This window comes from Heterodontus francisci, chromosome 7, assembly GCF_036365525.1.
Source record: "Heterodontus francisci isolate sHetFra1 chromosome 7, sHetFra1.hap1, whole genome shotgun sequence".
Classification (NCBI taxonomy): Eukaryota; Metazoa; Chordata; class Chondrichthyes; order Heterodontiformes; family Heterodontidae; genus Heterodontus; species Heterodontus francisci.
In genome coordinates this window covers 103,711,755-103,783,843 of record NC_090377.1, presented here as the reverse complement: position 1 = coordinate 103,783,843, position 72,089 = coordinate 103,711,755, and the positions used below count along the sequence as shown (strand labels likewise).

The window sequence follows — 72,089 nt, the reverse complement described above, 5'->3', positions numbered from 1 at the left end:
CAACCTCTCTCAAAGGGGTTGAGCGCCGGCGGCCAAACACACTGGAGTCAAATGTGGAAGTCGGCAGGTTGGGGCCTACCCCTCAATGTGCAGTCAATTTTGCTGATTTTAGCCTCCCACCCGCACCAAAACCCATGTGCTCTTCCACATTAAAATTCAGCCCAGTAATTCAGCCTTTTCATCAGTCTTTCCAGCTGTAATTCATTGGGCTATGTTTACCCACTTTTAGAATTTGCAGTTTAAATACTTGCTTGTACTGTTCAACAGTCAAAACATAGTGTTGGTTCTGTTGACACTGAATGTTTTCAAGCTTGTTTCCAAGCTTTTGACAAATTTTATTTCTGATCATTTGAATTCTGATGAGGGGAAATAAGAGAGGAATTTTACCAGGACCTTGGAGGTGGGTTTGGAGGCATGGGCAGGTGGGGGAGGGGGGGAGGTGCGGGCAGTGGTGGTGAGAGAAATTAGAAAAATGGCGTTAGACAGGAATGCCAACATGTTCCCACCTCCTCTCGCTTTTCCTGGAGGTGGCTTCTGTGCGCTGACAACAACCCGCCTGACAATGGCGGGAAGCCAGTTGAGGTTGTTAATGAAGCAGGCATTTTCTGAAGGCAATGGAATTTTTCCAGTGGCACACGGGACTCTTGCAGTGTCTGCAGCTCATCAACTCACAGGAGGAGAGTACGCAACGGGAGGTCAGAGCGCCCTGAAAATTATATGCAGTTTGTATGTTCTAGGTGAAAATTGGCTAGCTCAAAGTCAGCAACAGGCAGAGCCTTGCAATTGCATGATTATTTCCTGGAGACTGATGTCACAGATAATGCTGGTGGCGAAGAAGTGGCTGTTGTTTCCTTCAGCCATTTCGCACCTCCATTTCACCCCACCCTCTTTCGTCCCATTCTTCTCAGCAGCACTCTCACTGCAGACACAGTGAAGGCTGTTGGCCGCTCTTGCAATCACACCCACTGAATTGTCCTCCTGCCTCTTTAACCTGCCTGTCATCCCTAATTGGACGGTGATCCTGGAAGTGCTTTCTTGATTGGATGCCTCCTGGAAGATTGTACTGGCTGCTGCGGCGATCAGATTAGCGACCAGAAAATGGTCTCGCTGTTCAGAAAAGATTTAAGATGAGAAAATTCAGCCCAAGGTTGCCACAGTTAAAGAGAATTTTTTAAAACTTCACATGGAAGGCTAAATATACTTAAGTATACTCTGTATTGCACTGTACGTGCACAAATCTATACACTGTTAAACTTTGGGTATCCTGGGATTAAACATCAGAACTGGAAATTGTTTGGTCATTTCTTTCTCAGTTTGGATACATAAAGCAGAAACTCGTCAGGCCATTTAATTCATCAAGCCCAATACAACTCAACCCATTAAAAGTTGCCTTATTGTGACTGTTTCACATATTAAATTTGCTGCACAAATAGTCCCTCATCTCTAAAAGCAAACAATCAAAACTCCAGAATATATATCTGTTCTCACATCTCCACTATTAAACTTTAGCCTGCTGACCTCCGTAAACAGCTCCCCCCTCCACCTGCACCTCAGCAGAACAGAAACCTTCATGGTCCACAGAATATCTGATCATCTTCATCTATACTTCGCATAACATCCTCAATCAGATATTATCCTGCACTTCTAAAGGAGTTAATTGATGAGCATTAACTGTTCTTTTCCCCTCTGTGTTTGCCCCACATTTCCAGGGGGAAAAATAGTCCTTGTCTCCCGTCACAAATGAGATTTTTTTATCATTTTAATCCCATATCCTTTATGTTTACTCAATCCAAGATGAATTGCATCCTTACATCCAACATAATCTATTCTTCTCAGTAGTAAAGATCTGGATATGTTCCCTTTCTACTGAGCGTGTCATTCTTGATAACAAATGAAGGGTTCTTTCTCACATCCTGGGCAGTAATCCATCAAACACTTTTGTTTTCATATTTGCTCTCCAACAAGAGAGAATCTAACCATCTCCCCTAGACATTTAATTGTATTATCATCGCTGAATCCCCCACCATCAACAACCTGGGGATTACCATTGACCCCAAGCTTAACTGGGCCAGCCATTTAAATACTGGGGCTACGAGAGCAGGTCAGAGGCTGGGAATTCTTCCATAAGAAGTGACTTCCCAAAGCCTCTCCACAAGTCAGGAGTGTGATGGAATACTCTCTACTTGTCTGGATGAATGCAGCTCCAACAACACTCAAGAAGCTCGACACATTTGGGACAAAGCAGCCCTCTTGATCGGCACCCCAATCAGCACCTTAAACATTCCCTCCCTCCACCACTGGTGCAAAGTAGCAGCAGTGTGTACCATCTACAAGATGCACTGCAACAACTCGCCAAAGCTTCTTTGACAGCACCTTCCAAACCTGTGACCTCTACCGCCTAGAAGAACAAGGGCAATAGACACATAGGAACATCACCACCTGCAAGTTCCCCTCCAAGTGACACATTATCCTGACTTGGAACTATATCGCTGCCCCTTCATTTTTGCTGGGTCAAAATCCTGGAACTCCCTTCCTAACAGCACTATTGGTGTATCTGCACCACATGGACTGCAGTGGTTCAAGAAAGTGGCTCACCATTACCTTCTCAAAGGCATTTTGGATTGGCAATAAACTCTGGCCTTGCCAGCGATGCTCACATACCATGAATGAATAAAAAGAAATTGCTGTAATGCTCTTGCTCACCATCCTTGGATGAACTGCAGCACACAGGTGTAGTGCAATTTAACCAAATGGAAATGGGTTATTTGATTGGATACATTCTCTGCTGATAGTAATTTATTGGCTTATAATGCAACTAGCTAATATTCATGCACATCTTAAGGTAGAGGTGTCAATCTAACTATGTTTGATAGGACTAAAGTTATTGCAATCAAGTTTATTCTTGTTAATATTGACTGCAAATGTTTGGTTTACAAAATTACCATATGATTTCATATAGATGCAGCACATTGTTTTAAATTACAATCAATTTCATTCCCAGGTTCAAGTACCAAGCTTCAAAGGTCTGGGTGAATAGCCATGGAGGAAGCAGAGTCAAAGATGGAGCTTTTCCCAATGAAATTTCAGAGTGAATATGTCTCTGCCATATCACTTTTTTTATAGTGTCCTGCAGGCCCCCACCTGCCAAGAATGAGGCATATTAATTTCACCACATGGACATTAAATTTCAAATTGTTGCTGGGAAGAAGAGAAGACCTATTACAAGGACTGCCAGACCTTGGCTGGAAAAAGCACATTTACATACTAACAGATATTGAAGGCAGGGAAGCGCATTCCATTCATTTCCCTGCTACGATGATACAATACACAGAGCCAAGATATGGTCAGGCTAATTCCAAAATTCAGTGAACCTGCTTGGCAACCTGGGGGTTTCTGAATTGTACAGTTTGAACTGAGAGTCTGCCAAAAGAAGAAGAAGACCTCCTGTTTGTCTGTCTGTCCGATCTCTTTCTCACGGAACTCCAAAACCCACTGAAGACACATGAACCCCAAGAGAGAAATGTTTCCTACAATGAACAAGGTTTAAGAAGAATACTGGGCCGCAACGAAAAGCAAGATCTACCAACAATCAAGGACTCTACAGCGAGCTCGAAGCACAGTAAAAAAAAACCCTCTTCAGAGATTGCCTCAAACTTTTCCACTTTATTTTTCTTCTGCTCTTTCTGTCCCTATCTGCATGTGTGTATTGTGTATGCATGCTAGCGTGGGTGCATCATGTATCCACAGGCATTAACTGAATTCGAGTTTAAGTTTCATAAAATTTCACTTTTCTTCTTTAAACCCGAGAAAACCTGTTGTACTGGTACCTTTGCCTTATAATTGGAAAGCAGTGAACAAGGATTCACCAAGGGGGAGCTAAAAACACAGTGTGTTTAAAATTAAACCCTGTTACAGCAAGACCAGGTGAAGGCTGAAAGGAACCTCTAGACCTCTTTCTTACCTGGTCATAACAGAAATTTGGGTGCTAGCATCTGGAATTGACCTACACACAAACAAGAGAAATTGGAAATGGGAAGCCAAATTGTTCCCATGCAAAAAAGAGCAAGTTTTCAATACAGGTTTTCTTGTGATTGTGTGTGCTTGAATACTAACATATCTGCAACTGAAGCTAGTAGCTCTCCAAGCCAGGACTTGGAATAAGTTAAAAGTACTGTCTGTGGAAGAGTTGAGGAAAATGGCTGAGCAGCGTGGGATCACTGTACGTGGCAAGGCTACGAAATCTGAACTCCTAAGGCTAGTGGTCAACCATTTTACCCTTGAATCTGAAGAAGCAGAAATAGGGTTAAAAGCAGACTCCGACAGGGCATTGTCAGCAAAGATACAATTGGAACAGAGGAAAGTTGAATTTGAGGAAAGAGAGAGGGAAAAGAAAGTCTTCCAGAAGGAATGTGAAGATAATGAAAGACAGGAGAAGGAACGAGAGAGAGAGGAGAGAGAGAAGAATATTCCAGAAAGAATGTGAAGAAAGAGAGCTGAAGTGGCTTGAATTAATTAGGGGGGGGCACAGGGTAACCCCAGTGAAAGCATGGCCAATATGGAGGAGTGTAATTCAGGGCTGGGTACAAAATTTTTAAAACTAGCTCCACTAATTCCAAAATTCAATGAGGAAGACGTAGAAGAATTTTCTGGGTCCTTTGAGAAACTGGCACGGCAGCTAAAATGGCCAGCTGAGACCTAGTCTCTTTTACTACAAAGCAAGCTAACAGGAAAAGCCCATGAGGTTTATTCCTTGTTGCCAGATGAGAGTTCATCAAATTATGAACTGACCAAAAATGCTATCCTCGGGGCATATGAATTAGGAGCCGAAGCTTATGGCCAAAGGTTTAGAACCATCAAGAAGCAAGCTAATCAAACTTATCTGGAGTTTGAAAGAAGTAAGCAACTGGCTTTTGCCCAGTGGCCGAGGGCTCTTAAAGTACAGCTCAGCTATGAGAATCTCAGAGAAGTAATTCTGTTAGAGGAATTTAAACACTTTCGCCCACTCTCCATGTAGAGGAGCAGCGGGTTCAGAGAGCCTGGCAAGCGGCCGTTCTGGCTGATGAGTTTGCTTTAATTTATAAGTCAGTTTCCCAAGGGAGACCCTTTCCTAATCACCCCACAAATCCGAAAAGGACAAAGGGTGGGAGGGTGATATTAGCCCAAGCAGTCCTGGGAGAGAAAGGCAAACAGGAAACACAAGGGGCCCTCCTCTAGCCAAAAAGGAAGCTGCTATGAGCAAGAGTGAGACCCGGAGACCCGTGTACTTCCATTGTAATAAAGCAGGGAATTTAAAAACTGACTGCTGGAAACTAAAGGGAAAACTGGCAGGGTTAAGCAGGGCACACCCGCTCAGTGAAGAGGTAAACCTGATGGAAAGCACAGCAGAGAAAGCTATGGCTTGTGTGAGACCCAGGAAGCTTAAGGCTGTAAGTGCAAGAAAATTTAATAGGATTCCTGAGGGTTATCAAGGTTTTGTGTCTGAAGAGAAAGTAACCCCATACCCCTCGAGTGGGGCAAGTCAGCCCATAGTGATTCTCAGGGACACAGGGGCCACCAGATCCTTTTTACTGGGAAAAGACCTAACCTTTCTCCCATAGAGTGCAGTGAACACCAAAATGGTGGTGAATGGTATTGGCGGGCAGTGTATGCCTGTACCTGTACACTGGGTGCACCTGGAGTGCGACCTAGTTTCGGGACCGGTGACTGTAGGCATTGTTCCTAGTTTGTCTGTGGACATGGTTGACCTGCTCCTAGGTAATGATCTGGCGGGGGCGAAGGTCATAGCCCCCCCAGTAGTGAAAGAGAGACTACAAGAGGTCCGAGAGACTGGGCAGTGGTGGGAGACGGACCCCTGCAGTTTCCCTGAATGTGTAGTGGATCAGGTCATGATCAAACTAGCTCCCCCAGAGGAGACTGCATTGGCACTGCACGCAGATGACCATGAGGTCTGCCAGTCCAAGACTTTCTTTGGAAAATTAGGAGACCCAGGGAATGAATTAAATGGATTTTCCCTAGCTGAAGCTCAGAGAGCTGACCCAGTATTGCGAGAGTTAGCACAGTCTGCCCAGTCTGAAGGTGAAGCAGAGGGAGTCACTGATTGCTACTATTTAAAGAATGGGGTACTGATGAGGGAGCTTTCCTCACAGACCTGAGAGCAAGGAGTGGACAGTAGTTCACCAGTTAGTGGTGCCGCAGAGGTGCTGGAGAGATATTAAAAGGGACCCACGTTACTACAGTGGCTGTACATGCCGGTATACAAAAGACCAAAGTCCGCATAAGACAGCAGTTTGACTAGCCAAAACTCCACAAAAATGTGGTGGAGTACTGCAGGAGTTGCCACATGTGCCAGGTTGATGGGAAACCCCAACTTACAGTGAAACCTGCACTCCTAAGTCCTGTATTGGTGTTAGGAGGTCTCTCCAGCAGAGGGCTGGTGAACTGTAAGGGACCCCTGCCGAGAACAAAAGGGGACAGGCAGGCCCAAGGCTGGCAAAAGGTTAGACAGAGAAGGGGAAAAAGTGACCAAGAGGGCAGGTTAAAGGAAGTCTGGGAGGAATCTGGATGAAAACCCCTACTGTCCGGTCAGCCAACCCCGAAAAATGTGAAAAGTTAGACCACACATCCTCCTATGTAAATGCAGACAGAGGAGCATCCCACCAATGTTGCTAACAGCATTTACAGGAACCTGCAGAGACAAAGAAAGACCTCTAGGGGCAGAGAAACTGTGACAGTGATGCCTCACCTCGTCAAAGTGCCACAGGGGAGTGCAATAGTGTCTGCACAAATACCTGCAGGCAGGAGTGCCCCAGAGAACAAAGGGGAGATTAGTAAAGAATCCTCCCCCCTAGTCAGTAAAAAAGTGAACCACCCATCCCTTGAAGTTAAAAGCCTTTGCATGACTCAGCAAAACACTGAAAGCGAGTTCAGGATAGACCCGCCCACTATCGTGTCTTTTAAAAAAAAATTATCTCGGCAGGAACAAAGACCCTAGGCAGCCATGGAAATGGGCAAACAGAAGAGAAACTTCCCCCCCCAAAAAAACACATGTTTATTGAGATGCCAAAAAGGGGGCAATTAAAGCAGCACTGGCACCGAGAAGACAGGCAATTTTAATAAGCTTTAGGATTTATGAATTAATGGAAATGAATGAGAGAAATGCATTTTTTTTCTGTATGTTATATATTTTCTCTCAACATTTCTTAAATCACATTTCATTCCCCCAGGTGTGAAGGTGTCATGCAGGCCCCCACCTGCCAAGAATGAGGCATATTAATTTCGCCACATAGACATTAAATTTCAAATTGTTGCTGGGAAGAAGAGAAGACCTGTTACAAGGACTGCCAGACCTTGCCTGGAAAAAACACATTTACATACTAACAGATATTGAAGGCAGGGAAGCGCATTCCATTCCATTCCCTGTTAAGATGATACAATACAAAGAGCCAAGACATGGTCAGACCAGTTAGTCACATGACTAGCCTGCTTGGCAACCTGGGGTTTCCTGAATTGTACAGTTTGAACTGAGAGTCTGGCGAAAGCAGAATGCTCCTGGACTGAAGAAGACCTCCTGTCTGTCTGCCTGCTCCCATCTTTCTCACGGAACTTCAAAACTCACTGAAGACACATGAACCCCAAGAGAGAAAAGTCTCCTACAGTGAACAAGGTTTAAGAAGAATACTGGGCCCCAACAAAAAGCAAGATCTACCTACAATCAAGGATGCTACAGCGTCTCGAAACATAGTAACAAAAAACCCTCTTCAGAGATTGCCTCAAACTTATCCACTTTATTTTTCTTCTGCTCTTTCTGTCCCTATCTGCATGTGTGTATTGTGTATGCATGCTAGCGTGGGTGCGTCATGTATCCATAGGCGTTAACTGAATTTGGGTTTAAGTTTAATAAAATTTCACTTTTCTTCTTTGAACCTGAGAAAACCTGTTGTGCTGGTTCCTTTGCCTTATAATTGGGAAGTGGTGAACAAGGCTCCCAAGGGGGAGCTGAAAACACAGTGTGTTTAAAACTAAACCCTATTACAGTAAGAGCAGCTGAAAGCTGAAAGCGAACCCTGGACCTCTTTCTCACCTGGTCATAACAATAGGCTATACTGAAGTAAAAGTCATGATAACATGTTAATTCCTCCTTGAGTCACTATCAATATTTTGATAGTAGAGCTTTTCCAGGACAGGAGAGGGAAACTAGTTATGTTTTCTCCAATGTAATTCCCATTGCTTACAATGGAAGGCCTACTGTTTACTCATTTTTAGATTTCCTCCAAATAGTTTACACACTTCAACATTTTGAAGGTTTCATGTTCCTGCTCAAAATAAATGTTTCATTTTATCCAAGCTATTGCCTCTTATCAAAAAAGACCTGATCCTGTAAGTGAAAATGGAATGATTGTCTTTTGATGGTTCAACAATCCAAAAATTAATATGCTTTTGTGGAGAATGCAGCATTTAGTTATGCATATGTCACCTCACGGTGCAAGTATATTGTATTTGTGGGTTCATTCTAGCCATTTTTCAAATGTATTAGGAAAATAATGCTGCAATGTGCAACATCATTGAATAACATGATTTGCCTGTTTCTCGTTTCCCATTGAAGTTCACGTTCAATAAAAGAATTTTCAAATATTCTGATAGAAACTACGAATAAAACTTAATGGGCTGAATTTTACTGGCCCCTCGATGCCGCGGGTCCTGGCGTGGGGGCCAGGAAAATGCTACGTGGAGAGGCCTGCCTCGACCCGCGACGTCGGGAAGGGCCCGCCGCATATTACCGGCAGCAGTGGGACCTTGGTGCGGCCCCCTCCCCGCCGCACGGCGGCGTCACCACAATTAGCAAATGTTAAACGGTACTTACCTTTGCTGATTATGCATCCCGCCGCCTCTCCACTGACACTACTGTATTTTCGATGAACGGGCCGCCGTCACGTGCCGTCCTGTTCACGATTGGAAAAGCCGGTGTGTCCACAGAGGCAGAAGATTTCGCGGCAAAGGTTAGTTTCTTTTCAGGGCTCTCGCTCTGCATACCTAAAGGGAGGAGGGAGGGGGGATACACAGGGGTATCACTCTGCATTCTTATAGGGAGGAGGAAGGGGGAATACACAGGGGTCTCACTCTGCATTCTTACAGGGAGGAGGGGGGATACACAGGGGTCTCAGTCTGCATTCCTAAAGGGAGGAGGGAGGGGGGGATACACAGGGGTCTCAGTCTGCATTCCTAAAGGGAGGGGGGAGGAGGGATACACAGGGGTCTCACTCTGCATTCCTAAAGGGAGGAGGGAGGGGGGGATACACAGGGGTCTCAGTCTGCATTCCTAAAGGGAGGGGGGAGGGGGCATACACAGGGGTCTCACTCTGCATTCTTATAGGGAGGAGGGGGCATACACAGGGGTCTCAGTCTGCATTCCTAAAGGGAGGAGGAAGGGGAGATACAAAGGGATCTCACTTTGCATTCTTAAAGGGAAGGAGTGTGAGATTACTGGTGGGAAAGCTCTGCTGGCATGAAGGGAGGTACTGTGTACCATCCCTCCGTTAACAGTGTACATTCTGTGTTTGTTCGTGTTTGTGAGGGAGCAATGACACACAAGACACCCTGTGTGTGGGGTGGGTGCAAGAAAAGGAAGGAGCATTAAGGTTGTATGGATGGTGGGGGCAATCGATTCAGCTGGTAGGATCTTGATGCAGTCATGCTGTGCCACTCTGAGTGTTGGCCAAGATGGGGAATGCCATGGCACGTCACATAGTTGATCCAGGAAAGCAGCTGATGTACTCGTCAACACCAATCCTTGCCCTGTTAGGAACCTTTGAATATATGAAGGGTTCAACTTTATTTATCACATGGAAATAGGTATGGCTCATCCTACATTGTGTGATCCTCTGCTCGTGAGGATCGATATGCACCAGAGGCATTATCAACAGGCAGGTGCGATCCACATAGAAGCCTCCAGTCATGAGCAGCAGCCCCCAAGGGGAGCTCACCATTATGTTTGCCATGCATTTACAGGCCCAACATGACATGCCACCGGATATCAGAGCACCAGCGTCAGAGGCGATTGCACATTTAGAGAGGGTCACGTCTCTGTGCCCTGCTCAAGGATGACCTGCAGCCCATGGGCTCCAATGGACATCCCATGCCTTTGTTCCTGATAGTGGCAACAGTTCTCAAGCCTGACACCTCTGCAGCCTTTTAGAGGCCCATCAGAGACCTTTGTGGGGTAACACAATCAGCAGTGCACCGCTGCATCAGGGAGGTCACCAATGCCCTGCACCGGAAGGCCAGCGAGTATGTCCACTTCAGGACGGATTCTCATAGCCAGGCCCAGAGGGCCGTTGGTTTTGGCGCCATTGCCGGAGAACCATAGGTTGTAATGTTCATAGCCATCAGGCCTACTGCCAGGCTACCACCTGCAGACGTCACCATTAAAGGAGCCCTCTCAATCTAGGTGAAGCTGGTACGTGATCACCGCAGATGCTTGCTGCGTATGTGTGACCGCTTCTCAGGCAGCTGCCATGACACCTGGGTCTTGCGCCAATCCCAGCTGCCATCGTTGTTCACTGAACTGGCTGAGATGGAGGGGTGGCTTCCTGGAGATAAGGGCTATCCTTTGCAGACATGGTTCCCGACACCAGTGAGAGACTCCACCACTGCTGCAGAGGAGAGATACAATGCCAGCCACTGAGCTACATGAGCCACCATTGAGCAGGAGATTGGCTTGCTGAAAGAGCACCTCCAATGTCTGTATAGATAGAGTGATCCCCCGTACTACGGTCTGAAAAGGCCAGCTCCTTTCTTTGCTGCTCTGCACAACTACGCACTCAATAGGCCTGGCATGATGAGGAGAGTTGTCAACAGGATTCCTCCTCAGACTATGAAGACGCTGAGGACCTACAACATGAAAGACACATGAGACAGCAGATGGCACCCAGGCTCTGCAAGCAGGGCTAGCAGTGAGGTAGGGATGTACGGAAATGGCTTATCAGACAAAGGCTGTCTGCACCATAGGAACCGACATGAGATCTGCAAGCCACACATCACCCTTACTCACCTGCTGTGCACCAGTCCACATCAGCAGCATTCCTGTGTAAACCATTAGAGGCAGCAGCTGACTGAGCCAATGTCCATGTCACTGGATCCATGGAGACACTCATGAGTAATGGTGGCATGGCAATGATGTTATTGCATAAGTTGGCTCTCCTGAAGGGCCAATGGTGCAAAGGTATGTGACACTGGCGCTACATGCTGGCACACATCATTCTCACAGAGAAAAGGACACACATGTTGGTGAGGAACATTTAGTGAAAGATGTATTTATATTGCTGTGACACCCGTGCATTCCCATTTGTGTCAGTGTGTTCTCTGTAAACCTCTGTAATACCTTTCATGGTCTATTTAAGTCTCACATCTTGGAATGTGCAAATGTACGATTATTCATCCAGGTGCAGCACGCCTACAAGAAGGAATGTTACATTTGAGTGGGAGAGGAGGATCACAACTGCACAGGACAGTGGGACACAGCAGGGTAAGTATGTGGCAGCAAAGCAGAAAGTGCTGGGGTCACTCTGCATGTCAGGCAGCATCTGTGGAGATGGAAGCAGAGTTAACTTTCAGGTCTGTGAACTTGGTCAAGTTAACTGCTTCTCTCTCCACAGTGGCTGCCTGACCTGCTGGATTTATGCAGCACTTTCTGCTTTGCTGCCAGATTGACAGCAGCCCCACTCTTCAGTAGTCAGGTAAGTACTTCTTTGACAGCTGTCAGGATGCAGGTGCTGTGGTGCTTAAAATAGGGCCCCAGCATCTGCTGCACAACTGTCAAAACTTTCGCTGCGCTGAATGTCCCGCCTCTCCCCATGTAATATGGGGGGCGGGGTGGGGGGATGGTGGGGTGGTTGGTGCACAACCTCTATGGAAATGAGCCCCAGCGATTAATATCGCGGGGGCTCAATGGCGGCCCGTGAATGTGGGTGCGCCGCCGAGTTCAAAGGGTGCCGCTGCGGAGAGCGGCACCCCAATAAAATTCCGATCAGTTTGCTGTTGATCTGAATCCTATACTGTTTTCACACTCACATTAGACCTACAATAAATGACATTCCAGTACAATATTGAGGTAGTGCTGTATTGTTGAAGGTCCCATCCTTTGGGTTACACATTAAACTGAGGTCTTGTCTACATGAAAAGACAGAGATTCCCCTGGTAGAGCAGGAAGCTTCCTGGTGTACTGACCAACACTCCTTCCTCAATCAGTGCCACAAAGTAAAACAGATTCACTGGTCATTCATCTCAGTGCTTTTTTGCCAATGTTGCCAAAATGGTTGGCTTGACATTTCCTGTATCTCAAGAATAATTACTTGTATAAAGCGTTTGCAATGTTGCAACACAAGCTCTTAGATGACTGCAAGTATTACTATTACAGATCTGAACTTTGAAATGAATTGTAAGACTCAATTTTCTGAATTAAAAGCACATAAAACCAAACAAATAGCCCATTCAACCAATTTATTTGCAAAAAGAGATGGCGAGTGATGGATGTTCGATACAAATACTGGAAATGCAAACAAGATCAATCAGTATCTGAAAGAATAAAGATAGTTTCTTTGTTCTGTCCAAATGCATGATCCCGACCTTCACAGATACAACCACATATGAAAAGTTGGGGATACATAGGAGGCAATTCTGGGATTTGGAGGGAGGGACATAACCAATGCCAAATAATGGATGGAGGGTATCAAGGTCCTTCATTTCTCCCTACTCCCCTACTAGATGCATCCATGCTGAGCTCCTTCTGCCACCCTGGGAAGGATTTTGGGTTTTGGGGGACCCCGACGTCAGGGTCAAATGGGGGTCACAACCTCACATTATTTTTCATGAATTGGCCAATTAGAGGTCAGAGGGTGTGCTCGGCGTGCTCTCAAAGCTGGGGGGCCAATAGGAGGGCATCCAACATGGAAGAAGCAGCAGCCTGCCTTTTCAGGGAAGAGAGAGAGAGAGGGCACCTCAAGATGGAGGCGTCTTCTCTCCAACGTCTTAAACTTTTAAATAAAAAATAAACTCAGCAGTGGATCACCATTATGGATCTCCCCTCTATATGGTGGCCTGTGGCCGCAGCCCCAGGCAGACAGGGAGAGTCTCAAAGCCTGCCTGGATCACTAGCCCCTGGTCTGCTGCCGGGTGGCAGTCTCCAGGCTGCTGGATTAGTCCCTGACATACCAGAGGGCCCAGAGACTGACTGAAAAATTCCAGTTGGCCTTTGACTATCCGTCACTTGCGGTGGGTAGCACTGCCGACCTCCCCCATCCCACCTCCAAAAAAAATGGCCTGGGGACTGGACTGGTGGTGCAAATTTTTGCAACTGCCTGCCTGCCTCCCTGCTCACCCTCACTGGGGGCTAAAAGTCCTGTTGTCTACTTCAACACCCAGCCATTTTCGCTGTAACCAATCCATTTTTGAGCATCTCCAGTGCTTCAACCAAGGTCAATGGCGATGTCAAGAGCGGTACTCCATTCTCATTAAAGGAACTCTTCAGGCATCTGATCTGAGCAGTACGTTCAATAGCTTCAGTCTTTGGCTGTCTCCAATATTTTTATGCTGGCTTCTTCTAGTAGGTGGGATTCATATTTTGTTTTCACTTCCATTTTGGAGACAGGTCTGACTTTTACCTTTCATGCTTTTGTATTTTTGTCTTTCAAATTGTTTCGTAGGTAGTGCCTGTTCAAGTTGACCCTCAAATGTTCAGAGCATTTCCTCTTTTCTGCAATTCGGTCGGTTGAGCTCGTCTTGTTTCAGATGTCGGTATGGAATCCACTCGCATAATTCTCCCTGTCTGTATCTGCCTCTGTTTCTCTCTTGATTTCTTTCACTCTCTCTCTCTCTCTCTCTTGCTATCATGCCTTCTGGAGCTGCTAGCAGTATTGAAGAAATATCAGGAGAGAGACACATTACAAGCAAGAGTGATACAGATTGCAAGTGATTTAATATTATTCATTTTTTGGAGTGACCTCCATCTAAATCATTTTATGCTTTTATTTTCTTTGAAATTCATGCTGCTGTTTGTTAATTCCCTTCGGTTCAAATCTTAAAGATTCAGGCAATCAGCTTTGTTATTTCCTTGAATTTTCACTCATCAATATAATTAGCACACCAAAAAAAATTAATTTTCCATGATATTCCTGCAAAGAGAAAAATCAATTGCTGTGTGTGTTTTGCACAGTGGAGTTTTCCACACATTCTCCACCTTTGTAATGTTAGCTGATTTGTAGGCCTACTATACTTGCCTTTATATAGGGATTACTAGTCTTTCACTCGCGCTTCTGTTTGTGAAGACTCCTATTCAGTAAAATAAAAGCTGGCAGCAATGAGAACAAAAACGGTCCTCTTGAGTCAGGTTCTTTTTTCTAAATAGAATATACCATAGAGCGGCATTCTGCTGACTTGAATAAAAGTTAATTTAAATGTCAATGCTCTTTGTAGACTGAACGGACCATGGAAAGTATAAAAACTGGCAAACTTCTGACTCTACAGTTCACTGAGGACTTCATCAGGGAATTCAACATGGGAAAGGTAAAATTATTCTTTAAACTTTTGATTTAAAAATATATATTTTTAGGATTCATATTCTCTCAACGTTTGGTTTACATTCAGCAAAATACAATCTTCTCTATAACTAGGAGAATGGAAAAGTCTATTTGAATAGCATAGTCCACCTCCATGATCAATGATCTCTTCTGGCTTCCACTCTATCACAGACCTTCCTGTTTGTTCTTTCCTCTCCTTTCCCCCACTTCCTGCCTCTGTACTTGCTTAAAAGCTGCCACATCCTTAACTTTTTCATTTAGATACCCCTACTCAACTACTGGATAGCCTTGTGATTCAAACATGGATCTTTGTTGGGAACAAAAAATTCTGTTGCTTAAACAACTGCACTGTTGGTAGCAAAACAAATCAAATCTTTTTTCATTCTTCTGTGACAATGCAGATCATCTTCTATGAGGACAGGAACTTCCAGGGTCGGCACCATGAGTGCAGTACAGACTGTGCTGACCTGTCCCCTTACTTCAACCGCTGTAACTCCATCCGTGTTGACAGTGACTGGTGGGTGTTGTATGAGAAACCCAATTACATGGGATACCAGTATGTTCTGACTAAGGGAGAATATCCTGACTACCAGCGCTGGATGGGATTCAATGACAATATCAGGTCATGTCGTACCTACCCATATGTAAGTTTCAACTTTTGTTGTGTCCTTTTCCCTACTTTCTGCAAACAATACTTCTTTTCATAATGATTGTCATGAATTATATCTGGGCATATACAGAGTTGGATATATACAGTAGTTAATTAATAAGAGTGAACTGGAAAGGTATCATACCGTGGAGTGAGATAAGCTAATAAGTTTTATTTATAATCAGTTACTTTTAGCTTCAAGAATCACTACCTTATTACATATTTGCACCAAATTATTTTGCTTGTAAAGGGAATTATATTTAATTATTTACAAAATTTGGAGTAGAAGCAAAAACATCTTATTAAAATTGCATCAAATAGGAACTTATTAATATGAAGTAGACTGCTTAGAATGCCACAATAATCAACACTTTTTAAAATGTCATAGTATATACTGTGTAAGGAACTGCTCCCATCATAGATTACAGTACAATAGTATGTGCAGAGAGGTAAAAGTAAAGCACCGACTAGTTGTGCTTTCTTACCTGTCTCTGTTAGAAACAGAAGACAAATCAGAAATAGCAGAGATTCCCAGAACATTCTTGGTCTGTAGTAAGGAATTTAGCACATTAATGCTAATCTTCAAGAGGAAGCTGTTTGCCATTTGTACTGTAATAGTGTGCAATTAATAGTCCATTGGTTTGAATGGCGTCTTTTGTGATTCTTATACTCAAGGACACCTGTTAAGATTTAGGGCGGCACAGTGGCGCAGTGGTTAGCACCGCAGCCTCACAGCTCCAGGGACCCGGGTTCGATTCCGGGTACTGCCTGTGTGGAGTTTGCAAGTTCTCCCTGTGTCTGCGTGGGTTTTCTCCGGGTGCTCCGGTTTCCTCCCACAAGCCAAAAGACTTGCAGGTTGATAGGTAAATTGGCCATTATAAATTGTCACTAATATAGGTAGGTGGTAGGGAAATATAGGGACAGGTGGGGATGTTTGGGAATATGGGATTAGTGTAGGATTAGTATAAAATGGGTGGTTGATGTTCGGCACAGACTCGGTGGGCCAAAGGGCCTGTTTCAGTGCTGTATCTCTAATCTAATCTAATCTAAGATTTGTTTCTGAATAGAATTATTCAGACGGCATACATTATTCACAACTAAAATAAATATGTAATCAAAACAGGTAGCAGTGAGAGATTAAGTTACAATTAATTTTAATCAGAAGTGGAACTGTATAGAATTATCTATAAATAGAACAACAGCATGTTAATAATTACAGGAAAATTCAATTTTCAGAGATTGTTTCTATGGATTTTACCTGTTTATATTTATAGCTTTCTCAAGAGTTATCAGTATATGTTGTCATTGTAGATTCTTATTGTAAAGTACTTTAAGACAGGAATTTTACATTCAGCAGATTTGCAAGTAAAAGCATATCATTCTGTTAGTATGATAAATGGCATTTTTACATTAATTTAATGATTTCGTTAATTTTATAGTCCAGCAGTGATTCCTACAGAATGAAGATTTACGAGAGACCTGACTTTGGAGGACAGATGATGGAATTCATGGATGACTGTCCATCTGTCTATGATCGTTTCCGTTACCGTGACATTCACTCCTGCCATGTGATGGACGGTTACTGGATCTTCTATGAACATGCCAACTACAGAGGCCGACAGTACTTCATGAGACCCGGTGAATACAGGAGATTCAGTGATTGGGGTGCAACCTGTCCAACTATTGGATCTTTCCGCCGTGTCATGGATTTCTAATTCATTAATTCAAAATTTCTATTACTGGAAATGACTCAGTAATTAAGTAATAAAGATAATAATATTCTACAAGGTTTATGCATTCTTGTTTTGTGAAGTACTGAAAACGGAGTTGTGTTTGAAGAACTCTGAGATTGGTGCACCAATTGACCTTGCAAGGGCACCAAATGAATTCTAAACCATTTCACTTTTATTCATCATCATAAACCATTTGCTAATGCACCATCCCTATCTAGTGAAGTACTATTTGCCTAACTATCTCACATGAACTAGCTTGCATCAACTAATCCAAATTTTAACAACGCTTACATGGCCAACCCTGTATTAGCAAAATTGAAAGCTACTGGGCAAACAACTTAAACTGTCATTGCCAAAATCTTCAAAGAGGAAGTCAGACCATGATATCATGAGTTAACATTTCTTTATTGACATTTGTGTTAATAGAATAAGCAGTACATTAAAATCAATCAGTAGGAATAGTCAAGGTAGTTAGATGGTTATTATTAACTGATGGAATTAATATCTGACGTTACAAAGGCATCTATATCACAGTAACAGCATCAGTGGAGCTCTACTGATTATAAGTTGAAAATATAACCAATGTCCAAGGCTGACATAATACCAGCAATGTTAGTTTAGATTAGGCTTCACACGTAGCAGACAAGTTAATAGCTTTGAATAGCAGGTCTGTTGGATAAATTAAAGCCTATTTAGTTCAGCTTATTGTTGGTAAGATCAGGTCTTTAGCAATGATTTCCAGATCATATAATTTTGCCTTTCTGAGATGATGCAATAATGTTGGTGATCACATCTCCCTCAGGGCAATTCAAGTCTACCTCTAGTCTGTCAGCATGATGAATCTCTTCAGTTTTCTTTCAATGTCTATTCTCTCTTTGTAGCACTAAACTTGTTTCTGTTCTCAGGAGCTTAACTTTCATATACAAATAGTACACTGAATTATTTGCCTATCCCTGTCTCGTAGAGTTCTTAACTTACCCTGAATTCCTGTACATCCTTCCTTGTGCTCTTTCTGGAAAATTCACTATTCATCTTTTCTCTGGCTTTTCTGGTATTTTGTGCGAAAACACCATCTATTATATCTTTGATTCTCAGAGTAAATTCTTTCAATACCATTTATTCATATACTGGCCAACTTTATGGCAAGGATCCCTCATTTGATGAGAGTACCTTAGAAGGCACAATGAGCAATTTTTTTAATTACTTAAGAAAAGCCAGATCTGTTCATTAACAGATAAGAGTTAGGACACTCACATGTTCAATTGTGGAAACTCAATTTATTTGGTCTGGGTTTAAACAATAGCCCAAGACAGCACAAACTAAGAATGCCTCAGGTCATTTTAGACTTTTCTCAGCTTAACATAGCCATCCATTCAACTTGTCAAGCCTGGGTATGCCTAGCTTTAGCCACTGATGTGGATGGGTTGGTAAACTGTTAAAGGTCATTTTGTGCTCACGGTAATGTTTTGGAACATCCATGGTTCTGTGCATTAACAGCAGGAATGTTGAAATGCCACTTTCTACAATGTACAGGTGGCTAAAAAAAACTTATCAGCATAAGTGCAATGCTATGTTCGAGACTATTACATGTATACATTATAGAGGAACGTATTACTAATTGCAAAATTAATTAAATAAAACTAAAATATTAGTGTTCTAAAACTTGCAAAACAACCTAAAATTTCAAGTTCATCACTTAGCTGACATATGTGTTTTTTTTTGTATTCAGTAATTTATTGATGCGTACTATTATCCAGTCTTTATGGATCTGACTTCATCACATCCAACATCCTACATTTTCCAGTATAAGTGTAATTAACATACAAAGAGCGAGAACCAAGTGTAAAACTCACATGAAAACATAAAGAAAAAGAAAAAGGCATTAATTTTGACTTGGGTGATAATGTAAAATGGCCAATGATAATTCATCCTTTATACATTTCTCCTGATTGTAATTTTTACCTTGCGCTGTGCTTTATCCTTTTTTAAATCCATATTCTATTCATCACCTAGACAGCATACCGTCATCACACAACCCTATCCTAACCTCAATCTCATCAACTTTGAAACCATAATCCATACTTCCTTTATCTTCTAGCCTTCCTTATTGGCCTTCTAAGCTCTTCCCTCTACAACAGCAACTTGTCTAAAACTACTGCATTAGCATTCTGTCCCTCCTTGGGTACTAGTTGCTCTAACCCATACCCTTTCCTTGACAACCATCATTATGTTCTCATAATCCAGTGCATTCAATTTAAAATTCTCACATTTAGATTACTTGCAAACTGTTCCAGCCCTATCTTTTTTTCTGCTTTCAACTATGTCCTCTTGCACGAGTGGTGGCAGAGCCTTGGTGCTACTCTCTAGAATGCTCATTCTAATTATTCCACCTTGCTAACATCTCTGCCCACGTTCTCAAGCCTTCTAAAAATCTCATTCTTCAAGCATATGTATTTGGGGACTTTTAATTCCAACAAAATCTTCTACTATCGCTTGGTGACTATCTTCTCTGCAATGCACCTTTGGACAATGACTATATTGAGGGCTGGATTTTGTTTCCAGCCCGACGTTGGATTCTGTGGTGGAGGTGGGGTTGGGGGGGTTGGAGAATTGGAGCAGCAGTGGCTGCCATGGAACCTGACACCGGGATTGCCAGGCCCGATCTTCCTGGAGGTGACATAGGCTGACATTGGCTTTCCCGCCCAGAGGCCAATTGAGACCCTTAAGTGACCTATTGATGGCAATTAAGGGCCTCTTCCCGCTGCCGCTGGGATCTCACCAGTGGCGGGGATGAGCCTCTGCCGTGTGGGGAGAATGCTTGAGGCGCCCTTCCTGCAGGCTTGGGGCGGGGGAGGGTCCCTCCTTCATGTTCAATTCGTGGCCCATGGAGGACAGCCCCCATTGGAACCACTGTGCCTCCCGGGACCCCTGGACCAAACGCCCACTCCCCCACCCCTCACTGGGGCCTTCCAGACTGGACCCAGTGACCCACCTCACCTACCTCGGCTCTGGGGTTCCAATGCTGGGGGATACAAAGCCTCTGCACTCCTGGTGGCGCTGCCAGTACTGTTGAGCTGCTGGCCCTCTGATCGGCTGGCAGCTCTTGGAGGCGCTATCCCCGTCCCTATTATGTGTTTAAAGGGATGGGGATCCTGCTTCCTTAACATTTGACCCCAGGAGACTGGAGGATAGCTCTGGGGGCCTGAAAAAATGCCGAGGTGGAATTCCCCTCGTCCTTTCGGCCCAATGCTGGGAGACCGGCCTCCTGCATAAAATCAGGATAGTATAAAAGGGTAGTATAAAAGCATAATATTACTTATTCAGGTCAATGAAAATACTGATAGTTTATACCAACAGTTAGACTGAGAGTTTTGTTTTTTCACTCAGTTTATCTGTTTTATTCTGATAGGCTTTATGTGAACCACTAAAACCTACATGTTCAGAAAATTGAAAGAAGACAAGGCAGAATTTTCCTCAAATTTGTGCTTTAGGCATTTGTACCTTCTGCTTATTAGTTCTCATGCTCCACAAATTGCACAATTTCTAGTGTGATGGAAATCACACATGCCAAATGGAAAAATATTAATTTCATCATATGAAACTTTTCTTGAGAAATTTTTACTGGACATAACAAATAACTTTTAAAAAGCAGGACTGAACAGCTAAAGATGGCCACGCACGTTTGCATATGAGAAGACAAAGGCTGGCTGAGAGAAAGAGGAGGTAAATTACCCAGTCCAGTTGGAACAAAGTGGGTGCTCCCTGATTCAGTTAGCAAGATTGGTTATGTCAATAGTGGTGATCAAAAGCCGTCAACACCCTTTGACTTTGAAAGAGCCAACCCCCCTCACTGAGGATGTCTGATGAACTCTGAAGTTCAAACAACCCTCCAGGAACTTCTGTTTACAAGCAAAGAGGTGGTTGCATGAAATACCTGCTGGTGTAGCACTGAATTTGTGAATTGTGCCTCAGAGTAAAAAAGAGACTGGAACTGAACTCCAAGAGGAAAGCGTCTCTCTCTCTCTGTCTCTCTCTCCAGCAAAGTCCCAGGGAAACCACGGTGGCAGTTATTAAGCCGCAGAACCTTACAGGCAACAACCAAAAAAATGGATAAAACCTCTCTTCGGCCTTCTGGAACAAGAGAAGCAAGCCTGAATTGTGTACGTGATCCCAGCGAGGATTCCAAGACTTTAACTTCAATTAAGGACATTGCAACTCAGTATTTGAATTCCATTTATTACAGACTTTACTTCAACCTCCCAACTCTTTCTTCCCCTCTGTATCTATTGTGCGTGTGTGTGCCTCTCATATGCATGTGATCGTGGATGCGTAGCGTATTTTAGAAATTTTAACTGGTTTAGAGTGAAAAGGTTAATAAACTTACATCTTTCTTGCATAAACTCAAGCAACCTGTCTGATTGGTTCATTTGTAATTATATTCGAGGAACAGTGAGGTTCACTGAGGTGGTAAGCTAAAATCACTGTGTTAAAAAGAATAAAACCTGTTGCGGTCAAACCAGAGAAGGGGCGAAATGGGAGCCTGAGACCTCTTCGTCACCTGGTCGTAACACTAGACTTTAATTAGATGGCCACTTTTCAACTAAAGCCAATATATATTACACGGCAGACAGTACTGCAGTATGGTCCAATTAAAACGAATCCTCTTTTTTTTTGCAGTAGCAGGTAAAAATGCGTCAAACAAAACCAACTGCAAATGGTCAATTGCAGTGTAGATAAGAAAGTAGGTAAGGTGCCTTGTGAACTCAAATTAGGATTTTGGTTCCAAAGTATACGAACGAGTGTGACTAACTGAAAATTGGATATATATGATTAACTGGTAGTTGTGAGAAGGAATAGGGAAAGTGGAAGACACACAAGCCACATTAGATACAGTAAGTAGATAACCTGGTATCACTGGTAAGAAGAATCACTTAGTTCTCAACTAGACAGTTTTGAATCAAAATTCTACAATAGAAAAATATTTTGATGCAATTTCCCAACTCTCTGTACTGGTTGATAAATTTGGAACCACTAGTTCTCAGTCACTGGAAGTAACATGGCACAAAGGTGAAGTGCTATATTGTAGGAAAAAATTAACACGTGAGACTCTACTTGAATGACACACCTTGCTGATTGATCACAAAGTCATTCTGACAGAGGTGCAGACTGTGCCATGGTCCTTGTCATAGGGAGAAAGGTTGTGTGTTTGGCAAGTAACTATGTCGGAATTTATTGGCTTTGTATGCTTTCATTTTTAAATAGTTGCCATGAGGACAGCTATTGGCATAGCAATCAAGTCTTAAACAATGAGCATGGTTGGCAGGTTATCACTGTTGGCAGCAATGATTTGATTCATAACCAGTCAATGAAAGCGTAGTCTACATGTCTGGCAGTGGATCTGCAACTGGCCTAGAGATCGTGATTGGCATAGTTTTTGGACACCACCATTTTTATAATTGGCTCAGCTAAGCACAAATAACACATGGTCATGTTTTTAGCAAGAGAACTATGATCAACGCTGTTAACACAATTTTTGTCATTGGCAGGGAAAGCACAGTTGGCAGAGTAAATGTGGTTAATGTGAGATAAATAGAGAGCAACAGAGTTGTGAATGTTTCCAAGACTATGTATAGTGCACAGTGCCACAGTTGGCAGTGGAAGCGCTGATCTAAAAATAAATACAAATTTGGAAGCTTAATAGAGATAACCATTATTGTCAATATATGTATTTTCGTTGTACCTTAAGGGGGGTACATTGAGGTGAAAAATTCCAGTTTTGAGATACTGGGAAAGAATAAGTTATGAGAGGAGATGAGCGATAAGTTTGTATTTCAACACAGTGGGGATGTAGAGAGGGACAGAGTGCCAGATTGGGGAGTAGGAAGCAAATCAAATAGCTTATCTGCAAACTAGTTGCTTAATTCCAAATGTTTTCCTGTACAGAGCTAACCAACACAGAGGGCAGTATTATATCGAAATTGTTTGAGATATGCATGATATTACTTTGCATGGCCTTATTCAAAAAACACAGCAAAAACAAATTGAATCTTTTGTAATGGTGAAATACAGCAATGTTTTGCAAGAAATGCAATGCACATCACTAAATCCTTTGTTGATGTTAAGCTTCTCATTAAAAAACAAAGGCTTTTTTTTCTGATGTGCTGGCTTATTCCACCTTACAAAAGGCCAAAACATGTCACATGCAGTCAACTGCTTTTCTAGTGCTGATCTCAGATGTGAAAAGGCAATTTTTACATAGGATATTTTGTTTGCAAAACTTTCCAATCATATAAATGCACTTCATAATTTTTTTTATGGGGACAGTGTTACAACCGAGGCAGGAGGAGTGCACTGTCATTTCAAGTTCCACTTCTCCACAGGTTTCAACATATATTTAAATGTTTACCCAGATACTGATGCTGTCAATCATATACTCTACTCTTTATCGCAGAATAAAATACACCAACCAGCTTTCTTTAATAAACACCAGAATTATCAGTTTATTATAAAACAAGTCTTGACCAGGAACAAAGCAAAGCACTAACACACAGATTGAAATACGAATGTTCCCTTTTTACCTTAGCCCCTCACACCCACGCATACACACTAGTTAACTGAAAAAGAAAGAGATTTCCTCTTTAGAGCTCTGTTACCAAAAAAAAACAGAAAAAGAATATTTTGGCCAAATACTTGCCAATTCTTGAAGAAAAGAGAGAAGTTATGGAAATATGTCAGATGTACTTTTCTTTCTGATGTCCGGGTATCTGGTGATGGGTCACTGGGATCCTTTTCTGGAGCAATTCGTTCAGGCAGCATCGAGGATTTATCTGGCGGGCTTTTCCAGCATCTCAGGAGAAATGCGGCAACAGGGGTTTCAAGCAGGCCTTTCAGGAGGAATGCAGCATCAATTTCTCTACTTCTTACACTCACTTCTTAGAGCTTCTCAAATAGATGGAAAATCTGGCAGGCTTTTCAAAGAGCTAGAAAAGGCTAAGTTGGGGGTTTGTCCTTGGCAGGTTGATTTTTTAACTCCCCTGCACAGTTTCTCCTGCACACAAGGTTTGCTGTCTCTGAGGACACAAGGATGGTGTTTGAACTGCACAATATATGGGCTGAACGGACAGAGCTTCAATTTCACAAGGTAACCAGGCGATTTGATGACCACGCAGTTTGGCACTGAAGAAAACAGCAAGTTTGAGTCAGTTACCATGGGTCACATACAGGGTGGATGTGATGCCATACTTCTTAACAGCACCACCTGTGACAACTCAGTGTTGCTTGTCTGGATGGGGAAGGCCAATGGTTTTAGTGGATGAAAGAGCAGATTGTGTAATTTGAAAGCTTCTGCAGAGATCATCTGTCCACTCCATTCTTTCATTGGACTTCTGCCAGGCAGTAAAAGCTCCCAAGCGGGTTGTGTATGAGGCACACTGAGGAAGGACTCTCAAAAGCATCTTGTAGGCTCTGACAAAGATCTCATACTAGAAACCTTCACCGCTGGGCAGTAGATAGAGAGGGTGGCCATACAGTGTGGGCTAGCTTGCAATGTGCCCTGAGACCAAATCTATCCCAGAATAGTTATAGTCTTAGGGCATATGACAGCCTTAGGGACAGATAGGCGCAGATCACATTGTGACAGAGCATGTAGTATATGATGCCAGTTGTGAAGAAGTTCTTCAGGACTGTTACCACCACTGTGGTGGTCGTCCGCAAGCTTAACGACTATGCCCTCCTCAGGAAGATCACAGAAGACACGGCATGTCAATTCCTCAAGGGCAGTTTCAGATCCAGGCATACCTATAATGTGTATACATGAACACCTTTGTAGGGTGTGATCACTCCATAGTACTTCATTGAAGATTGCGCTAATGGAATTTGGTAAAAAAAAGAGTTGGTCAGATCTGTTGCAATGATGTGTTTCCACTGGGAAATCTTGCGTAAGGTTGAGTCAACGTCTGGCATGAGTGAAGGTTGAGGTTTACTGCAGTGCCCAACATTGGCGAATGTCCCCATTTGACTTCTTCACAAGATATGATGTGTTAAGGTACTCCACAGTGATCTCCATGTCTTCAGGTTGAGCATGACTCCAAGGCCTTCAAGGTTATGAAATGTTTGTTGCAACTCAACAAGTTTATCCCTGGTGTACTGGGGAAGGCGACCTTTGCCTTGTGGAGGTTGTACAGGTCTCAATTTGACATTAGCTTTGAAGGGTCCAGTTTTGTCATTGTAACATGGGAACGTTGGATCAAAGACGTCGTCATACTCCTGAAGGAGTGTGTGGAACTGAGTAAGTGTGTGCTGAGACAGGGTGTGATCCGCATCCACAAGAACAGACTCCAAAAACAGCTGATGGTGCTTACGCTTGCATTGTGTGGTAAACAGATGATGCGGATCACACCCTGTCTCAGGCTTGGTACACTTTGGTTCTGAAGGAAGATAGGATGGTTCAACTGCAAATGTCATGAGTTCTGCACAATCATCCAGTAGAGTTATCTCAGTGAAATCCTCTGGCCAGATTGCTGTTGACCTTGAGGGTGCGCGAAGAATTGGCTCGTCTCACTGCATGGGTTGCAGGAAGCATGGGGTTGAAATCCATAAACATAGGTGGTGGAGTCACCAACTAGTACTGGGTGTTTGGCACGTCATTGGTTTCCATGAATGGAGTGCCTGCAAATACCTCAACATCAAGGTTCTTCACGACCAGGACTTTGAAGGCAAAGTTGTGCTGGTCTCTGGACATGTTGAAGTGTGTTTCAGCATGCTGAGGTGATGAACCATCAGCCTGGTGAGCAGATTGAGATAAACTCTTGATTGGGACTCAGAGTCTCATAGCTGTGGAAGCATGGATCATGCTACCAGTGGCTCCACTGTCAATGGTCACGTGAATGTCATGGTGCTCAAAGAATGTGTCTAGGTAGGGTGACTGACGAATTTGTATACGGAGTGCAGCCGATTCCAAAACATCAGCAGGCTCCTCACCCCCCTTATCTAAACAAGCCTCTGTGATGATATCATCATCATCAGCATCATCCAGGATAGCAGCTATTGTATGAGCTTTAGTCATATATTGGCAATCTTGATCTGGCAGAAAATTACACTTGCTGAGGAAATGTTTATCTGGTCGTCCTGCTTGCTTACATAATGGGCAGGACAGCTGTCATGTGCATGAAGGAAGGGAGTTATGGGGTCTGGCCTTGTTAGGCAAGGGCAAAACTGTCTGCTGCTTCTGGAAGGAGGCAGCATGGAGAGCCTTGACATCAGCAGATGTGTGAATCTCATCTAACAGCGAATCCAAGGCTTGGGAGATCTCTGGCTTGACGGATGCCAAGGTGCATGACCTGAGCCATACCTCTACTCCACTAGACGTGGTAGGCTAGGATGAATGAGTTGTAGCCAACTTAGGACCAATATGTTCTCCAGTGAGGGTGACATCTCTTCATCCTCATCAGGTAGACTGTGATGACTGAACCCACATTTCAGCAAGAGGTTATCCTCCAAGAAACTCATCAGATGTTGATACAGATTCTCATGCCTTTCCTCTGACTGCATTCTGAAATCAGCTAGGTCTAAGAGGTGGGCACCTGGGGCCTGCAAACCATAATGCAGGTGGATTGGTCTGCCATATTGAAGGAAGGACGTTGATGCTTTAACTATAGAGCTCGTGATATAACGAGGCAGTAATTCGTTAGCTGCCCTAGCATCAGGTTCAATAAGTTCACCTTTTGTTGAGTGCTGAGTCCTGGAGAAGTCCCATCACTTTCTGCGTCTCTGCATCCACGAAGTAAGTTAGCCTTGGTTCTCTTCTCCCAGATGAAACAAGGAAGGGGGACAAATTAGGATGAAGTTTCAAAGTGTAGATTAGGTTCTGATGCCAATGATCAAACATATTGACTCAAACTTCCCTAAACACCACTGTTTGAGTGCCTGATGCGTGGCTGCCATAGTTCCCGCTGTTACTGTATCGTAGTACTGTGGACTATGTAGACATCAATATCCTTGTGTAAGTGCCGCATAAGCTCACTAATTTCCTTAATGAGAGGCATGAAATGTTCCAACACTGCCGCCATGCCAGTAGGCTGTGTTTACCTTTGAGTTGACACATAAACTGAATCACAATATCAATGGTGATTAAGTGAAAATGTCGAGATTTAATGCATCCACAAAATCAAGCAGTAGAATAAGCAATGCAAAATGGACGCACCCATGTGGGGACTGGCTCATTGTTATTTGTTCTTCCTTTTCAATATCTATCCATTTTCTTTTTATAGTTGTGCAGAAGGACAAGGAGAAATCCAGAATAAAAAATAATTAACTGCAGGAGAGCTAATTCCAGTGAATTGAGAAGTGATCTGGCCCAGGTAAACTGGAGACAAACAATGGAATTTTATGGGCCTGCAAAAGTGGATTTAGTGGCATGCCGGGTGATTTAATCAGGCGTGAGTTGTTTCTTTCGGATTTCTGACGGCAGGATTTTTTACCGAAATTAAGTTGGCCGCGGGTTTGTGGTGGTCCCGGGTTCCACTTGCATGGTGGTGGATTGCAGCTTTGCATTCATTTACATAACATGAATACTCATTACCCTACACTTACTTCCAAATAAGTCCTAACTGCCAGATTAAGTGAACAGCGAGTGGTATTCCCGTGTCACTCAGTTCACATTTGTTTGAATGTAATATGCAACAATCGACTTTGTGCAGTTGTGTCTGAGGTCAGTGTTCTTCTTTCTTGAACTCATGGGCAAACTGGACTCCAGCATTGGAATGGATATTTGCCACCAGGCTTGGGACCAGCAAGGGCGATTCTTCTCCAGGGATGACGGTGATGGCATGGGTGGGTCTACAGGGAGGGACAGGGTGGGGTTATCAGGTGCATGGAGGAGCAGCGGAAGGAGGAGGGCAGGACAAAAGGGTCGGGTGATTGGGTGCATAGAGGAGCAGGGGAGGGAGGAGGGTGCATCCAGGGTATGTAGTGACTGTTATTGCTGCTGAACCTGGCTTTGGATGGCTGCGGGGGTGATGAGTTGATTTGAGTTTTACAGTCAACAGATGATCATGAAGGGCCTAAAGGGAGGGATGAGTGCTGTCAATGGCAGGGACCTGCAGGATGAATTCAGGATACTGGCTGGCAGAGGGAATGCTCACAGTCAATGAGGGCAAATGGATTCTGTAAGGAAGAAGATTGAGACTTAGGGGTGGGTATTCTAAAGCATCATAGGGAGAGGAACTGGACTCGGAAATAATATACAGGTGGATTTCAGGAGGATCAAGGGTAAGGATGGGCATCTCGATGGTAATGGGAGTAGGGACAGGGGGGAAGGATGGCATGAATAAATTGATTATGACACTGTGCACTGTAATGGGGGGAGGTTCAATGGTAACTGAGGGAAGGGCTAAGCTTACATTGGGTGGGTCAAGGGGGATGGGTTCCGGCCAGAAGGTGGGAGGAGGAGGTTGGAAGGTGGAGACACTTGCCTTAAATTGCACATGCACCATTTTCTCAAAATGATAATGACAACCATGTGGTCAATGAAGGATTGGAAAGTGAGTGGGAGGAGACAAATGATTGTGGGTGGGGACTCAACCTGGCTGGAATTCTAAGGCACAGAAAATAAAACTGCACATTGCCTGAATAGTTCAGCTGACTGGCAGCAGAAGGCTGAATTGGAGCATACTGCTCATTTCATTATTTGCAAAGCTGCTGTGATATGGGTGTCATTTCCCCAATTTTTCTAATAACATGGGAAGAAGAGCGGAGGGAGTGACTGAGGATGGATCCTTTGCCTCAATCCATGATGCCTGAGTGCCAGAAACAAGAAGGTGAGGGTGCTATAACTGACAAAATCCAGGAATGGCATTAGCAAAGACGGGCACTGGCACGTCATCACATCCCCAGGACAAGGACTTCAAATGCCAGAGAGGCAATGCCAGAGATGCATAGGATATCACGTCAGAGAAATTTGTACGATCCTGAAGCATGACCTGCAACCACTTGCGTTTGGAGGGAAACCCATGGCACCTGCCCTCAAGGTGACTGCTGCACTCAATTTTTAGGCTACCAGTATCTACCAGGGATCAACAGGTGACATTTGCAGCAAATCACAGTCTGCACCCCACAGGTGTCAAAGGGGTGATCAATGCCCTCTTTCATCATGCCAACGAGTTTATCTACTTACCTGTAGATGAGGTCAGCCATGCAGCAAGGTCTGTGGCCTTTGGCAACATGACTGGGTTCCCTAGAGTGCAAGGAGTGATTGACTGCACTCATGTGGCCATTAGAGCTCTCTGGGACCAGCCTGCTGCATTTGGGACTGGACTTTATGGGCCTCCACTGAGGCAGAATCAGAGGTGGGGAGGCACGGACTATTGTGACAGGTGGTGAGGGGCCAGGGGGGTTGAAGGCCCATTGCCTCCCCCCATCGTCCAGTGGTCTTCTCGGGGGCGGGATAGGCCGATGATGGACCTTCCCACCCAGAGGCCAATTGAGGCCCTTGTGGCCTAGTAATGGCCAGTTAGGGGCCTCCTTGCCCCCCCCATTGGATCTTACCAGTGGCGGGGAGTGGGAGGTAGGGGGCCTCTGCAGTGAGCAGAGCATACCTTCTAAAATGAGGTGCCCTCCCTGAGGGCTTGGGGAGGGGGTCCCTCCTGCGTGGGCAATTTATGACCCATGGAGGATGCCCACCAGGAACCAAATCACCCCTCCCTTTGGACTGCAAGACAAACCCCTAGCCATGCCTTGGTGGAGACTTCTGGACTGGCCCCAGCAACCCCACCTCACCTGCCTCTTGTCCAGGGTTCCGCTGGTGGGCCTGGGTCTGAGGCCTCTGCAGTACTGGCAGTGGCCAGCTTCCCCAGTGGCGCTGCTGAGCTGCCAGTTTTCTGATTGGCTGACAGCTCATGGAAGCAGGATCCCCGTCTTTATAGGGACAGGGATCCCACCTCTGAAACTTACATTTAAAAACGCCAGCGGATTGCTCCGAGGGGCTGCGAAAATGCAGAGGCGGGGTTCACCTGCCTTTTCGGTCCTGCCTCCTACACAAAATCCAGCCCTTGTGATTCACAAAGGATTCCAATTTTTGAATGTATAACTGGCTTGTGACCACAGGAGAAAAATAATGCTGGCATGCGAACGTTTCCAAGGGAGTTATCATGACTCATACATTTTGAGGAAATCACAGCTGCCTGAAGTATTTGAAGAACAAGCCAAAGAGGATGGCTGGATTCTGAGTAACACGGGTTATTCAGTGCTGCTGAAGAGAGATGTAATGCTGCTCATACCTCCACCAGAGCCATCATCGAACAACCACCGGCATGCTGAAAATGCACTTATGCTGCCTTGACTGGTCTGGAGGGGCTCTTCATGACATGCCAGAAAGGGTCTCATGAATCATTGTTGTCTGCTGTGTATTACACAACCTGGGAATTAGACACAGCTATTTTCTGAAGGTGGAGGCACAGAAAGAACACCAGTAGTCCGCAGATGAGGATGGCTCTGAAGAGGGTGAGGAGGAGGACAACAATGCAAACAATGCCTTTTATAGATATAAGGGTCATGGAAAGACATGCAAGGGAGATCAGGGAAAACCTCATATTTGCACATTACAGTCAACAAAAAGCCAGTTCAAAAAGGAAAATTGGGAGGCGAAAACATACATTCTCTAAATATGTTCACATATGCCTGAGGTCTTAATCATTGCTTGCGATCAAAAAAGACTCTTATGACAACAGCACATGAACCTGCAGTGGAGATGTGCCAAACTTCATTAAAAGCGACATGCTTCACCATTGGAAAAAATGTAATGCGTCAATGCATCAATGTATTAACCCGCACACATAGGAAGCTACAGCATTGCAGCACTTTGATGTGACCAGCAGATCTAATGTTCTTTGGGCTATGATGGAATGGAGAACACAACAATGCAAGGAAAGTAAGGGTGTGACCAATTATCCACAAATGGAAGGCATTTTGATACTTTGAAAATTGAAAAATATGCAGACGAGATACAGCCATCAGTGAGGACAGAAGTGAAAAATAGATACCTGACACTTTCTGAAAGATATTGCAAGTAACAGTACTTAAAGTGGATAAGTTACCCGTTCAGGTTGGGAAACATCCAAGGTTGCTGAGGGAAGTAAGGGTGGAAATTGCGGAGGTGCTGGCTGTAATCTTCCAATCATCTTTAGATACAGGGTCATGCCAGAGGGCTGGAGGGTTGCATATGTTACACACTTGTTCAAAATATTCGAGGAGGATAAACCTAATAATTGCAGGCGAGTAGGTTTAATGTTGGTGGTGGGGAAGCTTTGAGAAACAATAATCTGGGAGAAAATTAACAGACACTTGGGCATGCATTGACTAATAAAGGAGAGCCAGCACAGATTTGTTGAGGGCAAATCATGCTTGACTAACTTGACTGAGATTTGTGGTGGGAGGGTGGATGGAGGCAGGGCAGTTGATGCAGTGTACATGGATTGTCAAAAGGGCATTGGATAATGTACCACGTATTAGGGTAGTTAGCAAAATTGAAGGACATGTGATAAAATGGTAGTAGCAGCATGGCTAAGGGATAGAAAGCAGAGAGATGTTGTGAATGGCTGTTTTTCAGACAAGTGGGAGTGACACAGTACGACTGTGTTCAGTACGAGGACCACAGGTGTTTTTGATATACATTATTGACTTGGGCTTGGGGGTACAGGGCATGATTTTGAAATGTGCAGAAGACACAAAACTTGGAAGTGTAAACAAAGAGTAATAGACTTCAAGAAGACATATGGAGGCTGGTGGAATAGGCAGACACATAGCAGATGAACAAATGCAGAAAAAGGTGAGGTGATGCAGTTTGATAGGAAGAATGAGGAGAGACAATAAATGCTGAATGTTACAATTTTAAAGAAGGTGCAAGAACAGAGAGACCTGGAGTTGTTTGTGCACATCTTTAAAGATGGCAGGACGGGTTAAAAAAACAGTTAATAAAGCATATGGGATCCTGGACTTTATAAATAGAGGCATAGAGTTCAAAAGCCAAGAAGTTATACTGAATCTAGTTTGGCCGCTGCTGGAGTATTGTGTGCAATTGTGGGCACCACACTTAGGAGGGACATGAAGACTTTTGAGAGGTATAGAAAAGGTTTACTAATGGTTCTAGGAATGAGGGATTGCAATTACGTGGATGGATTTTAGAAGCTGGGGTTGTTCTCCTTAGAGCAGAGAAGCTAAGAGGAGATTTGACAGACATGTTTAAATCATGAGTGGTTTAGATAGAGTAAATAAAGATAAACTGTTTCCAATGGCTGAAGGGTCGATAACCAAAGGGGACAGATTCAAGGTGATCGACAAAAAAAAAATCAGAGGTGACATGAGGAAAAACATTTTTATGCAACGAGTGGTTAGGATTTGGAATGCACTGCCTGATAGGGTGGTGGATACAGATTCAATAGTTGCCTTCAAAAAGGGAGTTAGATACACATTGAACGAGAATAAATTGCTGAGATATGGGTAAAGATGGGTGAGTGGGACTAACTGGATTGCTCTTCAGAAAAGCCAATGCAGATTTGATGACCAAATGGCCTCTTTCTGTGCTGTTCTATTCTATATTCAATGATGTCAATGCCATTGTTTTTTCAACATTGCTTAGGTGTAAAACTGGGATAAGATTGGCCACTCAGAATAGAACCATCCAGATTTCAATTGAAATGAAAATTGGTTGTTTTTTATAATGGGTGGCTAATCTGCATTGCCAGATGGGAAATTGAAAATCTATATAGTCTCTGCCTCCATGCCCGATTGCTTTAATAATTCAAACTCTGTATGAAAAATTCATCCAACTGCCCCCTTCATTCTTCTAGTGATAATCTGAGGTTATGTCCCTATGGAGGAGACAGTGCTGCAAAATGACTGAAGCCATTGCAACTAGCATTGCTGAGCACATTTAGGATGATGGTACGTTCTTGCCTTATGCACGTTTAGAAATCCTGCTTCACACAATCCTGTTCTCTAACATGAAATGCAAGCTGCAGACTGTGTGGCCATGGACCTCTTGCTTTCCTTCCACCCTCACCTGAACCCTCCCCTTCTGCATTTATGCTTTCAGAAACCTAAGAACTTCTGCCTGGACAGTCAGTGCAGCCTTAGGATTAAGGGTGCGAGCACAAGCACATGTCTGATGAAGAAACACCATTACTCGAGCTGACAGTGGCAAACTATAGTGGAAAGCTTAGAGGTGGGATCAGCATGTGGGGGTGAGTCAATAGGCATAAATGGATGCCAGCCAGGCCAGGTAGAAAGGGTAGCTCATGTGCCAGCTCCCAGGAGGGTGAAGTTGCAGATGAATTCTGCTTCATCGGACTCTAATGAAGACTTCGGTGGGGCAGTGTATAGGAAAAGGCAGATGGGCATACACACCAAGATGCTTGGTGTATCGGCAGATCTAGCACAGGGCTTGTTGTCACTGTTAGAGGAGCATGGAGGAATCTGGCTCCAACTTGGCACAGAACTTTGCGCAGAGCTTGGAGCCCATCCTTTTCAGCATGAAAGTGGTAGTCAACCTCATGTCAGCAATTGCGAACCCAGCCATGATACAGTGTTTGGTGCCTATTGCCTCAGTTTCCATTGCAACATAGGCAGAATCCACTCAACATTTCAGTGCTGCAGTGGAAACTCAGACTGAGGTAATGTTTGTTGCTTGTTGCCATGCAAAGCCAGCTTGGTGCCATGTAGGCTTAGACTGCTGCCATCATCGCTGTGGATACCAGTGCTCAAATGTGTTTGCAGGCTTTCACGGCAGTCCAGCAATCTGTCCTCTCGTAGATTATTAGGATTGTTGAGGCACCGGTCAGGGAAGTGGCAGTGGCTCCGTGATGCAGGAACCTGTTGTCCTCTGTCAGGATGATAGCATCCGTTCTCCAACCACTGCCACTTCACCACTGACCCAACTGATACCTTTCAGACTGCTGCCATGCCTGCTGAGGTGGTGGAAGTCAAGCCCTCAAGGTCCAGAGCTACTCGAGGGGGTACTGCAATCTGCCATCTGCAAGCTTTCCCATTGAAAGTCAGCAACCTTCCACCGGCCATGCTGCAGCCACTGGGCAGGCAAAGGCTCCTGCAATACAGGCATTAAAGAAATGCACAAGGGTGAATATTTCTATTTTTGATGTATTATTGGATGTGTCATGCCCAGTAAAGACATATCATATTCCTACTTTTAAAATACAAATTTTAATCAATGTGGACTCTTTGAAATTGATTTCCCTATTTAAAAAAGTGAACAAAGTGTTGCAAAATGGCCGTCAAGGATCAGATGACATGGCCTATGTGTGCAAACATTGCCCCACTGTCTCGAAAGGACAAAAGGATATATTCCAGACTAAGCGGAGTAGACTACATCCATCCTGAAACCATCAACAGACATTCCTAAATTGAATGGATTTCTTCTGAGACGAAAGAAACTATAAAGTAGACACATCATAACAGAGTGATACTCATCTAGACATTAACAGATAGCTATGGATTCCACATCCTGGTCCATTGTGTGATCACACCAGGGGAGAAGGCCAAGTGTCAAAGAACAAAAAATGCTAATGTGATAAATTTTGGCCTTAAAAGGTAACCTTCTGTAGAGAGAGAGAGAGATCACAGCAACATCACAGAAAAGCAGTCCAGCCAAGGGCCGTGGAAAGATCCAGCCTAAACAAGAAGAAGCCCTGCTGCTAATTCTGCACTTTAACTTGGTGCAGCAGAGAACTGAAAGTGACTGCTGCCTCCAGTCTGAAATCTTAACCACCAGAAATCTACAATGCTTCAACAAGTTCAAGACTACAAACTTCCAGACCTGCATCTTTGAAAGAGACAGTCCTACTTAGAAGATTCAACATGTTTACCATAAACCATGGACACCTACCACACCTTGAACTCTTACCCTTCACCTTCTATCTATCTTCTCTTAAGAGTGCATGTGAGAGTGAATGCATGCGTGAGTGGTGTTGCAAACATTTCAGGGAATGCATATTGTTTAATAAATAGTTAATCTTCTATTTTAAACCTACAAGAAAACTTGTCACTGTCTGTTTATTTGGCAAGTAAAACATTCAGGGGCTCGCTCATCATTTTAAAAACATGATTGCGGTCAGTTGAGGGGTGAACAATGGGAACCACCCACACCCCTTATCGCCTATCTGTAACAGATGTGTTCTTGGACAAAGTTGTTATGGATTTTATTTTTTGTGTTGTGTTTTATTTTTGGATTTTGACCAAGACAATACTGTGATGGTCCATATCAGAGGGAAGGAAAGGTGGGGAATTGTGGAGCAGCATTGATGTGGGGATGCTTTTTTGGGGAACCGGAGTCTGAGTAGCCACTCAAGGACAGCCCGTCTGAAGTGATGGTATCCTGGATGCCTCCTCCCTTCCTCCTCTTCCTCATCCTCCTCCTGTATCAAAGAATAAACATCACTGTTCACTGACACCTAACCTACCATTCATCTACCTGGCGCCTCATACAGGTATAGTAGGGGTAATTCTAACTTACCCACCTGATAGACTATTCTGCCACATGTTGAATCTGTATCAATTATGTATTTTGGGTTTCTCCCAAGATGCTCACTGAAGGTTTGGGGGTAAGGTCTGTGCCCTTGTGAGAGCGAGATTGTATAGCATGCAGCAGACCACTATTTGGAGATGTGCTCTGGCATGTATTGTAGGGCTCCCTGGAGCAGTTGAGGTAGCAGAGTGTTGTTTCAGAATGCCAATGGTTTGCTCCACAACACTCCTGGTGGCATCATGACTCTCATTGAATGCTATTAGTCATTTGCAGTCGGGTGTTGGAAGGGAGTCATGAGCCAAGTGTAGAGAGGTTTCCACTTCTCACCAAACAGTCAGCCTCTGGCTCAAATATGGTTGGAATAACCGACTTACATAAAATGAAAGCATTGTGGTTGCTGCCAGGATAACGGGCATTCACCGACATGACGCTCAATGCATGGTCACACACCAACTGGACAGTAAGGGAGCAGAACCCCTTCTGGTTTGGTACATATTCCTGCTGTGATGGCACCTGCAGAGTGGATGGCTCCCTGCACCATTGGGAATTCCGCTATCCTGGCAAAGCCACATGCCCACTCCTCCTGCTTCTCTCTGGTTAGAGAGAAAACTATAAAGTCCCCCATCCTGGCATACACGGCCTCTGTTACCCCGCTGATGCAGCGATGCATGGTGAACTGTGAGATGTTGGTGATGTCGCCAGCTCCAGCCAGGAAAGATTTTGAGACATAGAAATTGTGGCCGACGGTAATCTCCATGGCCACTGGCAATACCGCCCTCACACTACTGTGCGGCTGCAGGTACAGTTGGAGGATGCGATACAGTTCCGTGACCACCTCCTTGGTGAAATGTAGCCACCTTAAGACACTGCTCCTGGCTGAGGTGAAGGTAGGAGAAGTGCTCCCTGGTGTGGGTATGGCCTTCTATTTAGAGCCCTCCTCCTTTTCCCTCTGTTGCCTATGCTCCATTTCCCTGTCATGCTGCAGTCCAAGAGGGCCTCAAACTTTCGCATCCATGCGCAATAGCAGGCTTTCTGCTGAAAGGCTTCAAACTCCACTGAGTTCCTTGGAAAAGTCCAGTCTTTCCTTCTGACATTAACAACTTTTCAGAACTCCTTCCGCAGCATGATGCACAGTACATCCATTGCCTCTGCAGCAGCAAATCAAAGGAGCCTCACCTGAAAGTCCCATGCTGATCCCTTTAAATAACAGTAAGTGGGGTGGGGGGAGGGGGTCCCTTGTGCAGCTAAACACAGGTTGAACTGAGACCGTTTAAAAGAGGACATTAACAGGACCTGCAAGGTTCTAAATGGCAAGTTGGATGCCAAATCAGCATTAGACGCCGAGGGACTTCAGAGTATCCCGTCTGCATTCTTCTGGCACACAAGTGACATGTCTGCATTAGCACCCTTCCAAGCATGGCACAAAGTTTATCTGCTGCCATTGATACAAACGGGCACGGATTAATTGCACATCGTGATTCCCGCACCTGTTGTTGAGCCTTATCCAATTTTTTTCCCCTCTGCCTATTCTTGTAAGCACTTGTCTGATGAATGCATTCCAGTATCCTACTCGAGCTAACTATTGCTTCACAGCATTGCTCATGTACCTATAGAGATGTATGCACTAGAATGCCTAAATCTCTTTCTTTCTGCACCTTCTTTAATGCTCTTCCCTGAAGCAATCACCCTACAAACATGCATAACACTGCATTTTTCCAAATTAGACATCATTTGCCAGTCAGGAGTCCAATCCTGCAGCACATTAAGATCCGACTGAAGGCGTCAAACATTGTCTACTGTCCTAACACTCACACAGATCTTAGTACCATCTGAAAATTTGCAGATCATGCCCCCATCACCAACATCTAGATCATTAATAAAATAGTAAATAGCAACGGTCCTAACACCAATCCCTGTGGGATACCACTGGTGACCTTTCTCCAAACAGCTCCAACTCCATTTATAATTAATTTTTGCCCACCTCCTTCCAGCCACTTCACAATCCAACTCAATATATTACTACAAATACCAGAGGCTTCAATCTTCTAGAGAAGCATCTTGTGTGGTCACTTCTCAAACGCTTCTTGGAACTTATAAATAGACAATATCTACTGGGCTTCCTTCATTCACCATCTTTGTGACTTCTTCAAAAACTACAATCAGATTTGCAAGACATAACCTTTATATCAAGAATGTCCCTAATATGTCTCTCTCTATCCAAGCAATCAAATATTGCACTCCTAATGATTCTCTCCTTAATTATAACAATGGCCTGATTTTTTCTTCTTCTCTGATTTTACCTCAGAAAGCAAGACAAGCATCTCTCATCACTTTTCATATATACATCAAGCAGTTGTACTAAAGTAATTAAATGTTTAATGTTTAAGACACATCTTTATGCTAGTCAATTATTGGTTAATTCAGGACCCTGTACTCATGTGAACCAGGGTCTCAGAAAGTAAATTGTTTTCATTGGAGAAAGGAAAATTAAGAAGATTTTGCTGACGTTCTTAAAGATGCTGAGAGGTCTAAATGATGTAAATGGAAACAGATGATTTAACTTAAACTATGATCACATAGTTGGAAGGCATGTATGCAAGCAATTATAACTCAATTGAGGCCAGGGACTAGAGGAATTCCCCCTTTCCTCACGCCCGAGTCAGTAGCAGATCAGTGGAACAACAATGCAGACACTATTTATGAGAGCTGGAACTTATGTTGGGTTTGCTCCTTTCAATCAAATGCCATTCTGTCTTGTACAGGGATTTCTTTCAAAATTCATTTTTAGGCTGTAGGTGCCAGCATTGCTAGCCCATCTCTAGTTTCCCTGAGAAGGTGGTGGTGAGCTGCCTTCTAGAAACACTGCAGTCCATGTAGTATTCTTCATAATGGTTTACTAGACTGCTTCAGAGGGTAGTTAAGAGTCAACCACATTGATGTGGGACTGGAGACGCATATAGACCTGACCAGATAAAGATGGCAAGTTTTCTTCCCTGAAGAACATTGGTTAACCAATTGGATTTTTATGATAATCTGATTGCTTCATGGCCACTATTACTGGCACCAGACTTGTATTTCTAGATTTTTAAAAACTGAATACAAATTCTAAAACTGCTGTAATGGGATTTGACTATTAGTCCAGGCCTCTATGCAACTGTACCCAGGGATTTAGAAGGCACTTTTCAGCCTTTTGGCAGTTTTAAGCTGTATTGGAACAGGCAGCCGATCCAGCGGTAAAAGTGAAAATTCACTCCATTGACTCTTCCCTCAGCATGGCAATAAAGTAACTTGTTATTTAACACACACTAAGCACCTTGAGAGTTTATGCTTGTGCTTTGTGTTACATACTCAACTATTCTCATTCCTCCCTCAATCTTAAAAAAAAACAGGACTAGACTATTGTCTCAAAGCTCTGAGACAATGATTAATTAAAATCAGGATCTTTCAGCCCTGAAATTTGTAAGTGACTTATTTAGCAGCATTATCAGAATCTGAAGTTAAATTGATGCAATTGGGAGTTATCTCTAGCTAATATTATGTCATAATCACAATTTCCCAACGTGGGCTATCTTGCTGTTTTGACCTATCCAAAAATGAAACTATGGATCATCTGTAGAGAATATTATTCAAAGCATGCTAGACTAAATTAACTGATATATAACTGAAAAATGAGCTATAAAATTTACACAGTATAATGTTTCACTTTGATGATCCATTCCCTTTCAGTAACGGCCAATCAACAGTACAAATGCACGGAATTAATATCTATAACTACATGTTCAACTTCCCATCTCAGGTACCATGAATAATAGGCTGGATTTTGCAGTCAGTGGCAAAGCAACGATGCTCACCATTGACCTCAAAGAAATCTGTCCACAAAGATGTAGCGATCTGTGTAGCAGGGGACCCAGTACTGAGCCCTGCGGAACGCCACTGGAAACAGCCCTCCAGTCGCAAAAACACCCGTCAACAATTGTCCTTTGTTTCCTGCCACTGAGCCAATTTTGGATCCAGTTTGCTACATTTCCCTGGATCCCATAAAGTTTCTTTTAACCAGTCTGCCATGTTTGACCTTGTCAAGGCCTTGCTAAAATCCATGTAGACCACATCAACTGCACTACCCTCATCAATCCTCTTTGTTATTTCCTTAAAAAATTAAATCAAATTAGTCAGACGTGACCTTCCCTTAACAAATCTATTCTGACTATCCTTGATTAATCCGTGCCTTTCTAAGTGACAATTTTTCCTGTCTCTCAGAATTGATTCCAATAATTTACCCACTACTGACTCGCCTGTAATTATTCGGCCTATCCCTAGTTCCCTTTTTAAACAGAGTTACAATGCTAGAAGTCCTCCAATTCTCCGGCACCACACCTGTATCCAGTAAGGACTGGAAAATGATGGTTCTCGTTCCTAATGGTCAGAGGCCCACGTTTAGTTCAGTACTGATTGATGATACATTGGCAACCTCGCTTGGAGATAATATACAGGTGACTGCTGTGGGAATGGGAAAATGTCATACTAGTTCAAAATGGGTTGTTCTTCTAGATACTCCTGACCTGCTGCGTATTTCCAGCATTTTCTGTTTTTGTTGTTGCTCTTCCAGGTTTTGGTTGAAATGCATTGCTGGGACAGAGGAAAGGCAGCTTTGTCTTCCAGCTTCCTGCTGTATTTGAGAAATCAAAACTAAATAAAACAATGCTTAATTGATTTCTATTTGTTCTCAAGAAGACGGTGATAATGTTATTGCTGCATTTATTGCCATCCCTTCGTTGCCATGAGAAAGTGTTGGTACACTTTTTCCATGAGCCAATTCAGCCTTTGTATTAATAATAGTCATGATGGTGGGGGAAGGTGGAGAATTCCATCATGTTGACTCGACAACAATGAAGAAACATTGACTTATGTTGAAGGCGAATTTTGGAGGTGAGGTTGTTTCTACTTATTGCCAGAAGTATCAGACTAGAAATGCTAAATCCATTGTGCACTTTGACGATAAATCATTGGATTTAGTGTCCATCCAAAACATGTTTAACTGCCTGGACATTTCAACAATTAGTTGCAGAATTCAGAAATGACTCAGTACGTTTTTAGTAGTCCTATAATTCGATGGGACAGAAAAGGCCATAACTGCTTGATTTGTTAATTTAAAAATGTATTTGAATCCTCTCTCTGTTCATCTACACATTTCTGTGTCTTTCCACTGATTGTGTGGATCCTTTCCTTGCCTTCCCAAATGTGAGCTCTGAGATCGATTCTAAACTTCTGCAGCATGTGGAGAATTAATTTTCTAAGAATATAGATGTTCCCAATGATAAAAGGAATTTAGGGAGCAGTTATCACTAAGCACTGCCTGCTACGGGTGGAATATTCCTGGTCACGCAGGGGCGGACTTCAAGGCACGACCGGGAGGAATTTCTGAGAAATCCGTCTCCTGTCAGCAGCCCGACGCATTTCTACCTCTGTACAATCTTTCCTGAGATGGGTCAGCATCTGCAGATGCTACCCGCCTGTTTGTGGGCTGACTGGGCATGCCGCTGGGATCTTCCAGGCAGCGGACAGGCGCCTCACTGAGGGCCAAGCCAAGCATGTGCCCGTGAGGCCTCCTGTTTTAATCCCCGCCCCTTCCCAGCACCCCCACCAGAGGTGCAGTTATTAGCAGACCACAGTTGCTGCTGCTGGCCATCCCGTGAAGGGGTTTTCCCTCCATAGGGGTGACCTCGCAGCTGTAGCCGCTGTTTATTCAATTGAACTTAGTACCTTTTCAGTGGTTGCCTCAAGATGGAAACCCACTGATTGGGCCTGCAGCCTCAGGGATCTGCCCGTCTTTAATTGGACAGTGGACCCAGAGGCGGCTAATTGGTCGCATTGGGGAAGATTGTCCAGGTGAGCCCCCTGACAGAGGCCTGGAAGATTCTGCCCTATAATTCTGAAATATTTTTGTCCTACTTATTTACAATATGCTAGATACAAAGATTTAACTGAATCCATATATGCAATTATATATGTAATTAGAATTGTATTGAACTAATTGAAATTCATTATGTGCCCATACATTTTAAAATAATTATTTAAAATAAAAATTTAATAATGATGTAAATTTAAGACCTTGGTTTATTTTCTGATAATGTTAGCATTTTAATCAAAATTTTTAGCTGATCAGTTAAATATAATTTTCTGTAATTAAACAATTTCTGAATTTGAAGAAATTTGAATACAACATTCCTAGCCTAAGCAGAATGCAATGATGAAAATAACACTAACAGAAAAATAACCCATCAGCAATTACTTCATCACCATTTACGTGGTATGAATATAGATTATAAATAACAATGAAAATTCAATCCGGTTTTTATAAGCTATATTTAGTAATAAACCAACGATTAAAAAAATCAGGACAGTTTTTAACGAGAAATGTTATAATTATAAGTGTTGTAAGTGTAAGAAAAACATTAAAATGCTTTCATTCGACTCAGCAAAGCTGGAAATGAAACATGTGTGTTTTGGATAACATCAGCTCTTAAAAGCTCTGTGGAATCTCATCCTCTAATTTTCTTTTTGTCACAGAACAATAAAAGTGAATGAAGGCAAAATGAAAAGAATGAATGATATTTGTTCGTATGAATGCTGCTGTTTCTCTACAATGTATATGTCATGCCTTTGTTCTGTTTTTGCTGAAATACAGTTCTCTCATTAAAATAACAAAGGTATTCTCTACCATGGCCTTTCAGTATAGCATATAAATACCAAGCTGTATGAAGCAATAGCACATCCACTCAGTTGAATCCAACAGCGAAGTCAAAATGGGAAAGGTTGGGCTTCCCAATGTATTTTGCATATTATATTAACTATTTTATAATAACTTGAAACTGCTTAAACCATTAGTTAATTTCTGTTTTTTTAATTTCTCAGATCATCTTTTACGAGGACAAGAATTTCCAGGGTCGGCACTATGAGTGCAGTACTGACTGTGGCGACCTGTCCCCTTACTTCAGCCGCTGTAACTCCATCCGTGTTGATAGTGACTGGTGGGTGGTGTACGAGAGACCCAATTACATGGGATACCAGTATGTTCTGAGCAGGGGAGAATATCCTGACTACCAGCGCTGGATGGGATTCAATGACAATATCAGGTCATGTCGCACCTACCCATATGTAAGTTACAGCTTTCTGGTCATGCCAGATGTAAATCATTTTCTTGTATGATTTATATTGTTGAGCCATCAATAGATTTTTGTTAGCTGCTGTCTTTTTAATACAGGTTCATTCCAATTCCTTCATTTTTTCAATGAGTAATCTTTTACTTAACAGGGTAGTGACAATTTATGCCTTTGAAGATGAATTAACATATTACATTAAAAGTTAACTTTAAATCATTGCTGCATCACATGATTACATCTAAGGTGGGAGAATAGAGAATGTTATAACACTCTGAACAATCATAGTAAGAGAAGGTCTTGAAATCATGATTAATATCGTAGTGTCTGCTTACAAGCATGCTGCTCAGTCACAGTTCAACTGTAGTTGTTCTGGTTTATTTATCCCTGTCACTGATACAAGGGGAGAATGATGTAGTGGAGCAAAATCCTTTTTTAAAATTCGTTCGTGGGATGTGGGCATCGCTGGCTAGGCCAGCATTTATTGCCCATCCCTAATTGCCCTTGAGAAGGTGGTGTTGAGCCACCTTCTTGAACTGCTGCTGTCCTTGGGGTGTAGGTACACAATGTGGGTTAGGAAGGGAGTTCCAGAATTTTGACCCAGTGAAGGAACTGCATGAAGGATGGTGTGTGGCTTGCAGAGGAACTTGCAGGTGGTGGTTTTCCCAAGCATCTGCTGCCCTTGTCCTTCTAGGTAGTAAAGGTATCAGTTTGGAAGGTGCTGTCGAAGGAGCCTTAGCGAGTTGCTGCAGTGCATTCTGTAGATGGTACACGCTGCTGCCACTGTGTGTTGGTGGTGGAGGGAGTGAATTTTGAAGATGGGGGATGGGGTGTCAGTCAAGCGGGCTGCTTTGTTCTGGATGGTGCTGCGCTTCTTGAGTGTTGTTGGAGCTGCATCCATCCAGACAAGTGGAGAGTATTCCATCACACTCCTGACTTGTGCCTTGTGGATGGTGGGCAGGCATTGGGGAGACAGGAAGTGAGTTACTCACCGCAGAATTCCCAGCCTCTGACCTGCTCTTATAGCCACAACTGTGCTGGTCCAGTTCAGTTCAGTTTCTGGTCAATGGTAACCCCCAGGATGTTGATAGTGGGGGATTCAGTGAGGGTAAAACCATTGAACGGTGTGGGGAGATGGTTAGATTCTCTCTTGTTCGAGATGATCATTGCTTGGCACTTGTGTGGCGCAAATGTTTCTTGGCACTTATCAACCCAAGCCTGGATGTTGTCCAGGTCTTGCTGCATATGGACACAGGCTGTTACAGTATCTGAGGAGTCACAAATGGTGCTGAACATTGTGCAATCATCAGTGAACATCGCCACTTCTGACCTTATGGTGGAGGGAAAGTCATTGATGAAGCAGCTGAAGATGGTTGGGCCTAGGTCACTACTCTGAGGAACTCCTGCAGTGATGTCCTGGGACCGAGATGATTGGCCTCCAACAACCACATCCTTCTCCTTGCCCCAGGTAGACTGGTTAACCCAGGGTTTCCCACCTGTGACCTATGGGCTCTTTGTACCAAGAGTGCTCTGACAGCATGGCCCACAAAACCCAGACAACGGTTCTATTTGTGCTTACTTTTCTTACTCTCAGGCTCGTCCTGTTTGAATTTTGCAGGCCTAGAGTTTCCAAATGATCATTCTTCTTACTGTTCGCTCCCTGGTAGATAATCTTCAGTTGGAACTTCATGATCTGTTAGTATCAGTGACTTGAGATATAAATTAAAATAAGAAGAACAATGATTTAAGCCTTATATCTGGTCCACGAGAATCCACAATTATCACGTTAATTGCCCACACATACAAAAAGCATGGATACCTCAGTCATCCCTTTTGCTAAGTATTGGTGGCATGTTCCTTTAATGCTAAAGAGAAAAGAAAGATCTAAAATCCAGAATGAGAGAATTCACTGAAACCTTGGCTGAAGTATCTCTCAGTTACTGCCCTTATGAAAATACAGCTCCTGCAAACTGCCTAAAATCTGTTCCAACGTTCACTTTAAAGTTACATTGGGTATAAAAGAACCCAACAACAGTAAGGGAATTACAATGACCTAACTCGATCAAAAAGTTCCAAATATTTTAATAGACTGTTTATGACTTGCTTTAATGATTAATAACTTTGCTTGATTTTATTATAATCTTGTGTTGCCTTGTTGCAACTACGTTAACAGCAATACCACTGATATTTCTATTACAGTACAGAGGTGATTCCTACAGAATGAGGATTTATGAAAGGCCTGACTTTGGAGGACAGATGATGGAATTCCAGGATGACTGTCCATCTGTCTATGATCGTTTCCGTTACCGTGACATTCACTCCTGCAATGTGATGGACGGTTACTGGATCTTCTATGAACATCCCAACTACAGAGGCCGACAGTACTTCATGAGACCCGGTGAATACAAGAGATACAGTGACTGGGGTGGCTCCTGTTCAACTATTGGATCTTTCAGGCGCATGAAAGATTTCTAAATTGTTTTTGAAAAGCTGAATATTATTTTACTCAAACATTGCTGAGCAGAATAAAATATGTTACATTGCATTATCATCTTTAGTATTTTTTCTGATTCTCATAGAATTATGTCAGACAATAATTACATAAGGGTGATTAAACTAAAAGCTATTTGGCTGGATTGGAGGCGAGGTTGGAGCTGAGGGGGCCCACAGAATCACGATGGGTGGCAAGGGGCCAGGGCCCGTCTCCACCTCGTCGCCAAGTGACCTTGTCGGGGGCGGGATAGGCTGACAATGGCCTTTGTGTCTAAAGTCCAATTGAGGCCATTAAGTGGCCTATTAATAGCCACTTAAGGGCCGCTTCCTGCTGCCACTGGGCTAACCTGCGGTGGTGGGGGGGTGGGGAGGGGGGGTGCCTCCGCCATGCTGGGAGGACACCTCGTAAAAGGAGGCACCCTACCCGTGGGCTTGGGGGGGGGTGGTCCCTCCTCTGTGGGCAATCTGTGGCCCACAAAGAGCCCCAGCCAGGAAACAATGCACCTCCCAGGACCCCCCTCCCCCTGGGCTTTACGACCACCCACCCAACTGTCCTCGCCGGGGCCTTTCGGACTGGCCCCAGCAACTCCACCTCACTTACCTGAGGTGCGGGGTTCCAGCGCTGGGCCTGGGTCCAAGGCCTCTGCAATGCTGGCAGTGGCCACCGCTTGTGGTAGTGCTGTCAATACGGCTGAGCTGCCAGGCCTGTGATTGGCTGGCAGCTCTTGGAGGCGGGATCCCCGTCTTTAAATGGACAGGGATACCGGCACGGGACACTTAACCTTCAAAACACCTAGGGGTGGGGGGGGGGGGTCATGAAAAGGCTGAGATGGGGCTATCTTCCCCCGTCGTCTTGGCCTAGCGCTGGGAGCCCCGCCTTCTCCACAAAATCCAGCCCAATATTTTATGCTGTAATTTGACTTGAAATACATTTGATTGAATAGTTGGTTACATAAAACACAGTGATTACATAATTACCTTAACAATAAGAAAGCACGACAACTCTGTCATAAAATTTACTTTGTATTTTGTAAATAGTTCTACACTGCTCTCTCAGTCACCAATAGCACAACAACTCTCCTAAATGGGATAGTTGATTGGGCATGGCATGCCAACCCACAACAAATCTTGTACGTTTCAACACCTGCTGTGTGTAGCATGATTAGCTAACTAAGCAATTTTGCTTTAAACATCTAGAGGCAGTGAATATGTCAATTTCTGAGGAGATGCCTCAACAACAGTATTCCTTGGCCGAATATAATTTCCGATTGGATTGTACTGGAGTATCAAATAGTTCCAATTCAAAATCTCTGCTGAGAACACCTAATCTAAGTTGCCTTCACAATAATGTTCCTTTCTCCAGACAAAATCTAAAATGCTAGATACTGACGGTAGAAATGATTTTTAATTTGGATCAGATTGGGTCTTTGTTTCTCACTTTGTAGCTAAGCAAACATTAAGACAGAATAGCAAGCTCTGCACAAGCTATTTTGAAGAATGGAGTGGAAATATTTCCGGTGCGATTTATTAATTTTTAACTGGGACCTATTGATTTACAACTGTGGGCAACTTATTGTGCAATTAATCCTGTGCAGCGATTGATACAAACCATTTATTTAGTCTTTCATTTGTTTTGTGAATCAAGACTGGAATGTTCCCTTTCTCCATCGTCATAACACAGACTGAAACCCACAGATTGGGGCAATTTTATTTTGCTAAGATATTGAAGGAAATTTATGTGGGGTGTCTTAAAATAGAAAATTTGGTAGATGTGCAATATATTATAGAGTAATTTATTGATAGTTAATGACATTTTTTTTTTATTTCCAAAATATACTTTATTCATAAAAATCTGAAAAAAATTACATTCCCAAACAGTTTAAAACAGCATCAAGTCAAAAAATACAAACAGTGCAAAGGTGATCAGTTTCCTTCTATACAATCATGAATTGCCTCACAACCCTTCCATTTCATTGTCATGCCATATACATTTTTACATTTACAGCACACAAAATTTTCCCGATACAGTTCGAGGGGTTTCCCATGGATCCAGCCCCTCAGTTCAGCTTGGTGGGGGGACCTTACACTGTGGTCTTTCCCCATTGAGCCTTTGCTTTAGTGCTGCCCCAAGCTTTAGTGCGTCCCTCAGCACGTAGTCCTGGACCTTGGAATGTGCCAGTCTGCAGCATTCGGTGGTGGACAACTCTTGGCGCTGGAAGACCAGCAAGTTTCGGGCAGACCAAAGGGCGTCTTTCACCGAATTGATAGTCCTCCAGCAGCAGTTGATGTTTGTCTCGGTGTGTGTCCCTGGGAACAGCCCGTAGAGCACAGACTCCTGTGTTACAGAGCTGCTTGGGATGAACCTTGACAAAAACCACTGCATCTCTTTCCACACCTGCTTTGCAAAGACACATTCCAGGAGAGGTGGGCAACCGTCTCTTCCCCACCACAGCCACCGCGGGGGCATTGCGTGGAGGGGGCGAGACTTCGGGCGTGCATGAAGGATCTGACGGGGAGGGCCCTTCTCACCACCAGCCAAGCTACATCTTGGTGTTTGTTTGAAAGTTCTGGTGATGAGGCATTCCGCCAAATGACTTTGGCGGTCTGCTCGGGGAACCATCTGACAGGATCTCCCATCTTCCTTTCCCGTAGGGCCTTGAGGACATTCCGTGCAGACCACTGCCTGATGGATCGGTGGTCAAAGGTGTTTTCCCGCAGAAACTGCTCCACGAAAGATAGGTGGTACGCACGGTCCAACTGGATGGAGCGTTCCGCGGCAATGTGACCAGGCCCATCCTTCGCAACACTGGGGACAGATAGAATCTCAGCACGTAGTGACACTTGGAGTTTTCATACTGGAGGTCTACACACATCTTGATGCAGCTGCACACAAAGATGGTCATCAGGATGAGGGCCACGTTGGGTACATTTTTCCTGCCCTTATCCAGAGATTTGAACATCGTGTCCCTCCGGACCCGGTCCATTTTAGATCCCCAGATGAAGTGGAAAATGGCTCGGGTGAACGCCACAGCGCAGGAGTGGGGTATGGGCCAGACCTGCGCCACATACAGCAACAACGTGAGCGCCTCGCACCTGATGACCAGGTTCTTACCCACAATGGAGAGAGATCGCTGCCCCCACATGCTCAACATTTGTTGTACCTTGGCTACTCGCTCCTCCCAGGTTTTGGTGCACACCCCGGCCCTTCCGAACCAAATCCCCAGCACCTTCAGGTAGTCTGACCTGACGGTGAAGGGGACAAAGGATCGGTCAGCCCAGTTCCCAAAGAACATGGCCTCGCTTTGGCTCCCGAGGCCAGTTCGAACTGGTTGCAGATGCTCATCAGTCTGCGCACGGACAGCGGATCCAAGCAGAAGACGGCGACGTCATCCATGTACAGGAAGGTTTTAACCTGAGTGCCTCTGCTGCCTGGGATTGTCACCCCTCTTGTGCTCGCATCCTTTCTAATAGACTCAGCAAAGAGTTCAATACAGCAAAAAAACAAGAGAGGAGGGAGAGAGGACGACCCTGTCTGACTCCAGATTGGATCGGAAAACTTTCCGTTAGTTAATGTCATCAGGCAAGCTAATTTACTTGAAACCAAATACTTGAAACAATGGCTCACAGCTGGAAATTTACTGGACCATCAGCAACAACGTCTGTAAAGTGATAGTGAAAATTATATGCAAATATGCCCCAGGTTATGTCTATCTGACCCTGAGGTGATTGATCAGGCTTTAATTCTGTACAACTGGGATGACTGACTCCCTGTAATTTGGCAAAACAAATTGCTGCACTCTATCCCCAAAAATAAAACTTTCCTACTTACAGAATTATTTTTGTCTCTCATCACTTAATCTTTTAGTTCAAGTTATAAAACCCAGCCAATTATAACTTCTGACAATTCTGCAGTTGTCTTCCATGATGTAATTACATTCTTTCCAAAGCAATATATGGAGGCAAAAAAATAAGTATGCTTTTGTTTCCTAAATCTATAGATTGAATCAAAGAGCCTAGCAACCATTGCCACTATCATTCTCCACATCAAGAAATGAGATTTAGTTGAGGTCTTTAAGCAAGATCTGTCTTCCTATGATAGCTTCCCATGTTGCTTCTGGATAAATAAGGTTGCAATACAGGACAATACAAGTAGAAGAAAAAGTTTCAACAGACTTTTTCATAGTCCAACTGGCAATTGTGAGTGTGCAAATCAGTATTTGTGATATTAGAATACAAACATTGAGCATGTCTGTATGATATTTGCATTCGATTTTAATGAACATATTAGCCCATCTAAAAGAAGCAGGTTAACACCTTAATTAACACAGTGAACAGAAGAATGACAGACAAACATATTAAGCATTTGTACATGTATCACAATGCTACAACCAGGTGAGGAAGGAGTCTCAGGCTCCCCTTTTGCTCCTTTTCTGGTTTGACCGCAGCAGGGTTTATCTTTTTTTTAACACAGTGATTGAATTTGCTACCTCAGTGAGCGCCTGCTCCTGTTCCTCTGATGTAATTGCAGAAGAACCAGACAGGTTTTCCTGAGTTAAACAAGGAAGATGTAAGTTTATTATTTTTAACACTCTAAACCAGTTAAAATGACTAAATACGCTATGCATTCACGCACACATTCACACGACACACACTCACACGCACACACACAAATAGATTACAGAGGAAACAGATTTGGTGGTTGGAGTAGAGGAGTCCGAAATAAATGGAATTTAAATACTGAATATCAGTCCCAGAGTCCTCAGCTGAAATTGTAGTCCTAAAGTTCTCACTGGGCCATGTGCACAGTTGCGGGCTTGAGAGAGAGAGAGAGAGAGAGAGAGAGAGTTTAGTTTTAGTTTAGTTTAGTGATACAGCACTGAAACAGGCCATTCGGCCCACCGAGTCAGTGCCGACCATCAACCACCCATTTATACTAATCCTACACTAATTCCATATTTCTACCACATCCCCACCTGTCCCTATATTTCCCTACCACCTACCTATACTAGGGGCAATTGCTACTGATCAATTTACCTATCAACCTGCAAGTCTTTGGCATGTGGGAGGAAACCGGAGCACCCGGAGGAAACCTACGCAGACACAGGGAGAACTTGCAAACTCCACACAGGCAGTACCCAGAATTGAACCCAGGTCACTGGAGCTATGAGACTGCGGTCTCGGACAAGTTTTCCTGCATGTACAAGCTTTAACCCCTCAACTGCTGTTTCTGCAACACACGGTTCTAACCCTTCAGCTTCCATTACCTTGCTAATCTCTCTCCCTATGGTGGCATTGCATAATAAATTGGTTTTAAGTCCCTATGAGGTGTCTGAGGTTTCCTCTGGGCCCTTGTTCTTGCTGGAGTCTGAAGTGAAATTGTGGGATTTGTTTAGTTTTGGGCTTGCGCTCTGATTATTGGATTCTGCAGTGAGTAGATCCACCCTGACCTCACTTTGGTTTTCTGGTGAGACATCCAAGTGCTGCTCACTTTAGGGCATTTTTGTTTCTCTTTTCTATGTACTGTGGGGAGGGTCTCTTGTCTAATCTCCCCCATGTCCTCTGGGACATTCCTGCTCGCAGATATCTGTCCAGATCCCACTGCGGCACTTTGACTAGGTGAGGCATCGCCCTCACTGTTGGTTTGCCTCTTTTGGAACTTTCCTTGTCCATGCAGGTTTCGGTAACTGCTGTTAGCAGCCTTGGTAGGGTGCTTCTTTCACCTGCACTTACATAGGAGGATGTGGGGTCTAATTTTTCCAACATTTCAGGGTTGGCTGACTGGACAGTAGTGGGTTCTATTTGGGAATCCTCCTGGCCCTCCTTTAATCTGTCCTCACCGCCCTCTTCATCCCCTTCCTCCCTAACTATCTGCCAAACCTGTGCTTGTCTGCCCCCTTTTGTTTTCAGCAGGGGTCTTTCATAATTCACCAGCTGTCTGCTGGAGGGTTCCCCAAAAGCCGGTACAGGAATTAGGGGTGCAGATTTTACTGCAGGTTGGGGCTTCCTCACAACTTAACACATGAGGCAAGTTTTACAATATTCCCCTATACCTTTGTGGAGTTTTGGCCAGTCAAACTGCTGTCTTATGCAGGCTTTTTTCTCATACACTGACATTTACAGCCATTGTAAGCACACGGGCCAGTCTTAATATTTCTCTACAGTAACTCGGTGACACCCAACCAGTGCAGGAGAAGGGGCCCTGATGGAAAGCGCAGCAGATCAGCCTCCTTAATACTGGGTCAGCTTGTTGAGCCTCAATTAGGGGAGATTGGTTTAACCCATTCCCTGGGTCTTCTAACTCCCCAAAGAAGGTTTCAGACAACCAGACAGCATGGCCATCTGTCTGTAGTGCCAGTTCATTCTCCTCTGAGGGAACTGGTTTGGCCATGGCCGAGTCACCACACAATCAGGGGGAATGCAGGGGACAGTCTCCTGCAACCACCCTGTCTCTCTGAGCTCCTTTGGTCTCTCTACTACGACTGGGGAAGGTATCACCTTCACTCCTGCCAGATTATTACCTAGGAGCAGGTCAACCCTGTCCACAGGCAAACTAGGGACAATCCCCACGGTCACCAGTTCCGAAGCTAGGCTGCACTCCAAGTGCACCCAATATAAAGGTACAGGTGTACACTGCCCTTTGATATCATTCACTACCATTCTTGTATTCACTGCACTCTCTGGGGGAAAGGCCATGCCTTTTCCCAGCCGAAGGGATCTGGTGGCCCCTGTTTCCTTGAGTATGACTATGTGCTTGCTTGCCCCACTTGAGGGGTATGGGGTTACTCTCCCTTTGGATACAAAATCCTGATAACCTTCAGGAATCTTGTTAAATTTTCCTGCACCCACAACAGTATGTTTCCTGGGTCTTACTGCTGTTGCAGTTAAAGCTACAGCCTGCTCTGCTGTGCTTTCCATCAGGGCTCCTTCTCCTGCACTGGTCGGGCGTGGCCTGATTAACCCTACAGGATTTCCCCATAGTTTCCCAGCAGTCAGCTCGGAGGTGACCTGCCTTGTTACAATGGAAACACAGAGGTCTCCGGGTCTCACTCCTGCCCTCCGCACTGTCATTTATGGTTGGAGGAGGGCCCCCTGTGTGTCCAGCTTTTCCTTCTCACCCAGGACTGTTTGGGCTCCTATCACCCTGCCACCTTTTATCCTTTTCAGGGTTGTGGGGGTGACTAGGGAAAGGTATTGCTTGCAGTATGGACTTGTATATGAAAGCAAATTCATCAGCCAGAACTGCGGCTTGCCTGGCCCTTTGAACCTTTTGTTCTTCTACGTGGGTTATTCTAGAAAAGGGAGGAGAGTTTTTAAATTCCTTGAGAAGAATCACCTCTCTGAGGTTTTCATATGTGGGCTGTACTTTAAGTGCCCGTAACCACTGGTCAAAAGTCAGCTGCTTACTTCTCTCAAACTTGAGGTAAGTTTGATCAGGCTGTTTCCGGAGGGTTCGGAATTTCTGGCGATAGGCTTCCGCTACTAGCTCATATGCCCCAAGGATAGCATTTTTAGTCAATTCATTGTCTGATGAACTTTCTTCTGGCAACAGGGAACAAACCTCATGGGCTTTTCCTGTTAGCTTGCTTTGTAGCAGTAGGGTCCAGCTCTCAGTCGACCATTTCAACTGTCTTGCAAGCTTTTTAAACATGCCAAAAAATACTTCCACATCTCCCTCATTGAACTTTGGAATTAACTGAAAGAACTTTAAGAGCTCAGCACATGGTCCTGAGTTAAGTTTAGCTTCCATACTGACCATGCTTTCACTGGGAGTTACCATATCGCCACTTAGCTCATTCAAGCTGCCTTAGCTCCCTTTCCTCCTGCTCCTTCTGGAAAATTCTCTCTCTTCCTGTCTTCCAGTTTAAGTTTCCTCTGTTCCAATTGTATCTTGAGCTGACATTACCCTATCTGAGTTTGACTCCAACCCTGTTTCTGAATCTTCAGGCTCAAGTGAAATATGGCCGGCCACAAGTCTTAGGATTTCGGATTTCTTAGCTTTTGTATGGAAAGTAATCTTAAACTGCCCAGCTACATTGCTCAAATCTTCCATAGATAGGGACCTTAACTTATCCCAAGTTACTTCACCCTGGCTTGGGAAGGTACTGGCCTCGGATGCGGACATGTTAGTATTCTAACAACACAAACCACAAGAAAACCTGTATTGAAGTTTTTTTTTGATAAGGATCAATTTGGCTTCCCACTTCCAATTTCTCATTTATCTGTGGGTTACAATCATGGACTAGAGGCCCCAAATTTCTGTTATGGCTGGGTGAGGCAGGGGTCTCAGGCTCCCCCTTTTACCCCTTTTCTGGTTTGACCGCAACAGGGTTTATCTTATTTTTAACACAGTGATTAAACTTCCCACCTCTGTGTGCGCCGGCTCCTGTTTCTCTTCTTTCAGAAGAACCAATCAGACAGGTTTTCTTGAACTTAAACAAGGAAGATGTAAGTTTATTATTCTTGACATTCTAAGCTGGTTTAAATTACTAAAATACGCTTTGCATTCACATACACACATTCACATGAGAGACATGCATACACACACAAATAGATTACAGAGGGAAACAGATTTGGTGGTTGGAGTAGAGTCTGAAATAAATAGAATTTAAATACTGAATATCAGTCCCAGAGTCCTCAGCTGAAATTGTAGTCCTGAAGTTCTCACTGGGCCACATGCACTATTGCAGACTTGCTTCTCAGGCTCTGAAAGGTAGAAAAGGCGGTTTGATCCTTGTCCCCTAGTTGTTGTTGTTGGTGGTCTGTAGGCTGGAGGCTTTACCAGTTGCAGCCGGGGCATCTCGGGATCTTTACTGGACAGTGAGAAAGAGAGAGAGAGAGCTGCTCCCTGGATGGCTTTACAGTTACTGTTCTCTTGCTTTCTGTCTGACAAAGCTTACAGCCTCCCCCAAACTGCAAATTTCTCTAAGATTCAAGGCTTTACCCCTTAGGCTGTCCAGTCGCACTTGGTGGTGGTGGAGAGGTGGGGGAGGGGGGAGGTGGGGGAGAGGTCTTGGCTCTTTCAAAGTCAATGGCTGTCAATGGCCTCTGATGACCGCATTGATAAGGCCATTTCAATTAATTTAATCAGAGAGAACTCCATTATTCTGGCAAGGTTGGGTCAGTCATGGTGTTTCCATTCTACTCTGTGGTGTTTCATATGTAAATTGCAGTGGCCATCTTGGCTGCCAGCCTTTCTTTTTAAAAAAAAGGTATTTGTAAGAATTTCATTAAAAGTCTAAGGCAAGGTTCCAACCGATGAAATTAATATTTCCCATTTGGCATATAGGATTTTCATGACAACTACAATTCTTAGAAGCTATGACTACTTTTTAACAAAATTAAAACATTCTGAGAAATCACCCAATAATTTTTGGACATATGGTTGCAGCTGGATAGATTAGATTAGAGAGATACAGCACTGAAACAGGCCCTTCAGCCTGAGTCAATGCTGACCAACAACCACCCATTTATACCAATCTTACATTAATCCCATATTCCCTACCACATCCCCACCATTCTCCTACCACCTACCTACACTAGAGGAAATTTACAATGGCCAATTTACTTATCAACCTGCAAGTCTTTGGCTGTGGGAGAAAACCAGAGCACCTGGCGGAAACCCACACAGTCACAGGGAGAGCTTGCAAACTCCGCACAGGCAGTACCCAGAACTGAACCTGGGTCACTAGAGCTGTGAGGCTGCAGTGCTAAGCACTGCGCCACTGTGACACCCCAGATGCTAGAATGTGAACAATTCAATAAGTTAACAGTATTCCAGCTAGTAACAGTACCTTACTCCATCTTCCCACTAGTGAGCAGTTAGACAGAGCAGTAGGTTAGGTTGCAGACACACAAAACATACACGGGCAAACAGAAGCTGTAAGAATGCTGGGATCTGATAAGCAGATTCATCAAAGACACCAGACAAATCCTTAATCCTAAGTGCTCAATTGCCACCCACTCTATGCATAGGAGTTAATGATACCAAACCTTTCACATCAATCAGTTGAGATTATAACAACATTTACACTATACCTCCCATTGGAATACATACAAGGGGCTGAATTTTACCTTCCGTGGGTAGGAGCCGTCCACCGACTGAAAAGTCAGTGGTGAACCTGCCTCCGCCAGGCCTGGGGATCCGGACTGCATTTTACGGTCCCCATGCCTTTAACTGGTCTGACGTGGGACTTCCACCTCACTCAGGCAGGGAAGTCCCGCCTAATGGAGCTCTTGGCCAATCAGCGGGCCGACAGCTCTCAGTCCCAGCAGCGCCACCGGGAGCAGTGGCCACTGCTGGGACTGCAACCCAGCCAAGGGACGGAAGGAAGTCCAGGAACATAGGTAAGTTTTTGGGGCCTCACCAGGGGGCTTTGGCCATGCCCCGGTGAGGCAAGGGTGGATGTTTCGGGGGACTGGGGTGTGTGTTGGGTGTTGGGGATGGTTGAGGCATCGGGAGCAGTACTCCATTGGGCACCCCCCCACCAGGCCATCAAAAAGCCACCTGCCTTTGTCAGGCGACTTTTCTCGGGCCTGGGCTGCCCAACCGCCCAAGGGTAAAATCCCTATGGCGGTGGGCGGAGACCCTTAAGTGGCCGTTAACTGGCCACTTAAGGACCTTGGTTGGCATTGGATGGGCCAGCTGGTTTTCGCCACTGCTGCCCTGTGTAAAGTATTGGCGGAGGCAGGAGCGGTTCAGGAAGGGCTGCCTGAGCCTCCCGGTCCAAATTTACGCCCCCCCGCCACCTTTCTGCTCTTTGTGGGGCATAATAGTTAGCCCAAGGTATTGAATGAATGATTTAATCCTTTCTTGCCAACTGTTAAGACAAACTTGGAGAACAAAGTCAATAAATAACAAATGCTTATTTACCTTAGAATTGTAGGATTTAATTTTAACCCCTAAAAATGGGTGGGTTTGGTTCAGATGGAAGGTTAAAAAATTAAAATGTGAAACATGAACTCAACATGCCTCGAACCCGCCCACTTCTGGTTTTAGCAGAGGTGGGATGAGGGGAAGATGACCAATCCGCTCGCTAGAAGCAGGACACGTGTTGAAACCTTATATGGAAGCTGTGTCCCTCTATTTTAACAATTTATATGTTTCACCACAGTCGGCCAGGTTTCCCAGGCTTCAGCAAACTCGGCAGGTAAAAAGAGGCAAGAAGGAATGCATTCATAAATGATGTGCCTTTACATCATTGCTTGTGGGCCAGTAGATGCAGGAGTTTTCCTTCAGACCCAACAAGGTTACCTGTAATTCCCCCCCCCCCCCCCCACCCCCCCACCACCCATGGGGATGCACATGCCTGATCACTCCCTCCACACCTTCAATCTGTCTGCGATACCCCAGCACCCCTATGTTTGGAACCCCCACCATGATCTCACTCTCTTCTCACCACCACGTTCTACTCACCCCTCCCGACTGCCATCTCCACTCTATCATGATCTGTCTCACCACGCCCGCACCCCAGAATCTCCAGCAGCAATCCCTCACTACTTGCTGCTCTTCTGCATCCTTTTGCTGCAGGGTTCCCAGCCAACAAGCAGGCAGCCTGTAAATCAGACTGGGTAGGAAACCTAGAGAAAAAATTTAAAAGATGTCCTGAAGTTTAAAATTGCAGGATGTTCGGAAGACCTGTACTTCTGGATTTCCCATCCATATATTCCTCTCCCCTGCACCAGACATGCCTCAAGATAATATTGGAGCCATAGTTAGCAAGGCTAAACTTAAACATTGAATATGCAAATAATTAGTAGATAGTGTCAATTTATGAAACAAGTAACAGAGGTCACGATGGAGTTCAGCTATATCACAGTAATTCAGTTCTAACTGTTAGCAGATAATAAATCTAGAGTTGACGTCAGTGTCTCAGATTGATATAAATCAGTGAGAATCATTTAGGATTAGATTCCTTATAGCTGACAAGTTTACATTATTCGATAGCCAGTCGATTGAATAGATTGAAGTCTATATACTTCTCTTTAAGAATGCTTCCAGAACTTAAAACATCCTTATGAGTAGGTGTGGCTGAACTCGTCTTCCTCTGGGAGGATGGCGCTAATCTTCTGAGACTGATGAAGAACCTTGGTCTGTAGAGTTGGTATCTATTCGCCCTGGATCCTCTGCTCCAAGCTAAATTCACCTTCTGTGTTGGCAGCTGTAGTTGCACTAGTTGGCTTGAATCTCACCTCCCTTCATCCCAGGAAAACTTGGGCATCCAAGTACACACTTATATCTGCCTGCATCTGTCTACAATAGCCATACAATATTAACTTCTACAACCTTTCTCTCTCTCTCTGTCAGAAATTTTATGGAAACACTCTTCTATATATGCAAGGCAAAGAATTCCTATATCTTCTACTACAAGAACTAATTAAAAAAACTTGAACTAATCTAAGAACTGAGGATTGAGGACTGAAGCTTTCCTGTCAAAACACATCATTTTATGTATTCTTAATTTACAAAGAAACCTCCTGGATTGTATTGACCTATCTGAGTGACATGTTACAGTTCAACCCTTCTAGTGTCAATCACCTCACACAGTCCTGTTAGAATTTCTGATGACCTCCAAATCAATGAAGAAATGGTATCTAGATATGCCAGGTTGATAAGCCATGTTGAACAACTTCTCCTTCAACTCCACTCACTTCCTTCAAGTAAAAGGTGTTGCTATGGGTACCCGCATGGGTCCTAGTTATGCCTGTATTTTTGTGGGATATGTCGAACATTCCTTGTTCCAGTCCTACTCAGGCCCCCTCCCCCAACTCTTTTTCTGGCACATTGATGACTGTATCGGTATCATTTCCTGCTCCCGCCCCAAACTGGAAAAATTTATTAATTTTGCTTCCAATTTCCACCCTTCTCTCACCTTCACATGGTCCACCTCTGACAGTTCCCTTCCCATCCTCAATTGCTCTGTCTCCATCTCTGGGAATAGGCTGTCTACTAATATTCATCATAAGCCCACCGTCTCCCACAGCTACCTCAACTACACTTCTTCACACCCTGCCTCCTGTAAGGACTCCATTCCATTCTCCCAGTTTCTCCGTCTCCGATGCATCAAGTGATGAATGAGCCTTCAACAACAGCGCTTCTGATATGTCTTCCATTTTCATCAACCGAGGACTCCCCCCACTGTGGTTGACAGGACCCTCAACCGTGTCCGGCCCATTTCCCGCACCTCTACCGTCACCCCTTCCCCTCCCTCCCAGAACCGCGACAGGGTTCCCCTTGTTATCACTTTCCACTCCATCAACCTCCACATTCAAAGGATCATCCTCCTCCATTTCTGCCACCTCCAGCGTGATGCCACTATCAAATGCATCTTCCCCTCCCCTCACCTGTCAGCATTCCGAAGGGATCATTCCCTCCGCGACACCCTGGTCCACCCCTCCATTACCCCCGACACCTCGTCCCCTTCCCATGTCACCTGCTTATGCAATCGCAGGAGGTGAACAACTGCCTTTTTACCTCCTCTCTCCTCACTATCCAAGGCCCGAAAACACTCCTTTCAGGTGAAGCAGCAATTTACTTGTACTTCTTTAATTTAGTATACTGTGTTCACTGCTCACAATGAGGTCTCCTCTACATTGGGGAGACCAAACGCAGATTGGGTGACCACTTTGCAGAGCACCTCTGCTCAGACCGAAAGCATGACCCCGAGATTCTGTTTTCTTGTCATTTCAACACTCCCCGCTGCTCTCATGCCAACATTTCTGTCTTTGGCCTGCTCCAGTGTTCCAGTGAACATCAATGCAAGCTCAAGGAGCAGCACCTGATCTTTTGTTTAGGCACTTTACAGCCTTGCGGACTGAACATTGAGTTCAATAACTTCAGAGCATGACTGGCCTTTTCTTAATATTTTATTTTTTAACCATTTTTTTCCATGTTGTTTGAGCTGTTCATTATTCTGCTATTAACAGTCTCTCTGGACTAATGCTTTGTCTTTCACCACAAGCATTAACACACTCTTTGCCTTTGTCCCAGGACAGCTTTATTATTTAATCTCTTCTGCCCTCTGCCCTGTCAAACATCTTTCCCTTCGTTCTCTCCCCCACCCCCTTCCCCTTCACTTGCTTAAAACCTAATTATTTTCTAACCTTTGCCAGTTCTGATGAAAGGTCACAGACCTGAAACGTTAACTCTGCTTCTCTCTCCACAGATGCTGCCAGACCTGCTGAGTAGTTCCAGCACTTTCTGTTTTTATTTCAGATTTCCAGCATCTGCAGTATTTTGCTTTTATTATGGACAAGTCAGGTTGTTCACTTAATTCCTAACTCCTCAGGTCTTTGCTAACAAAGGAGTTGCTCACAGGTCGAGATAAGACAGGACATATTTATCCCGCACTTACTGAGGTGTCTCTAAGACTGTGGTCTTGATAGCTTGTCCTTTATTACTGGTAAGGAACCATTTGTTTGTATAACCCTTCCTGGTTTAATTGGTGTTAGTGCTATCCCTTCCCAACATTCAGCCTGATTACTGACTCCAGTTTGAGGAAACATTTAAAGCAATTCTTGAAGCCTTTGTTCTTTGTCAAATTATTTGACAGTCGGTAATCATTGGTTCTAACCGATGCCTATTCAGTTGGATGACACCTTGGAAAGGATTCTTATAGCAGATGCAATTCTCTTATTGGTCCTAGTATGTCTGTACTGAGGGTGCGATTGCCTTGCTAAAAATTAGGATATATAAAGCCACGTGTAATTTTAAGAAGGGTTTTATGAATTTTCAGAAACTTCCAGAAGGTTTAGTAGAAGGCCGTGAGAAAGTTTCTAGAAAAGACAGAAAATTAACAGAAGTTCTAAAGAGCTTTTGAAAATATTCTTCAAAAAGACTAGAGTTACAGTTGGACGTCTTAGTGCTGTGAAGTGTTTAATTGAATAGAAGTAAAATCTGTGAATTATATCATAGCAATTAGTTAATAGTTTACATTTCTGAGACCTGTGCATGAATTAACAGTATACAATACAGAGAGATAACTTGTGTGCAAAGTTAATTAAGCTCGGATGAAGCTAGTAGATGTCAAGAAAAAACAGCTAACAAGAAGGTGACTTATCAGAAGCATTCTAGAGGAAGGCAGAATCGCCCAATTCTACAAGCAGTCAACCTGCCAAAAGGAAGACATCCAGAATTTTAACTCTTGGTGGATATTGGACAGATGGAAGGTGGAATGCATCTACCATCTGCCTGCTGTTACTGGTATGAGGCCTTAGACCTCAGCTGATATCTCAGTATTGTTGATGTAAGTCAGGAGATCTTCGAATATCAGTATAACCCTCAACTCCCTTACTCGACAAGTGTCGATCTAGTTCATTTTTAGAGGTTTTGATTGGTCCATGCTTAACTACTTGTGGGGATGAAAGTTCTACCTCAACTTTAACCTTGCTCAAAGCTTGTGAATTTTCCAGTTGTTCTGTGGTCACTGTTCAAATTAAATAGTCTACAAAATTCTCTATTTTATCCATACAATTTATTGTTCAAAAGTACGTTGTGGCCCCAATTTTCCACTTTGGCAGAATTCAACTGCAACAGTGGTAGGGTGGAAATTTCGTCTGCCCAATAAGCTCACTCCTGCCTCAGTGTCAAGGTAATTTGAATTTAGCCAGCGGGCTCTTGGTGGAATTTCTAGCTCTTCCACTAAGCTCACCAAATGGAAGGATGGAAAATGGCTTTGGAAGGCCTTGGCTTCCAGGGCTGGTAGCAAAATTATTTCTTTATTCTTCAAAAAAGTCCCCAATCTGTTTTAACTTATCGATCCATTTAAGGCTTGGGTGTATCCCATCACTCCCACCAAATACAATGGAAATAAACCTGTAGAGCTGGTGCAACTCCAGTGCAAAATCTTGCTCCATATGTCTAAATGATTTCAGAATCAGAATGCTGAGGACCGGAATAAAAAAACTCCTGCATTACAGCAGCAGGAAACCTTGTAATGTATGCATAGATTTTGTTTATGCTGACACCAATTTCAGACACATTCTATTCCTGTTCTGCATTTATTTTCTTGTAAAACACAGAGAAAAAGGCATAATTTTTAAACAAAGAAATGCTAAACTCAAATTAAATGGTACGATGTCTTCATCACATTCTGAAGAGTTGGATATTCGACATTTTGAAAGGCCTTTCATGTCACCAGCTCTGAGAAGCATCATGAACTCTCCCTCGAGTTTACTGGGTGACAGAATAATTAAAACAATGTAAAAGCAAAATGAAAAGATTTGATGACTGGTCTTTAAATACATATACTGGAGTTATTTTTGCAATGCATGTGACATTTCTATTGTTCTTCTTTTGCTGATATACAGTTCCGAGTCATCAGAATAATAGCACATTCTTTACATTAACCTTTCTGTCCAGAATATAAATACCAAGCTGCAGGAAGCAGTAGCACACTTGGTAAGTCATTGCCTAACTGTGAACTCAAAATGGGAAAGGTAAGGTTCACGTTTTCAGTTCACTCATCGTAGTTTTCATTTTTATACAATGCAAAAGTACCTCAACTTGTTAAATTGTCGATCTATAATTTGACTTTTCCCCACAGATTATCTTTTACGAGGACAAGAACTTCCAGGGTCGGCACTATGAGTGCAGTAGTGACTGTGCTGACCTGCACTCTTACTTCAGCCGCTGTAACTCCATCCGTGTTGACAGTGACTGGTGGGTGCTGTATGAGAAACCCAATTACATGGGATACCAGTATGTTCTGAGCAGGGGTGAATATCCTGACTACCAGCGCTGGATGGGATTCAATGACTGTGTCAGGTCATGTCGCAGCTACCCACGTGTAAGATACAAATTTGCAGTCATTACCAGCTATAAACTTGTTGCTTCTGTGATTTATTTTTCTTTGTATTGCCGTATCCTCGCTTTATTTAGTGAGAGTGCCATGTTTTATTAAACTGGACATCTCCTTCATCCAATGACCTGTATCAAAGACGTTTTAATGCCACTTTTATACTTGAGACACAAAACTAATAGACTAATTGACTGTAGATGTTAGTTGCAGTGGTGCTGATGTTCTATACTTGTTACACACCATAATAGCTTGTTCTATTCCTGCTTTTGGTCTCCACATCAGGGCAAGACAAAATTGAATTGACAGCACAATTGTTCAATTCAATGGGCTAACTCTTCTCCAATGTTCCTCCACAATGTAGGAAAGGTAAAACTGTTAAATATGGCAGCAGCTGTACTGAATATTTGTGGGTTGAAGCTCACTAACCTGATGGGGTAGGACAGCTAGTGCCAGGATGAAAATATGGAGACAACTGACGCTGCATCAGGACTGGTTTGTTGAAGCCTTGCTTCATTACATGTAAAACAATAGCTGCATGGGAATCACAAATGTTCCACTCACTGATATAGTTTCAATGGGCTGGATTTTAAATCCCCTCCGCCATTGGGAACATTGGTGGGGAGGCAATGAAGATCGGTGTGGCGGAAGCCCACCATTGACCCCGACGGCGACAGGCCCTATGCCGATCTTGGTGGCAGCCCCACCGCTCGGCGACGGGACCCCCACTTACGTAATCTAAGTTACATACCTGATTTAATGAGGGTCCCGTCACCTCCTAAACCGCCGCACTGAACTGCATTTGGGAGGCCGACAATGCCACAACTTCGAATCCCCATTCAGGGAAATGTGGCACAACACCTGTGGGGACAGGGGAGGAGGATTATTTCTCTGTGTGGGATGGGGGGAGGGAAGTTAAAATGATGCGGATTGGTCAGGGGTGGGGGGTGATGAGAAGGGGTAAAGGGCAAAGTTGCTGAACTTTGGAGGGGGGAAAGAGCAAATTCTGAGTATTCACATTCTGGAGGGGAAGGGGCACAAATGGCTGGAATGCCATTGGGTGTGTGTAAAAATGAATTTAATGGTAAGTTATTTCTTTTTTTTGGTCTTTGAACTGACCTGTCACTTTAATTATAAAATCCCCATTAAGGGCTGCAAGCCCTTTAAAAATGACGCCGGCACCTGTGCATTGGCACCGGACGCCGTTGTCTACGTCGGCTCGCCCGCCCCTTCATGTCATCGCGGAGGGCTGGCATTGCGACCATGCAAATAGCTGCTGCGTTTGAAATCGCAGCAGCTCCGTGACGCGGTGCCATGCAAGCGGGCTGCATTTATTTTTTACATCTGCCGCCTACTTCTGCAGCGGACCCTTAGAATCCAGCCCAAATTACTCTGTTATCTGCACTTTGTTTTCAGAATGAATAGATTTCTCTGAGCAAAGTCCACTAAAGTAAAGACCTATTAAGTCCTCTAAACACTATTAATTCTGCGATAGCCTTGCAATCCCTTCCAAGTGGTCTGCTTTTATATTAGTCTATATACTTACTGTCTCATCACAAATATGATCTTATTGATTGTTTGTTAGCAACATTGAAACCCATGGATGAAAGGTGCAGTATAAATACAAAATTGGTTAAGGGATAGAAAACAGAGTTGTGGCGAATAGCTGTTTTTTGGACTGGAGGGAGATATTCAGTGGCATTTCCTAAGGTCCATTACTTGGACCACTGCTTTTTGATATACATTAATAGAGTCATAGAGTAATACAGCACAGAAACAGGCCCTTTAGCCCATTGTGTCTGTGCCGGCCATCAAGCACCTATCTATTCTAATCCCATTTTCCAGCACTTGGCCTGCAGCCTTGTATGTTATGGCGTTTCAAGTGCTCATCTAAATACTTCTTAAATGTTGTGAGGGTTCCTGCCTCTACCACCCCTTCAGGCAGTGTTCCAGATTCCAACCACCCTCTGGGTGAAAAAAAATTTCCTCAAATTCCCTCTAAACCTCTGCCCCTTACCTTAAATCTATGCCCTCTGGTTATTGATCCCTCTGCTAAGGGAAAAAGTTTTTCCTATCTACCCTATCAATGCCCCTCATAATTTTGTATGCCTCAATCAGGTCCCCCCTCATCCTTCTCTGCTCTAAGGAAAACAACCCTAGCCTTTCCAGTCTCTCTTCATAGCTGAAATGCTCCAGCCTAGGCAACATCCTGGTGAATCTCCTCTGCGCCCTCTCCAGTGCAATCACATCCTTCCTATAATGCGGTGACCAGAACTGTACACAGTACTCCAGCTGTGGCCTAACTAGCATTTTATACAGCTCCATCATAACCTCCCTGCTCTTATATTCTATGCCTCGGTGAATGAAGGCAAGTATCCCATATGCCTTCCTAGTCACCTTATCTACCTGTGCTGCTGCCTTCAGTGATCTATGGACAAGTACACCAAGGTCCCTCTGACCCTCTGTACTTCCTAGGGTCCTACCATCCATTGTATATTCCCTTGCCTTGTTAGTCCTTGTTAATGACTTTTGGACTTAAATTTTTTGAAATTTGCAAGTAAAGCAAAACTTGGAATTGTAATAAACATTGAGTGAGGTAGTAATAGACTTGAAGAGGACATAGGCAGGCTACTGGAATGGGAGGACACATGGTAGGTGAAAGCCAATGCCGTAAAGTATGGATGATACATTTTGGTAGGAGGAATGAGAAGAAACCATACATACTAAATGGTGAAATTTTTAAGGCAATGCAAGCCCAATTCCGGCCACTGCACTTTAGGAAGGATGTGAGGGTCCTTGAGAGGATGCAGAGGGGATTTACCAGAGTGGTTCCAGGGGGGGATTTTAGTTACAAGGTTAGGTTGGAAAAACTGGTATTGTTCTCCTTGGAGCAAAGGAAATTGAGGGGAGATTTGATAGAGGTGTACAAGATTATGACAGGCATAGGTGAGATAGACAAGGAAAAATTGTTTCCATTGACTGGTGGTACAAGGGCAAAGGAACACAGATTGAAGGTTTTGGGCAAGAGACACAGGGGGAATGTGAGGAAGAACTTTTTTACACAGCAAGTGGTAATGATCTGGAACTTGCTGCCCATGAGGGTGGAGGAAGTGGAGAAAATCAATGATTTCAAAAGGAAATTGGATGGACACTTGAAGGAAATAAACTTGCAGGCTATGGGGATTGAGTGGAGGATTGGGATTGAATGGATTGCTCTGTGGAGAGCTGGCATGGACTTCATGGGTCGAGTGGCCTCCTTCTATGCAGTAAATGACTCAATCACCAAAATTTTCCAGCCCCGTCCCCTGGAGCGAGCTAGGAGGAGGAGGAGGCATAAAATCCAGTGGGATGGTGGGGGCGACGTGCTCATCACTTACCTGCCCCGCAGCTATTTCACCAGAGGCGGGGGAGGTGACAGGTGGCCTGCCTGCCCTTAGGCCAATTGAGGGTCCTAAATGGCCACTTAAGGGCCTCTTCCCACCGCTGCTGGTATTTTAACAGCAGCGTTTGGGTACCTCGGCACCTGAGGAGGCTAGCAATAATACCTGGCGGCTTCCTTGCACGCTGGGGGATGAGAGGGCCCTCCTGATTCGACATGGACGGCCTCCCCAGCAGCATGGGCTGCCCTTGTTGAATCAACCCCTCTGCCCTATACTCTGACCCCCTCCAGCCCTCGCTGGGGCCTGGCCGACTGTCCTCGGCGAGGCCTGACCCCCAGTTACCTTTATGGAGGCCGCCGTCCATGTTTTCTGGCTGGGTGCAGTCTCAGCAGTGTCCACCACATCCGGTGGCGCTGCTGGGATTGAAGAGCTGCCGGCCCGCTGATTGGCTGGCAGCTCTTGGAGGCGGGACCTCCGGCTTCAGAGGGGTGGAAGCTCCGACTGAAGCCATTTAAATGCCTGAACCATGCAAAATAGCAGCATGGCTTGCAAACCTGGTGGAGGCGGGCTCGCCCCTGGCTTTCCAGCCGGTGGGCAGGGCTACTGCCTCATTGTTAAATTCTGGCCTATGACTCTATGACTCTAAGAGCTGAGAAATCTGGGGGTGTTTGTGCACAAATCTTTGAAGGTGGTCGGACAGGCTCACAAAGGAGTTAATAAAGCATATGGGACCCTCGGCTTTATAAACAGAGGCATAGAGTACAAAAGCTAGGATAAGTTTGATCCTAGCCGGAGTATTGTGTTCAGTTCTGGAGACCACACTTTAGGAAGGATGTGAAGGCTTTGGACGGAGTAGGGAAGAGATTCACTAGAGTGGCTCCAGGCATGAGGGATTATAGTTACTTGGATAGACTGAAGAAGTTCAGGTTGTCCTCCTTGGAGCAGAGAAGGATGGAGGAGATTTGATGGAGGTGTTTAAAAATCATGAAGGCCTGGATAGAATAAATAAAGACAAACTGTTTCTAATGGCTGAAGGATCAATGATGAGATGGCATAGATATAAGGTGATTGGCAAAAGAAGCAGAGGTGACATGAGGAGAAACCTTTTTCTGCAATGGGTGGTTAGGATTTGGAACTGTGCCTGATAATGTGAAGGATATAGATTCAATATTAGCTTTCAAAGGGGAACTACTTAAAGGTTTAAAAATTGCAGAGAGATGGAGAACGATCTGGGGAGTGTAACTAATTGAATTGGTCTTCGAAAGAGCTGTTGAAGACATGATGGGCCGAATGGCTTATTCTGTACTGTCCTATTCTATGATTCTCTGATTCTATATTACAGTACCGAGGTGGAAACTACAGAATGAGGATTTATGAGAGGCCTGACTTTGGAGGACAGATGATGGAATTCCAGGATGACTGTTCATCTGTCTATGATCGTTTCCGTTACCGTGACATTCACTCCTGCCATGTGATGGATGGTTACTGGATCTTCTATGAACATCCCAACTACAGAGGCCGACAGTACTTCATGAGACCCGGTGAATACAGGAGATTCAGTGACTGGGGTGGCTACAACTCAACTATCGGATCTTTCAGACATATGAGGGATTTCTAGATTGTTGCTGTTAAACATTACTTTGCATTGCCAATGTTTTTCTGAACACAAATAAAATAACTTTTATTGAGCTATCAGCTTACTGTAATTTTGAATTTTCATGAAAACCATATGGGGGCTTTTCTAATACGCAATATTTTACCATTGTGATTTGACTTAGTGGATATAATTTAAATTAACAGATAACAACTTGCACTAATAAAACACCTTTAATGCGACAAAACATCCCAAATTATTTCACAGAGACAGAAAAAAAACATGAAGGAGGGAGGTGGGAGAAGATTTAGGGGAGGTGACCAAATGCATTGTCAAACTTTACAAAAATGCTTTTGTAGAGGGAAGAGAAGTTGGATGGTTTAGGAGAAAAATCTGGGCTGGGAGCAGGGGCAAAAGATAGCTCTGTGACGCAAGGTTCAATGGGGGATAGTAGAAAAGAAGCCAGGGTCAGAAGATTGGAGGGAACATTGATACAGTTTGGGCCCCTTCCAATAATTTTTCTTGTGAATGCCTCAAAAGATTGCTCTCATATGCAGCCTCTTATAATCGGAAACTTAACCGAACTTAACCTGTTGTGAATGGGGTGTTATAAGTCTCAAGACTAATAATCTATTCTTTTACACTGGTTCATTCGGTATATAGTCCACTGACAAACACGGATCTTATCGATAGGCAAACAAAAATGCAGACAAACCGTATGACGACAGATAAACCCACTAATAAGATAGGATTCTAAGAAATTTAGTTATACCGAAACAAGATAGATCAATAGAGTGAGAACAATATGGTGCTTAAATCTCTGACACTTTAAACTGTTTTCTAAGACTAACGTAAAGCATTTGGAATCCTCCAAGTCTTTTTTCCTGACTCCTTTAAATTAACATTGAATGAACACAAATGTGTACATCCTGGATTTCCTTCTCACCACTGCAATTTGTAGTTACATAGTTGAATCATGTAAATTAAGGGACCAGTCAACTGCATGTGTATTAATTGCAGCCTTAGCTGCAGCCAAGAACAGAGCAGTCAGCCAAACCAGTTTCAAAGACATGATTCAAAATTATGAATCCTCAAATGATACCATTTGAAGTGCAATAGTTCACACCTTGCGCATATGTCACATACACAGGAATTGCTAAGTGCTGGAGAAAATGCAACATGTACATTTAAATAAAGAACAAAACAAACACAATGGGAGGAGAATTTTTTTACACAGCATGTTGTTATGATCTGAAATGCACTGCCTAAGAGGGTAGTGGAAGCAAATTTATTAGTTAATTTCAAAAGGGAATTGGATAAATACTTGAATCATAGAATCATTGAATCACAGAATGGTTACAGCTCTCTGCAAGAGCAACTCAGCTCATTCTACTCCCCTGCCCTTTTCCTGGAGTCCTGCAAATTTTTTCTCTTAACAGACCTACAGTCATAATACTAAGAGCCATATTACAAAAAATAATTAGGTACCAACTGAAAATCTTTGGAAAAGCAGGACTGTAAATATTTAGGGGGCAGAATTGGATAGTCTGCGTAATCGGGCGTGGGTTCCCAAATTTCCTGCTGCCTGCTAACAATAATGATTGCGGCATGCAGCAAAGCACTGCATGTGTTGTTGATTGGTTGCATGCACCACTTAAAGCGAGCCTGCACTACTTAATGCCATACTATATTTCTCAAAGGTAAGGTGCATTCTGGCTACAGCAGGGCTGGAACTGCTTACAGAGAGTTGAGGACCAGGAAGAACCCACAGAAATGGTGCAACAGGTAAGAGAGAGTGATCCAAGGTTCTTGTATGCAGTGCTTTGGTGCAGGAAGTGCACAGGAGGATCAGTGCTCAAAAAAACACTGAGTAACTGCCTAGGGGATAACTGAATCAATGGTCAGTAAAGATATTCAGTCGGTTCAGGATTGGGCTGCGAAAATTGGTCTGAAATTGGGCTGAAAGGTTGTTGAGCTTTTGAGGTGTCATGGTTCGGTTCCCATCAAAAAGCTTCGTGGGCAGAGCCAAAAGAAAAGCATGGGATACAGGCTACAGCGTCACAGATCTACAGCGATACAGATGTGGTGAGACCCAAGCTGCAGGCATAGCAGTTCTGCAGTACTTTTAGCATCTCCATTGAGGAAACTTAACCCACAGTAAACCAGAGGGATCCGTGAAAGGCAAGGAATATCAGAATGATGACTACGAAATTTCCCGTCATGAATTGGAAAGCCACATCTGTCCTATCTGAGTTTAAACTTTGTGGCCAGAGAATGGAACTATGTTTCTTAGATCTATCCATCGCTGAACCTGTCAGACAGGTGGTGAAGATTAAAATAGCCATTGGGAACTAGGACTCTATTGAATTAATACATCAGGTCTATCTGTTGAGGATCAAAAAGACCTGGTGAAGCTCTGGAATACATTACAAGATCAACTCTGTGTAAAGGTGAATTTCAGGATCCACTGTTTAGAATTAATGGCATTCAGACATCAGCCTAACCAGTCAATTACATATTTCCAGAATTTCTTGTTTTTATTTCAGATTCCAGCATCTGCAGTATTTTGCTTTTATTTTAGTGTTTAATTCACTGCCACTTCTCTTCCAGGAATGCCTACCTTGAAGAAGTTCTGCTCTTCTCTCCGACGGGATTTTCGTTTGTCGCTTTTACCTTGTTCACCTTTATTGCTTTCTATTTCCCTCCTGCTGTTTCGTAAAGTGTCTACCAAAACTCGCTTTCACAGCCACATCTCCTTCCTCAGTGACTGTCTCCGGCTCCGACTTATTCCACCTGGATTCCAACTGAAGTGTCATCCTTCATGTTTTGAATCCACCCAGGATTACAGGTATCTCCGAGAAATACAAAGTTCCTCAGACTGCTGCTCTCACCGCATCCTGAGATCCACACTCAGTGCTATGCCCCGCCACATGTACACGCTGGACCTCTCTCTCCAGAAGCACTGCCTCACCTTATCTCAAAGCTGTTCTACTCCGCAGTTTCATTTCATCCTTTGTCTTATCCGACGCATTAACAAAATACTTTTTTTCTTCCTTTCAGGTGTTAAGGAACGCAAGCTCCAGCAGCTGATGGGGACTAATGGCCCTCCAGATCTTTCTTCCCCTTCACTTCCCTCTGACCCCACCCATTCTGATCTGACCCCTTGCCATGTATTCACTATACTCTCTGACCTTCCCCTCTCTGACGCTGAACTCTCTGTGCTCAGCAAAGGGCTTAGCTTTATCCCCTTACGTCCCTACCTCAACGAATTCCGTGCTCGGCATGACATTGAGCTCTTCTTCAGTCGCCTTTGCCTCCGGGCTCACTTCTTTGACCAGGAGTGCTCCCTCTGACCAGCAGACCCATTCACCCGCCTCCCGCATTCTCCCTCCACCTGGACCCTTCCCTCTGATCCTGCTGTTGATCTTTCCATTGAAAACTGTCGGCGAGACATTGGTCATCTCAATTTCTCTGCCCCCCCTCACTCACTCTAACCTGTCTCCCTCTGAACTTGAGGCACTCTGTTCTCTCAGGTCTAACCCCGACATTGTGATCAAAGCTGCAGACAAGGGCGGTGCTGTTGTTGTAAGGCGTACCGACCTCTACCTTGCAGAGGCTCAGCGCCAACTCACAGACACTTCTTTCTACTTCCCCCTGGACCATGATCCCACCACCGAACATCAAGCTACTGTCCACAGGACTGTCACTGACCTCATCTCCTCTGGAGATCTTCCCTCTACAGCTTCCAACCCCAGCGACCCACAACCCCGGACAGCCCACTTCTACCACTTTCCTAAAATCCACAAACAGGACTGTCCTGGCAGACCCATTGTTTCAGCCTGTTCCTGCCCCACTGAACTTATTTTTTCCTATCTTGACTCTATCTTTTCTCCCCTGGTCCAGTCTCTTCCCACCTACGTCATTTTGACAATTTCCAGTTTCCTGGCCCCAACCGCCTCCTCTTCACTAGGGATTTCCAATCTCTCTACACCTCCATCCCCCACCAGGACGGTTTGAGGGCTGTCTGTTTCTTCCTTGAACAGAGGCCAACCAGACTCCATCCGCCACAACCCTCCTCTGCCTGGCTGAACTTGTTCTCACATTGAACAATTTCTCCTCAACTCCACTCACTTCCTTCAAGTAAAAGGTGTTGCTATGGGTACCCGCATGGGTCCTAATTATGCCTGTCTTTTTGTGGGATATGTCGAACATTCCTTGTTCCAGTCATACTCGGGCTCCCTCCCCCAACTCTTTTTCCAGTACATTGATGACTGTATTGGTGCCGTTTCCTGCTCCTGCCCGAAATGGAAAACTTTATCAACTTTGCTTCTAGTTTCCACCCTTCTCTCACCTTTACATGGTCCATCTCCAACAGTTCCCTTCCCTTGCTCGACTTCTTTGTCTCCATCTCTGGGGATAGGCTGTCTATTAATATTCATTATAAGCCCACTGACTCCCACAGCGGCCTCGACTACACTTCTTCACACCCCGCCTCCTATAAGGACTCCATTCCATTCTCCCAGTTTCTCCGTCTCTGACACATCTGCTCTGATGATGCAGCCTTACATGACGGTGCTTCTGATATGTCTTCCTTTTTCCTTAACTGAGGATTCCCCTCCACTGTGGTTGACAGGGCCCTTGACTGTGTCCGGCATCACCCCTTTCCCTCCCTCCCAGAACCGCGACAGGGTTCTCCTTGTCTTCACTTTCCACCCCACCAGCCTCCACATCCAAAGGATCATCCTCCTCCATTTCCGTCACGTCCAGCGCGATGTCAGTACCAAATGCATCTCCCCCTCCCCTCCCCCATCAGCATTCCGAAGGGATCATTTCATCTGCGCCACTCTGGTCCTCTCCTCCATTACCCCCAACACCTCGTCCCCTTCCCACGGCACCTTCCCATGCAATCGCAGGAGGTGTAACACCTGCCCTTTTATCTCCTCTCTCCTCACTATCCAAGGCCCCAAACAATCCTTTCAGGTGAAGCAGCAATTTACTTGCACTTCTTTCAATGTAGTATAGGCAGCATTTGACCGAGTATGGCATCAAGGAGCCCTAGAAAAACTGAGGTCAATGGGAATCAGGGGGAAAACCCTCCGCTGGCTGGAGTCATACCTAGCGCAAAGGAAGATGGTTGTGGTTGCTGGAGGTCAATCATCTGAGCTCCAGGACATCACTGCAGGAGTTC

General features: G+C 44.2%; 3 protein-coding genes across 7 annotated transcripts; all 3 read left to right on the top strand.

Moving 5' to 3' along the window:
- The first annotated feature begins 14,547 nt into the window (after positions 1–14,547).
- On the top strand, positions 14,548–16,934 carry LOC137372213 (gamma-crystallin M2). 3 transcript variants are annotated; one of them, XM_068035840.1, is made up of 4 exons: positions 14,548–14,556; positions 14,972–15,214; positions 16,347–16,348; positions 16,664–16,934. In XM_068035840.1, the coding sequence occupies exons 1-4, from the start codon at positions 14,548–14,550 to the stop codon at positions 16,932–16,934; spliced, it is 525 nt and encodes a 174-aa protein (XP_067891941.1). The 3 variants fall into 3 exon arrangements, with proteins under 3 accessions (XP_067891941.1, XP_067891942.1, XP_067891940.1); XM_068035841.1 differs by lacking the exon at positions 16,347–16,348 and adding an exon at positions 15,327–15,328; XM_068035839.1 differs by lacking the exon at positions 16,347–16,348 and having other exon boundaries at positions 16,659–16,934.
- A 15,569-nt stretch (positions 16,935–32,503) lies between these two features.
- Positions 32,504–45,116, top strand: LOC137372211 (gamma-crystallin S-1-like). The gene is made up of 3 exons (XM_068035834.1): positions 32,504–32,524; positions 42,397–42,639; positions 44,841–45,116. The coding sequence occupies exons 1-3, from the start codon at positions 32,504–32,506 to the stop codon at positions 45,114–45,116; spliced, it is 540 nt and encodes a 179-aa protein (XP_067891935.1).
- A 16,443-nt stretch (positions 45,117–61,559) lies between these two features.
- Positions 61,560–66,925, top strand: LOC137372212 (gamma-crystallin S-1-like). 3 transcript variants are annotated; one of them, XM_068035838.1, is made up of 4 exons: positions 61,560–61,568; positions 61,676–61,916; positions 63,717–63,722; positions 66,657–66,925. In XM_068035838.1, exons 1-4 carry the CDS (start codon positions 61,560–61,562, stop codon positions 66,923–66,925), a joined length of 525 nt encoding a protein of 174 aa, XP_067891939.1. The 3 variants fall into 3 exon arrangements, with proteins under 3 accessions (XP_067891939.1, XP_067891938.1, XP_067891936.1); XM_068035837.1 differs by lacking the exon at positions 63,717–63,722; XM_068035835.1 differs by lacking the exon at positions 63,717–63,722 and having other exon boundaries at positions 61,676–61,918; positions 66,650–66,925.
- The last annotated feature ends 5,164 nt before the right edge of the window (positions 66,926–72,089 follow it).

Coding starts and splice junctions, on each gene's coding strand:
- LOC137372213 (XM_068035839.1), top strand. Junction 15,215..16,658: donor CATGTCGTACCTACCCATAT/GTAAGTTTCAAC, acceptor TTAATTTTATAG/TCCAGCAGTGATTCCTACAG.
- LOC137372212 (XM_068035835.1), top strand. Junction 61,919..66,649: donor CATGTCGCAGCTACCCACGT/GTAAGATACAAA, acceptor TCTATATTACAG/TACCGAGGTGGAAACTACAG.
- LOC137372211 (XM_068035834.1), top strand. CDS start 32,504: ATGACCAAATGGCCTCTTTCT. Junction 32,525..42,396: donor TGACCAAATGGCCTCTTTCT/GTGCTGTTCTAT, acceptor TTAATTTCTCAG/ATCATCTTTTACGAGGACAA. Junction 42,640..44,840: donor CATGTCGCACCTACCCATAT/GTAAGTTACAGC, acceptor TTTCTATTACAG/TACAGAGGTGATTCCTACAG.